This window comes from Taudactylus pleione, unplaced genomic scaffold (assembly GCF_031769625.1).
Source record: "Taudactylus pleione unplaced genomic scaffold, aTauple2 ptg000946l, whole genome shotgun sequence".
NCBI lineage: Eukaryota > Metazoa > Chordata > Amphibia > Anura > Myobatrachidae > Taudactylus > Taudactylus pleione.
This window is the reverse complement of record NW_028285347.1, coordinates 2,996,181-3,068,269: the sequence shown is the minus strand read 5'-3', so window position 1 is coordinate 3,068,269 and position 72,089 is coordinate 2,996,181. Positions and strand designations below refer to the sequence as shown.

The 72,089-nt window shown below is 47.2% G+C and overlaps 4 protein-coding genes across 7 annotated transcripts in view; 3 read left to right on the top strand and 1 right to left on the bottom strand.

The window, feature by feature from the left end:
• LOC148473273 (uncharacterized) overlaps nt 1–1,543 on the top strand; it is a 25,266-nt gene extending 23,723 nt beyond the window's left edge. For all 4 annotated transcript variants that reach the window (XM_088459894.1, XM_088459897.1, XM_088459895.1 and 1 more), the window contains exon 6: nt 1–1,543. This exon is cut by the window's left edge and continues 2,195 nt beyond it. The gene's annotated coding sequence lies outside the window, so the exon portion shown is untranslated.
• A 37,039-nt stretch (nt 1,544–38,582) lies between these two features.
• Nucleotides 38,583–50,259, bottom strand: LOC148473272 (uncharacterized). The gene is made up of 5 exons (XM_088459881.1): nt 50,173–50,259; nt 46,988–47,163; nt 45,351–45,497; nt 42,638–42,761; nt 38,583–40,393 (listed from the first exon to the last, which is right to left on the bottom strand). Exons 2-5 carry the CDS (start codon nt 47,108–47,110, stop codon nt 38,946–38,948), a joined length of 1,842 nt encoding a protein of 613 aa, XP_088316007.1. The 5' UTR covers nt 47,111–47,163; nt 50,173–50,259; the 3' UTR covers nt 38,583–38,945.
• Nucleotides 50,260–50,357: 98 nt separating this feature from the next.
• On the top strand, nt 50,358–63,250 carry FAAP24 (FA core complex associated protein 24). Its single transcript, XM_088459904.1, has 5 exons — nt 50,358–50,538; nt 57,535–57,685; nt 60,350–60,489; nt 61,849–62,001; nt 62,816–63,250. Exons 2-5 carry the CDS (start codon nt 57,574–57,576, stop codon nt 63,089–63,091), a joined length of 681 nt encoding a protein of 226 aa, XP_088316030.1. The 5' UTR covers nt 50,358–50,538; nt 57,535–57,573; the 3' UTR covers nt 63,092–63,250.
• A 692-nt stretch (nt 63,251–63,942) lies between these two features.
• Nucleotides 63,943–67,861, top strand: LOC148473270 (cyclin-dependent kinase 5 activator 1-like). Its single transcript, XM_088459902.1, has one exon. It carries the CDS (start codon nt 66,170–66,172, stop codon nt 66,974–66,976), a length of 807 nt encoding a protein of 268 aa, XP_088316028.1. The 5' UTR covers nt 63,943–66,169; the 3' UTR covers nt 66,977–67,861.
• The last annotated feature ends 4,228 nt before the right edge of the window (nt 67,862–72,089 follow it).

Here is a 72,089-nt window from a genome sequence, read left to right as displayed (position 1 = left end):
TTAGAATAGACAGGCCATTCCCATGTAGAAGTACACTGGAAGACATTAGTGATATTGGTGTCATTCAGGACCATATGCTAGAATTATTTGGTTCTTATAGAAGTATACCCTTTGCACGGTAAATAGTTGTGTTCTAGGTCCCATATTTATATAAATAGAAAACCTTTTGTTGATGAATCCCTCTAACGACTTTGTATTATCATTTAATGTAGTTATTTGATTTTGTATCTATACATCTTCATCTGGTGGCTCTTTGAAGGGAGATAATGTAACAACCAATCAGCTTCTGACATTTTTCAAATGACCATTAGAAGCCGATTGGTTGGTACTTTTATCTCTCTCCAAGGTTTGATAAATATCTCCAAGAGTTTGGGGTGTGGTATGAAAACTCGACACCAAAATGTCGACGGGTTCTGCCTAATGTTGACATGGATGTGGGGTTGACAGGGACCTTCATAAATGTCAGGATAAAGATGTTGACAGATTCATAATGTTGACATTTAAGAAATGTTTTGCTTATTTTGGCCTAAACCTAACACTAAAAATAACACAAAAATGTACTGTTGACATTTTGGTGTCTACATATAAAATGTCGACATTGTACTTGTTGACATATGTCAGTGTCAACATTGCGACTGAAAACCTTTTAGTTTGGATAGTGTATCCATGAACATAACTACCATAGGTGTAAAGGGTGGAGCTGTTATGGGGCCCAGAGCTGAGGGGGCCCATCTTCCTTGTCAAAGTTACATGTGTTATATACATTTTTCACCATTGGATGGTACATAGGGGCCCTAAAAAACTTTTGCTATGGGGCCTTCAAATACCCAGTTATGCCACTGGGTGTATCTATTACTGTGACATTTTCTGAATTGAAAGTACTTAGGCAAAACACTACCTATATATATATGTAATAAGTCCATAGGTCAGAGGTTCCCAAACGCGGTGGTCAAGGCTCCCCAACAGTTCAGGTTTTAGAGATATCCATGCTTAACCACAGGTGACTTAATTAGTACCTCAGTTAATTGATTTAACCAAGGTTATCTCTAAAACCTGAACTGTTGGGGAGCCTTGAGGACCACGTTTGGGAACCTCTGCCATAGGTGAAGATACACCAGAAACTGGTAGAAAAGATTCTGCTAAATGCATAATCTAATTTGCATATTCTAATGAAAAGGAGGGGCCTAAATGAAAAATGATAACCCTGGAACGGGTTAAACCTAAAATCTTGACATTACCTATTTAATTGTATACAGACATAGATATTATACAGCTAAGTAATACAAGATGTTTAACATTAATACTTTTAATTGTATTTTTATGCATATGATTTGTATTGTTTTCTGTATTATTATAACCTGTATAAACACTAACTACTCTGAGTGATGTGTGAAGATTGTTTGATAAATAGTTATGGTTAAATGCTCATGAAAGATCACACAGCTGCCTATACACTTTACAGTGCTATGGACACAGAACCATTGTGTATATGTCATCTCGCTAGAGTAAAGCTGCATACACATCTAAAGATTATCTGTCCAACCAGCCAACTAGTTGATTGATTGGAATGAAAATCTGGTAACGTATGGGACTAACTGATTATCAGCAATTTGCTCCTAAATGCCAGAAAACAGATGAAAATGGACATCAGACAAGTTTGTTAAATGTTTGAGCTAAACAATTTGTTCAAACAACAGTTTTTGTCCATTTTCTGGCGTTTGGGAGCAAATTGCTGATTGTCAGTTACTCCCATACATTACCAGATTTTCATTCCAACCAATCAACTAGTTGGCTGATTGGACAGATGATCTTTAGAAGTGTGGCCAACTTAACTGTCATATTTAGATTACGTCACAGCCCCCATTGTAGACCTGCCTGTTCTAGCCATTAGAGGAGGAAAGACCCTGAATGGAACCTTTTGAAAGATTGTAAATCTATGGCTGGAGTGATAAAATAAATTGCATTTTAAAATTGTTTCAGCAGCGGAAAACAAAGCCATGTATTTTTTTATATATATATCTATATTTTTTTAACAGGTCCCCAAACTCTGCCATTACAGTCCATGTTTTAAGGATATCCATGTTTGACTCCAGATGATCAAATTGACTGAGGTATTAATAATGTTCCCGCTAGCAAGCGGTCAGGGCAGCGTGCTGGGATTGCCGGCCTGGAGTTCCTGGAAAGGGGGGAGTGGCTGGTCAGGGGCGTGTCTGTGTGACATGCCCCTCCACACGCATGTCACAAGGACATGCATCTCACCACAACTTTTCCCACCCGCAGGACACTGCAGGTGGAGAATGCTCAGGGCAGGCTGTTATAGCAGGGCGCCACTAAATGGTCAGAACGCATTTTGTCCTTTTATATTCGGGCAGGACATGGCGTCCCGCTAACGGGAACACTAAGTCACCTGTGCTCAAGCAATGATATCCTTAAAACGTGGAATGTAATGATGGAGTTTGGGAACCTCTGGAATAGGCAATAAAAAAAGTTGTATATCCAAAATTATTAGGGTGTTTGTGCTGAACTGTAGTCTTACAATTTATACAGAGCATCAGCAGCCCACCCCCAGAATTACTACTCAGTAGAACTTTAAATGGACAAAACCCCATGTAATTGTTCCCAAGTACTGTTCTAATGAACAAACTCTGCATTGGTTTCCATAGTGTTAGCATCTCCTCATGAGATATAACGGTTCTCAAAGTATGAATATGTGATGTTGAAACGTGATCGAAGAATCATCAATCTGAAGCTCTGGATCATCCAGCCGAATCGTTTTCCTTGCCCACGGGACGCTGACGCAGCGGGTTTCACATACTTGGGTGACTGCTTGCGATGACTATTACCAGCTGCTGGGGGCTAAATTGGTGGTGTTAAGCAATGAGCTGCTAGCAAGAGCCTTGGTCGCTCAACCCTATTGTTTTGCTAACTGACTATCTTCATCTTCCTCTGTGCACTTTTGCTGGGTACACACTGGCAGATACTGTATATTGGCCGATCAATTGATCAGCCGATATATCGTGTGCGTGTCGGCCAGTGTGTACCAGCGATATGTCTGTGAATGACGTTCACAGACATATTGTGTGGGCTCTGCTGCATAGCCGATGGCAGATATAGCTGCAGATCGTGCTGTGTGTACGGGCAGTCAGCCGATCGCCCGTACACATGATGCAGAGGCCGCCGGGAAGAGGGCGCGACGCAACCCCCCCGGCCAGCGGGGGTTTTTCAGTGTGTATGAACAACCATCATCTGCATATACGTCAGGTGTGTACCCAGCTTATCACTCAAATAACTACTGTAAGTTAATTTAGCTGACTTTGTCATATGAGTTAGTTAGCTTAAGGCTCAAGAGGAGAGATATCTCTGATGCAGGTTTCTACGTGATCCCTTCTTTTTCTGGGATGTAGATGTTAAAAATTACCCGACAGTTGCAAGAGAGCAAAAGTGTGGCTGCATCTGGTTGCTGGGAGCCATGGCCAACCTACCTTACTGATACCGAGACCGGTCATTAGCAGCCCTATACAATGCCTGACAGTGTGTACAGCATACTTACCTACCCTGCCGCTCCCGACCTCCCGGAAAGGCAGGCAATCATCCCGGCTGCCGCCCACCCCCTCTCAACCCCTCCCCGCACTTACCTTAGAAACTCCCGCAGCCGGGGGGGGGGGGGCGTGACGTGATTCACGCCGAATAGCGTCATTTTGGCTCCGCCCCCTGCTTCACAATGCCTGTAATATCGGCATTGTGTATCGGGGGCGGGGCCAAAATGATGCGATCGCGTAGCCCCGCTCCACCCACAAACGCGCATCACGATGGCCACACCCACCCCCTGTAATGCCGATCTGGCTGCTCCCTCCCGGAAGGGGCAGCCAGAAACTCGGCAAGCCTGGTGTACAGCACTGTATATACAGTATCATAAAGCAGTATAATCAGCAGTGTCGTATAGTTTACAATATAGTGATAGAGATGGCAGCCACCACTCAACATTTACCAAAACAAAAGTTTAGCTTGCGCAACACTGATTACGTACTGGCTGTAGTTACGTTTAAGGGGATATAGGGGTCTATTTAACAATAATTGCAATATTCACTTGAATATTTTTGTCATGATTATTAACCATTTTAACTTCTCAGGTACAGCGATTGCGTTAACATGCTGTCTCTGCAGACCGTCTTTTCGTGTATCCGAAAATGATGTCCTGCTCTGTCTAGTATTTCACATGCTCCTACTTCTGGTAGGGCATGCACATACTGATTTCTTTATCTATTTACAGCATACATATCTGGAATGCAGTCAGAATACTGACCATCTGGATGCCGTTTACAATGCTGGCGCCGGAATCCAGACTGTCGGCATCCCAGCGTAAGTATTGGGTTAGGAGGTGGGATTAGGGCGAGGTTAGGCTAGGCACTAGGGGGATGGTTAAGGTTAAGCTGTAAGGGGGTAGGAGATTAGGTTTAGGCTGCGGGGCGACAGGGGGAGAGTTAGGATACTGACCGACAGATGCCTGTTTTATTTATATATATATATATATATATATATATATATATAAAAATAAATGTGGTGTGTGTATATGTGCCTTTATGGTGCTTGTCTGCTCATATGCTCCCTCCCCCACATGCTTCTCTGTCTCCAACTTCGCTGTACTGGCTATAATATTTATTTTATATCCTTGCAATAAGCAATTACACTGCCAGGAATGCTCAGTGTAATTGCCGAATGAGGGGAGGAGAGTGGGAGGAGTTACAGCTACCTGCAGGGACTGATTGGACGAGAGCCATCTGTCCCTGCAGTTTTGGGCTAAGATAAGGATTTTCCTCATATACCGCCTATCTCAAATGTGTTATATAAGGGAAGTCTAAGGGTTTTTTTTAAAGTTTTTCTAATACCTGAATAACAGAAAAGATTACCTGCTGTAGATAGCAATGGCTTGCTCTACAGTGCGATGATGTAGGAGTCTGGCATTAGCGGAGAATATAATTGTGTTCTCTACTCCGTTAACCCTTTCCTACATAGCTGGGATACTTAAATCATGCAGAAAGCAAACTTTCCGTATGATTTAAGTGACATTTTTACTTGCTGAATAGATCCCATAGCCCTTCAGTCAGCACCAGTTACCGTGCTGTAATTTCTGATGTTGTGCTGGAAATGTAACCAGAACACACAGTATGAGGTCTACAGTCCCAATTACTAGTTTCTCTTGCTGTATGACTTAAATGTTGTTACATGCAGACCCACGCTCCTAATGAGTAAAAAGTCACCCTTAATGAGGGTAAAAGGGTATAGGTAGGTATTAAAAAGTTGAATACCAAATATCTACATATATACTGGGTAGTATTTAGGGGATGATGTATCCTGCAGGGTACAGAGTGAAGAAGTTGCCCATAGCAACCAATCAGCTACCTATCATTTTCTAGAATGTATTTGATAAATATTGTCTCGATGCCGATTGGTTGCTATGGACACCTTCACTGGTCCACTTCTCAACGCTTTACACTGATACATCTGCCCCTTATTTTTTTGGGCCATCAATTTCTGCTCTCCTATAGTAGGCCTCCTCTTAATAGGCTGTCCCCCACCGGAGTGCTGCTCCTACTGCTTCAGGCTGAGCATATGGGGCCATTCCATAAATCCAGGCCTGCAGATAGACCTTACCTACCTTGATCCCCACATGGAACTGCGAACAGAGGAGACACGTGCTGTTTCACTGCAACAAATAGAAAATTGCTGGCTTACTAATCCTGGGACACAGCAAACTCTGTTACTTTTATCATCAGCACGTTTCTGTATCTGAAGAAGCAGACAGCAACCCATGAAACGCGTAATACTTTGGAAACTGAGATTGACATAAGCCTATGAGATGTTACCTGGTCATAATACATCAAATTTTAAACAAATAAATATTTTTGGAAGATCTATACCTTTTTTCAAACCATTCACTCTCACTTTTTTTGTTTTACAATGTTACCTCCATGGGGATTCTGGGATTTCCCTTACAATTCACAGCGGCAGCAGAATGGACTAGATCACCTTTATTTACAGGAATGGTGCAGACCTTACCTTCTACCAATATAGCGCATATGCCTCACAGAGCCCAGTTCTCTATTAATAAAGTGCACTCATTGAGGGGGAATCCAATTTACCCCGTGCTGCATGGGGAAATGTTATTCAATTAAATAGCATTTTCCCTGCGCATTAAAACAGGTTAACATGAGGAAACCCACTGATTCCGTGTAAAATACGGCATCAATGGGTTTTCCCTGCACCCCCCGTGGGTACATTATCTCGCAGACTTTTTCTCTCAGCTCCTGAATGGAGAGAGGAAAATACCACCTTTGGGAATTAATACGGGCAATAATCCCCGCTAATAAACCGGTGCGGGTAATTAGATTCCCCCATTTAATCCTGTTTTTGGATTGAACCATGTAAAAATAACCAGGCATAAAAATGGCTCAGTACAATTTATGCCGTCATTGTTTTTCTACCTACACACACACACTTCTCTCTCACACACTAACACCATGGATAATGGAGTGTGTTAGAGAACAGAGGTACATGTATTCATGGTGCTAAATAGTGACTTGGATCAGCAGCTGATCTATGCAATGTCAGCCTGGCTGGAAGCACAAGTCCATCTTGGGCCCATAAATAAACCTGTTACCTTTATAAATGCTGATGGAGGTTTATGCTTCTATGGTTTTTTTCATAGAGCTTCCACCAAGACGTGATGCTGTATGGTCAGAATAGAAAAGTGTGTGTCCCCTGTAAGGAGTCTCTTATACACAAGCTTTGTTCCTGTACTGGAGATCCAACCACAGGGTCATTAGAGGCAGTGACATTAAAGCACATTTATTGACTCAAATTTCAGCTTTGTGATGTAGGAAATAATCCTGGTGGCACACTGTCCAAAATACATTGTAGGAGTGGAGAAGTTATACATTGTTAAACTTCTATTTTTTTTAAAACACCCATGGGCAGGATAGCAATTTACCTCCGACTGGATTGCCGGCAGTCGAAATCCAGGTGCTGGAATCCCGAACCACGGGCAGAACACCGGCGCCGGAATCCCAACATAAGTGAAGTATAACTATATCGGGCCTGGTTACTTGTTAACCGCGGGGGGGAGCCTAAAGCTGGCCACACTAGACCAACTTTCATTAACCATCCAACTAGTTGATTGGTTGGAATGAAAATCTGGTAAGGAATGGAAGTAAATGATGATCAGCAAATTGCTCCTAAATACCGGAAAACAGATGAAAATGGTCGTTCAGACAAGTTTGTTAAATGTTTGATCTAAACAATTTGTTCAAACAACAGTTTCTGTCCATGTTTCGGCATTTGGGAGCAAATTGCAGATTGATTGGTTGGAATGAAAATCTGGTAAGGTATGAAACAAATGACAACTAGTTGGCTGGTTGGATGTAAGTTGGTCCAGTGTGTTGCCAGCTTTAGACACCACGGGGGTTAGGGTTAAGCTGGTCAAACATCAGACCAACTTTCCTCCAACCAACCAACTGACCAACCATCCAATTTGTCCAACTAAAATGCTTCTCCACACATCTAACCAAATTTTCATCCAACCAGGGAACCTGCCACTTTTTCCATCAGACCGGCCAACTTCTGTCCAACTTGTGATGTCACAGAAGTAGGTGGAGAGTGCCTGCCTAATTCTGCATGTTTTGAATAAATAAATATATTGAATATATATACTGCATACCTGTGTGTGTGTGTGTGTGTGTGTGTGTGTGTGTGTGTGTGTGTGTGTGTGTGTGTATATATATATACATATATATATATATATATATATATTACAAATATGATAATAAACAGTGCTCAGTCCTCTGGATTTCTGTATATGCAATGTATCTTTAAGTGTCAGTCAGTTCAACTATAATCCCAGAGTCTCGGTGACAGCTCAAAGCTTTCCAATTGGACCGTTGTTGCATGATCCCAAAAATTTATGAAAAAAAGGAGGGTAAGAACAAGCACCATATAGTGTAATATGATCAGCAAGTTTGACACGCTTTACAATAAATAAATGCGTACCGTATTGCCCCAAAATAATAGGCATGTAGTTGTATATCTTTATAGTGACATCCTGTGTTCACACCAGTACAACATCCACTGCAGTAGGTATAAAGCCTTTTAGCTCCAGTAACCTGGTGTAGACAGCAGGAGAATTCCAGCACAACGAAGCCAGAAGGGAATGTGAAGTAGACAGTGGTATGTACACTAAACAGTCTCCGGATACTGCTCTGTGTGACTCACTATACCTTTGGCTTCTGCAGGTTCTGGATCCTGATGTAAGGCTTGCAGTAATTTTTCTAACGCATTTCGAGCTGGGCTCTTCCTCAGAGGCATACCTTTAGGTACATATGGGAGCCCGGTCAAAAAATGCATTCGCAAAAACCACCTTGAAGTATATGCCAAGATATACAGCAGGAAACCAGCACACCACCATTTAATATGAATAAAGTCAGAAAATATCAAATTTGTCCTAAAGCCATCCTTATAAGTCATATATGCCATTCAATGTAATAGAGACTATACTTATCAGCACATAATGAAGTGCAAGTCCCCACATAGCTCACGGCCTGCCCGACGGCCGTTTCAGTATATGTTCCACCATTGTCAAGGGTTAGCCGTACAAATGAGCACAGAAAACTGGCTTAATATAGCAAGCACAAACATAATTAATAACACCCACCTGTGCATCCTTGACCCCATCTGAGCTGCATCCAAATCCCGGAGATCCACCACACACACAGTGTAACCTCCGGAATCCGCCACGAGGCACAGGGAGTGAACACCTGCCATGCCATACCAGAAGTTTACGAATATTACCTCCAGCCAGTGGCGTAATTAGGGTATTTGGAGCCCAGGGCAAGTCAAACAATGGAGCCCCCCCAAGTAGGTGTGCGCGACGAGAAAGTAGTGCCCCTTATGCAATGTCCTCAGTAGCAGTGCCCCCTGTAGTAGTGCCACTTTACAGAGCTACTAGTAGTGGTCCCCCCTATGCAGTGCCCCTTATACATGCCCCCAGTAGTAGTCCTCCCCTATGCAGTGCCCCCAGTAGTGGTCTCCCCGATGCAGTGCCCCTTATATAGTGCCCCCAGTAGTAGTGTCCCCGCAGCAGTGGCAGACAAAGACACGCGTAAAAAAAATAAAGAAAAACACCTGAATCCCCGATCCTGCACCTTTGCCCGCCGCCATCCGTTCCTCCGTCCTCCCGGGCCGGCCTGCTCTACATTATGGGAGAGATGTCATGATGTCTCTTCCATCACCCACTGTGGGAGCCGGAAGATGGAGCTCATGAGTGAGCGCAGCAGTCAGTGAGAGTCTGACTCTCATTGGCTGCCAAAACAAACACACTGCTGCCTGGTAGTACGAGTGTACTAGTCGGCAGCGGTGTTTGTGCAGTCCACACTACACTGACCAGCATCCTGGTCGTGGCCGATGCCCCCCGTGTGCCGGTCAGATGGAGCCAAGGGCACGAGCCCACCCCCTAGTTATGCCACTGCCTCCAGCATGCCAGACCAGCAAACACCAACGGAACACAAGCTGTGGAACTGAGCTGTCCATCCTGTGACTAGGGGAGCAAATTTGACAAATGTAATAAATATTTTCTGACTTCTTTCATTTTAAATGGTGGTGTGCTGGTTTCCTGCTGTATATCTTGGCTTATTCTTCAAGGTAGTATATATATATATAAAAGATATATAGGGGCCCATTTATCATTAAATATTTGCAAGGTATGCCCCGAAAACATAGGTTTCTATGGGGGATGCGAAGCTGTCAGATTTACCAAGTTCCGGAATGCATAGCATTATGGAATTTGGTCCCGGTAAGCTGCTGTAGCCTATGGGCTATATATCGCAAAACTTACCAGCAATGGTCGGCGCACATGCGTGGCCTGTAGATCTTACATGCGCAGGATCCCCGGCAGATGGGTTAAGAGACTGCTGATGCAGACACTTCACTCCGGTCACATTGCAGGTACTGGCTCCTTTCGGAGCTCCTGTTCCTGCGGGTGTTTAGTGACACGTCCGGGTGGTATGATCGCATCCTGCAATGCGATGATTGTGTCCAGATAGCATTGCAAATGTGATCACTCATAAATGGGCCCCTTAAGAATAGAAGAAAAATCTTCTCCAAACCATTCTCCAAAAATTTTTAGATGTTTGTCCAAAAAGACTCCTCTCTATCTAGTATTATGCATGCTCCAACTTCAGGATGCGCCGGAGCTGCTTGGACACCATGAGGCAGCAAAGTGCACCCAGAACCTGGCCAGGTGAAAGGCAACATACTGGTGCCCGGAGGGGACATCACCAACGTGGGATCCAACCAGTCCGCCCTATCTATCAGCTCCAAGGCCAAGAGAAAAGCCACAGAACCCCGAAAACAGTAAAGCATCCTGAGACCATTCATGTGTGGGGTTGCTTCTCAGCCAAGGGAGTGGGTTCACTCACAATTTTGCCCAAGAATACACCCATAAATAAAGAATGGCACCAAAACATCCTTCAAGAGCAACTTCTCCCAACCATCCAAGAACAGTTTGGTGATGAACAATGCCTTTTCCAGCATGATGGAGCACCTTGCCATAAGGCAAAAGTGATAACTAAGTTGCTCGGGGAACAAAACATTAAAATTTTGGGTCCATGGCCAGGAAACTCCCCAGACCTTACTCCCATTGAGAACTTGTGGTCAATCCTCAAGAGGTGGGTGGACAAACAAAAACCCACAAATTCTGACAAACTCCAAGCATTGATTAGGCAAGAATGGGCAGCCATCAGTCAGTATGTGGCCCAGAAGTTGATTTACAGAATGCCAGGGCGAATTGCAGAGGTCTTGAAAAAGAAGGGTCAACACTGCAAATATTGACTCTTTGCATAAACTTAATTAATGTAATTGTCAATAAAAACCTTTGACACTTCTGAAATGCTGTAATTTTACTTCAGTATACCATAGTAACATCTGACAAAAAGGTCTCAAAACACTGAAGCAGCAAACTTTGTGAAAACCAACACTTATGTCATTCTCAAAACTTAAGGCCATGGCTGTAGGTGAGTATAGTGACAGAATTAGGCGGATAATGCTGGCCAGTGTCCGTCTACTTATCATTCAGTTGGGGGGAAAGTTCCCCCCTACACTACAACGATAGTTGATGAAAATCAAACATGTTTGATCTTTACCAACTAGTTGGAACGACCGTTTCTGGCCGTTTTTCAGCGTATGGGAGCAAACGGCTGACTATCGTATAATACTGTCAGACAGCAAGGCAGGAAGTTGGTGCACAGATTCCTAGATGGATTTTAACAAGATTCAAATTCTGATAATCCAAACCTAACTGAGCTCACAAGAATGTAATTTATGTAAAGTGTGGAATAATATGCAGGCATACAGTAAATGTTCCTGAGATCATGCACCATGATATTATAATATCAAGTACATTGTTAAAACAGTCTACTATGGTGACCTATTGGGGCAGACTTGAAATAGGAACCGTGCAATGAAAGAACAGTATGTGCAATCTATAGGGAACTAACTTAGCAGTCTCCTGGCAATGGACCATGGTTCCTGTGCTGTCTGCTGGAGAAGACCGGTCCTGGGCCTCTTGATGGTAGAACTTGCAGCCAAACTCCATGGGCCAAATGTGATAACCTGTGGGTAGCGGCAAGTGCAGAGGTTTTGACAATTTAGCCATGAGATTTAAAGCACATTTTTTAAGGCAAAACGGTTTCAGTTGTGATTACCAAAAATTAAGAGATCATTCAAGAACCTTGTTTTCAGTAAGCAATGTAACCCACTTACAATTAATATCATTAACACCTAAAATAGAGGTTCCCAAACTCCGTCATTACAGTCCAGGTTTTAAGGATATCCATGCTTGAACCCAGATGGTTAAATCAAATTGAATCACCTGTGCTTAAGCATGGACATCCTTAAAATCTGAACTGTAATGGCAACCTCTGACCTAAGACATAAGAGTCACACCTGGCAATAGTCCTGAGTTTGTAAAGGACAAAAGGGATGTCAGAGAATGTGAATTGCCTCAGGACCCCAAACAGTGCATGTTTTCCAGGTCTACTCACAGAATCACAAGTGAAATCATTAGCTCCACCTGTGGATCTTTTTAAATGTGTCAGTGAGCAATGAATACACTTGTGCACCTGCTGGGTGAACTGGAAAACATGAACTGTGTTGGGTCCTGAGGACCGAGTTTGAGAACCACTGCTCTAGTATATTTATAATTACTTATAAAATTGTTGCAGCATATTAACGCCTGTGAAGGAATGTCCCCGACACCCGCCGTCCCCTAGATTTTTTTGGTGGCGCCATCTTCTGTATTATATTTGGGAACAGTCTTTGCTGTTACCTGCGCCAGTGCCATCTTTCTGAAGATATCACCCAGAAGATGCCGCAGCTGGCACATTAAGTAGAGGAGGACCTGCTGCAGGCACACTTTGGGGTCTACACTGGGTGCAGGGTGTGATCCAGGGGCCCGTGTGCAGCACAAACCCTGCAGCTATTATAGGTACACCAGTGGGGACCTCAGTACACCATATACAAGCTAGAGATGCACAGAATGCATATTAAACCGAATAGTCCTATTAAAAGATCTTGAGGAATATTAAACTAAAACTTATTTCGAATATTTAAGAGGACCTATCACCTACACGCAGTGGAAGTATACATTTAGTGGGCTGAACCAGTATGTATCCTAATAATTGCCATGAACCAGTGATATTATCCCTGACTAATATTCATGAGGTGCTTTTGGTTGTGAATTAACAGACTACATTTCCACTAATATTAGCTCAGTGCACAGAATGGATGCCTGCACTTTTTGCTGCTGACTGGTCCACTTTAAGCCAGGGTGAGTCCAATGGTAAAGCTTGCAAAAGGTCCTAAAGATTCAGTCAATGCCCAAGCTGATGACCCATATAGAGGGGTTGGGTACGGGATGCCAGCGGTCAGAATCCCAACACTGGTATCCTGACTAGGTTACATGGCCGACACCTGCAGGTAAGTATACTAAAACTAACCCTCACCTAAATCTAACCCCCCTTCTCCCCCCCAGCCTAAACCTAACGCTCCCCCACAGCCTAACCCTAACACTAATACTTGCCTTCGGGATACAGCATTCTGAGCACTGGTATCCCGACAGCCGGGATATGAACTATATCCCGTATAGAGGATTACTGCATGCCGAAATGAAATTACATGATACGTTTTAATATAGCCACAAAATGTACATTTATAGAAGAAAATCAATTTGAGGACAATTGATTTAAATTTATATCATGTTATGAGTCAGTCTACACATACAGAAAAAAGTCACTTAAATAAGTCTATGTATATTACATATACAAAAAGTAACCTAAATTATAATATTGTATCAGGTTCCTTTTTTGGATTTACAGTACATGCATAGACTCAGTGTACACAAAGTATTGATGAGTTCAGATTAAGGTAGGCTGTTTATTTCCTTTAATGCTGACAGTAAAACGCTGTTAGGCTGCAGGGACATCTCCCCCCAAATATTTCCGTCAGTATCTTCACCCATAACATTTATCTACATCAGACTCATGTTCCTCTACCCCATAGGTTGTCAGACTCGGTCCTCAGGACCCCAAACAGTGCATGTTTTCCAGGTCTCCTCACAGAATCGCAAGTGAAATAATTAGCTTCACCTGTGAATCTTTTAAAATGTGTCAGTGAGTAATGACTACACCTGTGCACCTGCTGGGTGACCTGGGAAATGTGTCAGTGAGTAATGACTACACCTGTGCACCTGCTGGGTGACCTGGGAAATGTGTCAGTGAGTAATGAATATACCTGTGCACCTGCTGGGTGAACTGGGAAATGTGTCAGAGAGTAATGACTACACCTGTGTACCTGCTGGGTGACCTGGAGAACGTGAACTGTGTGAGGGTCCTGAGGAATGAGTTTGAGAACCACTGCTCTACCCACGATTAGGGAATCTGTTAAAGAGGTAACCTCACCTTACCCTTTCTGTTAAGGAGGTTATTAACATCCTTAACAGAAAGGGTGAGTTTGAGGTTACTTCCTTAACTGTACAGGCAGTGTTTAAAAAATTACTGAAAGGAGCTGATTGGTTGGTACTAGGGAGGCCTAAAATTGTTGGGATTTGAATCCCAGGACCGAAGGAGCCTCCAATCCCCGGATTTTGGGACTAGTAATCACATGAGCTGTTTAGGGTTTTTTTTTTATGGCGGGCAGCGCTGAGCACCAGCAGCACTTGATCAGACGCTGCCCAGCTGCCATGGCCCCCGGTTGTGCACAGCGTCAGAAGTCACGCTGCTCAGCCCCATGCCGGCCAGCCCCTTCAGCCGCGCCCACCTGCCCCATTGACCAACTCAATCTCAGGTATCGTGGGAACCCCGAATCTTGAGATTGAAAAAAATTACCTAGGATTGGCTTCCCTAGTTGATACTCTCTCTCTTCAAGGCTTCGTACATCTACCCCTGGGTGAACAATTGCAGCAGGTCTTTACACTTAAGCAACAGGTTGACACTTTACAGAAGCCTCAACTTCAGTCCCCCCTAATAATCTCTGGCCAGTAGGCCTTCCAGAGCATATTAAAGGGCCTAGGTCTTACTAACTACATTACAACTGAACTTTCAGGTGCTCTTAGGTTTTCAGAAGATCTTCGGCATTTTATAATTGAAAGAATATACTGACTGACCCTTCACCGGGCTAACGCTGATACTTACCCGGATCCTTCATTCGGGTTTCTATCGGTCCTTTGGGATAGTGGAGTCGGCACTTTGCCGGGCGGCGGGATTCTGGCGATGGTATATCAGTGGCCGGCGTCCCTTCCGCCAGCATATTAACTACATCCAACCTGCATGGTTATATTTACATTTTAAAATGATGCTGATAAAGTTGTGCTCTGGTCAGTGGCTAGGAGCATTGGGAACGTTTCCTGGTCAGACCACCAAATTCTTCTATTCCAAGACAACTCTATGGAGATTGCACAAGCTAGAAAAGAGATGTCTGCAGTATCTGCTCCCATCTAGGCCAGGCTAGCAGGAAATGTACTCTGTTGTATACTGCCCGTCTGGCAAGGATTTCATATATTTCAATATAGCTTCTGCAATGGCATCAGAGCAACCAGCACTGTCTAACTTATCCGAGGACACCGGAATTTGTTAAAAATACCGTAAATGTTTTTTGTTTTTTTCCTTCCACATTTAGATTAAGTCCACTGGACAAGGCATCATGTTTGGTGAGTTTTTTAGGTAAATAATGTCAAGGATATAAGGTTACCGCTCATATTATAATTTTTTCAGTTTTTGTTTCTCTAAATGTGTAATATTCTGTATCAGTAGGTACGGTTGTGTACTTACACTTTAGGGCAGGTCCGTTACTAAGGGTGTACGAGCTTTGCTGTGAGCAGAACCATCGCTGCCCTACGACGCTTGCTTTTGGCTAACTGGGTATAATAGAAATATGGAGAGAAAGGTTGTGCTATTGTTAGATCAATAATGCACTGGGGAAGGGAGCTGCAGGAATCATGTAGGCTACCCCATCTACATAAACAATGCAGAATGAACAGAAGAAAACCAGCGCTCACCCACCAAGGTGTTATTAGCATCATCAAAATAAATATGTATAAAACTGAAAATGATCAAACAGGCAAATATGATATTAATGTAAGATATTTATTAAATAAGATAGGGATAAATAAAAGACTCAACTCATATGTGCTGAAAACAGATCTAGAATCAATAATAAATTATTCAAGACCGGCATAAAATACAAGTAAAAAAACAGATATGTTGATATAAAATAAAAATAAAAGTGATCTAATGAGAGCCAGGTAAAGGGTGTTCCTAAAATGTATACTAATACCGGTATACAACATAAGATTCAGACTTACAAAGGGGGGGGGGGGGGGAGATTAGTAAGGTTTTCACCAAAAAGTCCTTAGGATTAAAGCAGGGAGAACAGGTATTCAGGATCTCCCTGTTAACATGTTAAATATCGTGCTCCAAGCAGTGTTTGTATGGTGTACTGTGATCATACTGGGAATGGTAAAAGTCAGAGTAGCCAGTTCTGAATAAACAAAATCTAGGCAGTCTTTTTAGAAAACAGAGCGGGCTATACTCCTGATCAGTGTTTTACTCACCCATCTTCACAGGAATCAGGACGCTATTCTTTCCAGTACTTCAGCTCTAGTCACAATCCGAGATGGGCAGGCTGTTCACTCTCTGGGGTATACGAGTGCAGCCTTATGTAGGGTGCAGTGTTAAACAAACATCTGCCGGCAGACTCATAACACACTGCCATATAGCAAGTGGATCAGTGTTCAAAAGTCCCGCAATGCAACGCATTTCACCAGCCGTTGCAGGCTTCGTCAGGCTTTTATTGGGATACTGCTACCCACACAGGATATCCATATATTACCAGTTAATTGGTAATAAAGTGTCAAGTGCTAATCAGTAAGAACAGGTGAATACCAATGGATAAAACACGAGAGGACATACATACAGAGTCACAGTTAAAAACTCTAATGATTAGTGTGTATATAAGGATGTGGATGATTGTTCTAATATGAACCATACGTTTCAAATATAAACCTGGCAGAAATACAGTGCATAATAATATAATAATAACAAGGAAATGTTGGTAGTAAGATATAGATAAGAGGAAAAATTATACCTCAGATAAAAGTGGAAGGGATATCATACAGTATATAGTATAAGGCACCATAACATCTATTTGGAGAAAGCTGCAACCAAAAATAGTAGCAAAATATAAAGATGAAATTCAATTAGTATTATACTTAAAAATACAATCATATTTGTAAGGTGGATTTGTTACAACTGAATAAGGCGATTGGTCACAATGGAGGCAAAACGATATGTTACTAGCGGATCTAGAAGGTCTGTTATAGGTCTAAAATGAGTATAAAACGGGTGTATGAATATGTAAAAATAATAAAAGTACAAATAAAAATAGGAATCTAAATCCCAAAAAACAGGTCTGGAGAGATAAAGAGGGTTATTTCAGGAATGGTGTAATTTCAAAATCAATGTTTAAACCTTCAGGGGTTAGGGTTACCAACTCAGAGCTATTTGGGGAGCCAGAAAGATGTTTTTGTTTCTGTTTTTGCCTCTTTATAGTAACTTCGCACGAGGAGTGAGACGATGGTGGGTGCTCTCCTATATACTATTTTTGGTTTGTCTGGTAGGAGTTTAACTCTCGATCCACCATGAGAATGTGCCAATGGGATCTTACGCTTTTCTCTAAAAGCGTACTCTGTCCTGAGAAGTCTGATATAAACAAGATGTCGTCCTGTTTCTCTTCTTTCTTCTCTTTTCTTGGTCCGCTTTGAGTTTCTCTTAATCATACTGTAGTTTTTTCTTTAAATTGCTTCAAAAGGATGTCCGACTGTTTCCTATAGTCTTCTTTTTTTGAGCTGTTATGTCGAATCCTTCTGAATTGCCCCTGGGGTACAGTCGCAATCCATTGTTTGTGGTGATTGCTTGTGACATTCAGGTAATTGTTACAGTCTACGGCTTTTATACAAGTTCTTGTTTCAGTTTTGTTTTTCTCTAGAAAAATGGTCAGGTCTAGGAAATTAATTTTTTCATTGCTTATGTCACTGGTGAACTCTAAATTGACATTGTTTCTGTTGATTGTGTGAAGGCTTCCAAATCATTTATTTTTCAGTTCCAAATAACTATGTTGTCGATATAGCGTGCCCATAATACCAGGTTCATGTAGTGCTCATTATTCGTCCAGATGCTTTCTTTTCCCATTGGACCACAAAAAAGGTTTGCATAAGAGGGTGCAAATTTAGTCCCTATTGCAGTCCCCCTATGTTGAAATTAAGTTATGCTTTAAGATGTAATCAATCCCCCTCATGATGAAGTCAATCTGGACCCCATCTAGGCCAGAGCTCTCTTCCATGATTCTTCTCACATTGCAACACCCTTTCACTATGACTTCATCAAGGGGATCCCCTTGATGAAGTCATAGTGACGAAATGCGTTGGGCCTGTTGGCTGCCTCATGCACTGTGGAGAACTACCTCTCTCCTTCAATCAGATAAGCTGCTTAAAAATATCAACTTTCCTCTACTTTGTTTTTATCTATTTACTGCCAGTCGTTGTTTTTATGGTCATATTTATTTATATATTTTTATGTGCACTGTTTTTCAATAAATTGTCATAATTTTTATTATACTTGGCACTAGCACTTTGTTTTAGATTCATTATATTTTTGCACTAGCACTTTGTTGTCTATATGAGTTCAACAAAAAATTTTTTTTCTAGATGTAATCAGATATATCATATTTTGCACTAAGCACCTTGCTATTTATTAGTTTGTTATATTTATTAATTAGCGTGAAACACGCCCCTCTATATGGTCTGAGGTATAACTACATTTGGAAACCATTAACTTATCTACTGTACATTTTACTGTGTGTGAATTTACACATCTAGCAAACTAGTCGCCTGATTGTCAGTTCTCTTGTTTTTCACTTTTTAAAAATAGTCACACTAGTATTACACTATTGTCTCAGAGCGGACGCCGAAAAAATAATAGGCTAAGTTGCTATACATTTGAATATTTATTTGTTTCACTCAGTAAGTCACACAGGTATTGGCGCTGTACCCATCTATTGCTTGATATATATACAGTCAGGTGCATAAATATTGGGACATTGACAGAATTTTCATATTTTGGCCTCTATTCACCACCACAATGATTTTGAAATGTAACAAACAAGATGTACTTTAACTGCAGACTTTCAGATTTAATTTGAGGGTAATTACATCCAAATCAGGTCAACGGTGTAGGAATTACAACAGTTTCTATATGTGCCTCGCACTTTTAAGGGTCCAAAAGTAATGGGACAAACTAAACAATCCTAAATCTAACTTTCACTTTTTAATACTTTGTTGCAAATCCTTTGCAGGCTATTACAGCATGAAGTCTGGAACGCATAGACATCACCAGACGCTGGGTTTCAACCCTGGTGATGCTCTGCCAGGCCTCTACTGCAAATGTCTTCAGTTCCTGCTTGTTCTTGGGGCATTTTCCCTTCCGTTTTGTCTTCATCAAGTGAAATGCATGCTCAATCGGATTCAGGTCAGGGGATTGACTTGGCCATTGCATAACATTCCACTTTTTAGCCTTAAAAAACTCTTTGGTTGCTTTTGCAGTATGCTTCGGGTCATTGTCCATCTGCACTATGAAGCGCCGTCCAATGAGTTCTGAAGCATTTGACTGAATATGAGCATATAATATTGCACAAAAAAACAGAATTCATTCTGCTGCTTTTGTCAGCAGTCACATCATCAATAAATACAAGGGAACCAGTTCCATTGGCAGCCATACATGCCCACTCCATGACACTACCACCACCATGCTTCACTGATGAGGTGGTATGTTTTGGATCATGAGCAGTTCCTTTCCTTCTCCATACTCTTCTCTTCCCATCACTCTGGTACAAGTTGATCTTTGTCTCATCTGTCCATAGGATGTTGTTCCAGAACTGTCATGGCTTTTTTAGATGTTGTTTGGCAAATTCTAATCTGGTCTTCCTGTTTTTGTGGCTCACCAATGGTTTACATCTTGTGGTGAACCCTGTATATTCACTCTTGTGAAGGCTTCTCTTGATTGTTGACTTTGACACATATACACCTACCTCCTGGAGAGTGTTCTTGATTTGGCCAACTGTTGTGAAGGGGTTTTTCTTCACCAGGGAAATAATTCTTCTGTCATCCACCACAGTTGTTTTCCGTGGTCTTCCGGGTCTTTTGGTGTTGCTGAGCGGTGCGTTCTTTCTTTTTAAGAATGTTCCAAACAGTTGATTTGGCCACACCTAATGTTTTTGCTATCTCTGATGGGTTTGTTTTGATTTTTCAGCCTAATGATGGCTTGATTCACTGATAGTGACAGCTCTTTGGATCTCATATTGAGAGTCGACTGCAACTGATTCCAAATGCAAATGTCACACCTAGAATCAACTCCAGACCTTTTACCTGCTTAATTGATAATGAAATAACGAGGGAATAGCCCACACCTGTCCATGAAATAGCTTTTGAGTTGATAGTCCCATTACTTTTGGCCCCTTAAAAAGTTGGAGGCACATATGGAAACCATTGTAATTCCTACACCGTTCACCTGATTTGGGTGTAATTACCCTCAAATTAAATCTGAAAGTCTGCAGTTAAAGCACATCTTGTTTGTTTCATTTCAAAGCCATTGTGGTGGTGAACAGAGTCCAAAATATGAAAATTCTGTCACTGTCCCAATATTTATGCACCTGACTGTATATACAGTATGTTCAGGGTGTGCAGTCTGAGGCCCATTTTCTATTCGGGTAATAATATCCGTATGGGATAGTGGTTTTGCAAATGCAGGAGCATCTCCATGGAAACGGCCTGAATATGTTTCTTATCTTTGTATGCAGAAAAGGCTTTTGGTTTGGCTGTCTGGTAGCACATCTATGAGACCCTCCTAATATTCACTTTCCATCAACAGTTATAGAGCTTATTCAAATACTATATAGAGCTTCTTACTTATATAATGGTCATGCTTCCTTTCCTTTTTATATAAGAGGTACATGCCAGGGGTGAACGTTGCCCCCTTTCCTTTTTGCACTTGTTAGAACCCTTGGCGGTACACTACATAATAAACTAAATTTTCAGGGTACACAGGTTGGATCAATGAATTTATAATGATCTGTTTGCCAATGACATGCTCTTTTTTGTGTCCAATCCAACTGCATCACTGATGGTCATACTTACTAATATTGAGCTTTTCGGCTCCTTTTCTCATTAGAAAGTCAATGTAAATAAATCAGAAATACCCGGGGTAGCACGGTGGTGCAACAATTAGCTTGCTGCCTCCCAGCACTGGAGTCCCGAGTTCCCCACTGTACTCTGGTTTTCCCTCACAATCCAAAAACATACTGGTAGGTAACTAGCTTTTGGGAAACATTAAGCCTAGTGTTTATGTGTGTGTCCTTATAATTGAGAATATAGGGGTCTATGCACTAAGCCACAGATATAAAGTACCAACCAATCAGCTCCTGTCATGTTACAGGCTGTTTGAAAAATGACAGGAGCTGATTGGTTGGTACTGTCTTTATCTCTCTCCAAAGCTTAGTACATAGACCCCTTAGACTTGGAGTGTAAGCTCCACTAGGACAGGGACTGATGAATGACTAAATATTCTCTGTAAAGCGCTACATAATGTGTGTGCTCCATACATAACCTAATAATTACATTTATTAACGTGTCCTGATCTATTGTCTCTAAATGCTACAATTTTATAATTTGAGAAGTGTAGAAATACCTGGGGATACTTATCCCCTCTTCTAACAATCTGCATGAATCTAATTTCTCCTCGGTACTGTACTTCAAAAAAATTGTTAATAAGTTACCACAATGGAAAGAGGACTATGATACAGAGAGAATTGTAGTGGTGAAGAGATTGCTTCCTAGATTTCTTTTGAAATTAGACAATAAACTAAACTAAAGAAAACAAGAACAGCCAGTGGCCGGCCAGTCAGCTTAAAGTTAGGGGAGGTTTTGGCCACCAAGATTTTTGGCTTTTATGGTGAAATGGCCTTTAGTGGTTGGGTACGGGATTCCGGCGGTCAAAATGCCGATACCGGCATCCTGGCAGAGTTAGGATACAGACACCTGTTGGTAGGTATTCTAAACCTCCCCTCTCTCTACCCCTAAACTTCCCTCCCCGGTGCCTAAACCTAACTACTCCCGGTGCCTAAACCTAACCCTCCCCCCTTAGTGCCTAACTCTAACCCCGCTACTTACTTTCGGGATTCCGGCAGTCGGGATGCTGACGCCGGGATTCTAAGCACCAGCATCCTCTGTGCTGGGATATTGACAGTATCCCACCTTTAGATACATCTTGGACTGCTGTTAGGGCATGGGGTAATTTCACTAGGAGTTGAGCCATTTTGTGTATGTAGCATTATATCATTGTTGTAGTGCATGCTGATTTTACTGTATATTTATTTTTCTTGATTCATGTTTATATATTTTTTTTATTTTCATTATTCTTTATTTTATCTGTATACATATCTTTAGATGTTTTTGATTTTTAAGCTACAACATCTTTTATTGTCTATTACATGTGTCATGAATATGTGTTGCTCTATTAAAATACACCTTTTATCTGATTAGCGCCCAACATACCTTCCTACCAGACGCTAATGCAATTTCATTCGGATTTGCAACTGTGAAAATATGCAAATGTTATTATCAGCCTTCCCCTTCGTTAGTTGCGAGCACTGGAGATTGCAAGTCCAAAGACGCCCACTTTCAACATCTGTGGACAGTGGAAATCCGCCGGTGTACTCAAACACTCCACCATTGGCGCATCACTGCGACGACCATGGGCACTTTCGATGCACTGTGGCTGGTGCAGTGTCTCTTTTTGATCTCTCTCTAATCATGGCCTCTATGGCCACCCGTGACACTCCCATAATACGTCCATGAGACGGCTTATTTGCGTACACTTCAGACCACCTATCAGAAACACTCGTGGGTGTACGCCACCGGCTCTATTAAAAGCCACTACAATCACAGCAGAGATCTCTCTGTACCCAGAGCATAAAGTATTGGCTGCTACATTTGCTTAGAACATGTTGCTTTGATAAGGCATCTCATTTTATTAACCAGTCACTTATAACTAAAGCCAGGTACACACTTGAACGACCCGGCGATCTTTGGACGGTTCGATGCACTGTAACGATATATCGTGTCCCCACATCACGATATATTGTTTCAGGATTAATGTAACCGCACCGTGGTCGTATGTCGCATCAGATGGGAAGATGCGACCAGACAATTCATCAAACGATGAATTTGGGGTACGCACTATACGATAGTCATTGCCATCCATCGTGGTTCGCAAAATTGACCAATGTATTGTATAGTGTGTACCCAGCTTCAGTCACCAAATAGCTATGAAGTGTTAGTTTTTGCCCATCATGAAATGTGACACAAGTTCATCCTAATAGCTGCTATAAACCCTTTTCTGGCTATGGGCCTGATTCAGAGTTGAACAAAATTCCGAGTTGAGCGATTATCAGTAAACAGCGCATATTTACTCACAGTGTGATTGACAGTCAGGAAGCATTTGGGGGAGGTAAAAGGGGAGAGGCGGCAACTAACGCAGATGTGTCACGACTATTTCGGGGCATGTCTCACCCTGTGACTGTGAGCCCGTACGCATGGGCTATGGCTCCAGCGCCTTAATTCCCAACAGCCAATCTGTGGGACCATAGACTCTCAGGACTGCGACCATCGAATGATCTGCGACTGCTGCTGTGTGTGTACGCAAATGCTGGGAGATCTTACACAGATACTTGGATTTGCAGAGCAGAAGGTGAACAGCAAAATACATCTCCCGACAGCTGCGACATTTGCATCGCAGCTACATATTTGCAGCTTTGGCGGAAGTAGCGTACATCTCTGAATTAGGCCCTATAATTGTCAGCAAAAAAAAAGCCTATTCTATACAGATGGATTTCCAGTTACACAAAATTTGGGGATGGTCAAAGCTGGTCTGTTAGATATCTTGTCCTTTGATAGCTGAACTGCACTCCTAGATAAAGACAAAGTTTTCATTAGAAGTGGCAACTAAATTCGGAGATCCTTTTGTTATATATTTTTTCCTCTTTTTTTTTTTTACTTTTTCTATATTTCTCTCCTTCATTCCTCTATTTTTTTTTTTTTTTAAATGGCCTGATTTGATTTGGCTTTGTTATGTATCAATGGTCCGACGGGTAGTTTGGAATTTAATTTGTTTAATTTCTAGGTAAGAACTTCCGTTTCAATACAGATGTAAAAAGCTGTACACGTATTTTGCAGCAATTTGATCATGGATTGGTATCTTCCCTTTTTGTGCATAATAAAAATTGTTTCATTAAAAAAAAATATGAGATATGGTAAGAACTTACCCTTGTTATCTCTATTTCTACGAAGTCCATAGGGTTCCACAGGATCCCTTGGGGTATAGGTGATGACGTCAGGCATCGGGCACCATAGAGTTAAGTTTTCGGCCTCCCAGGATACACTAGGGTCCCCCTCCTATACCCAGCCCCCGAGCCAAGGCATCTCAGTTACGTACCAAGCCATAGGCCGGACGAGGAGAAGGAAGAGAGAGAAAAAAGATCTGGACACACACAAGAATCACATTCTCACCACAGGGAGACGGAAAAAAACAGTGACAAGAGCAAAGCCCATCTGCAGCACAGGTGCGACATGGCGGGAGTCCTGTGGAACCCTATGGACTTCGTAGAAATAGAGATAACAAGGGTAAGTTCTTACCATATCTCATATTTTCTACTTCAGGGTCCATAGGGTATCCACAGGATACCTTGGGGATGTCCCAAAGCAGTATCCTTTAAGGGTGGGGACGCTCCTGTGCTGAAAGGAGAATCCGCTGCCCGAAGGAAGCATCCTGAGAGGCAAAGGTGTCAAACGCATAATACCTCACAAAGGTATGGACAGAGGACCACGTGGCTGCCTTGCAGATCTGGACTGCAGAGGCACCACGTCGAGCTGCCCACGAAGGACCCACAGACCTAGTGGAATGAGCCTTCACAGAAGGAGGAACCGGCAGGCCTTCATGAAGATAAGCTTCTGAAATTGCCATACGGATCCAGTCTGCCAAAGTTTGCTTTGAAGCAGGCCAACCCTTTTTACGGAAGCCATAGAGGACAAACAAGGCGTCCGACTTCCTAAACGAAGAAGTGCGGTCAACATAAGTCCTTAAGGCCCGCACAACATCCAAAGTGGCCTCACCCACTGAAAGGCCAGGTGAGTTAAAAGCCGGTACAACTATTTCCTCGTTAACATGAAACTGGGAAACAACTTTGGGAAGAAATTCAGGACGAGTGCGTAGCACTGCCCTGTTCCCATGAAAAATCAAGAAAGGGGGTCTACAAGATAGAGCCCCTAAATCAGAAACCCGTCTGGCCGAAGCTATGGCCAGAAGGAAAACAGTCTTAGCTGTTAGCCATTTAAGATCCACTGAGCCCAGTGGTTCAAACGGCGGTCCTTGGAGAGCCCTCAGGACCACAGCCAAGTCCCAAGGCGCCACAAGTGGAACAAACGGCGTCTGAATTCGCAGAACGCCTTGCATAAAGGTGCACACATCAGGGATTGTAGCAATCCTACGATGAAACCAGACAGACAGGGCAGAAACCTGCACCTTCAAAGAAGCAAGGCGAAGCCCATGGTCTAGTCCCGCTTGTAGGAAGGCTAGTACTCTAGACAGACAAAACTCCCGCGGTGCATAACTTCTCGGTCGACACCACTGGAAGAACGTATGCCACACGCGATGGTATATTCTCGCGGAAGACGGTTTCCGAGCTCTTAGCATGGTTCGCACTACAGAGCTGGAAAATCCCCGGGACCTCAACATGGCCGTCTCAGCAGCCATGCCGTCAAAGACAGCCGAGTCAGGTCCGGGTGAAGACAAGGACCTTGTGACAGAAGGTCCAGTCGTATCGGCAACCGCAGAGGACTGTCCACGGACAGACCCTGAAGGTCTGAGAACCAGTGCCGTCTGGGCAATGCGGGAGGAAACAGATAAGCGAACCGGAACGTCCACCGGACGGACAGAGCATCCACCAGAGATGCCTCTTCGTCTCTTGTGCAAGACCCGTACACCGGCAACTTGTTGTTGTGCCGGGACGCCATGAGGTCGATCTCTGGAAGACCCCACCTGTCCACCAGCAGTTGAAAAACGTCCGGGTGCAGGGACCATTCCCCCGGATGAACGTCCTGGCGACTGAGAAAGTCCGCTTCCCAGTTTAGCACTCCCGGGATGAAGACCGCTGATATGGCCGGAAGATTGCGCTCCGCCCATACCAGGATCCGGGACACCTCTACGAGAGCCGCCCGACTTCGGGTTCCTCCTTGCCGATTTATGTAGGCCACGGTGGTAGCGTTGTCCGACTGGACCTGCACCGGGTGACCTTGGAGAACCCGGTGTGCCTGCTGGAGAGCATTGAAAACCGCTCGGAGTTCCAAGATGTTTATTGGAAGCTCTGTTTCTGCCCGAGTCCACCTGCCCTGGAACAAGTGTGGACCCGAGACTGCTCCCCAGCCCCGAAGACTGGCGTCCGTTGTTAACAGGACCCAATTCGCCACCCAGAACGGACAACCCTGGTTGAGATGGGTCGTCTGCAACCACCAGGCTAGGGACAGGCGAACCTCCGGAGTGAGCACCATCGTCTGGGACTATAGGCTCTGAGGCAGTCCATTCCATTTGGACATGATCAGGTGCTGCAGAGGTCTGGAGTGAAACTGGGCATATTCCACCATGTCGAATACTGACACCATGGAGCCCAGTAACCTCATCGCCGAGTGCAGAGACACCCGACGGCTCTGTAGACAACTGCGCACCCTCAACTGCAAGCAGAGATCTTTTCCCCCGTCACAAAGATCCTTTGCTGTCCGGAGTCCAATAAGGTTCCGAGGTGCAGAATCCGCTGAGACGAGATCAGGGTGGACTTCTGCCAGTTTATTAACCAGCCGTGCCGTTGCAGTACCGCAATGGTCAGGTCCAAGTGGCGTAGAAGGAGCTCCGGAAATCCTGCCACTAAGAGAAGGTCCTCCAAGGTCCAACATGCGGACTCCCTGCAGCCGCAGGGAAGCCGCTATGACCACCATCACCTTGGTGAAAACACGTGGTGCTGTCGCCAGGCCAAAAGGTAACGCCCGGAACTGAAAGTGGTCGCTGCGGATTGCAAACCTGAGGAACTGCTGATGGCGCGAAAGAATAGGGACATGCAGGTAAGCGTCCTGTATGTCCAATGACACCATGTAGTCCCCACGTTCCAGCGCCAGAATGATGGACCGTAGGGTCTCCATCCGTAACTTCGGCACCCGCAAAGACCTGTTGAGAGCTTTGAGGTTGAGTATCGGACGAAACGACCCATTGGGTTTCTGCACCAAAAAGAGATTGGAATAGAAACCCTGGCCCTTCTGGGAGAATAGCCTGGAGCATAGTGTGCAAGACCTTCTGCAGCTCCGCGGCTTTGTTCCGGTCTGATGGTAGACCCGTGGTGAAGAATCGAGACGGGGGTCTGTGTCGGAAGGAGACGGCACACCCGTGAGAGACCACCTCGAGAACCCAAGTGTTTGTCGTGGTGACCGACTAACACCGGGCGAACTGCAGCAGGCGGCCTCCCACCTTGGGATCCCCCAAAGGGAGGCCCGGACCGTCAGGCCGCAGGCTTGTCATCTGGCTTAGGGGCCGGACGTCTGGTACTCCAGGCCTGCTTCCGGGGCTTGGCCGATTTTTTGGGGCCAGCCTGTCGGGGAAAGGACTGTGCTTTAGGCCTACCCTGGGCCCTATAAGGCCGACGTACCTGAACCGGAAGGAACTGCAGCAGACGGGAGACATGCCGATTTGGCTGCCGCCAGCGTGGCTACAATTTTGTCCAGGTCCGGACCAAAGAGAACTTCTCCGTTAAAAGGCAACACTTCCAAACCCTTTTTGGAATCAGCGTCCGCCTTCCAAGATCGCAACCACAAGGTGCGGAGAGCAGCTACAGCTGCTGAAGAAATTCGAGACGCCAGGGTACTAATACAAGTTGGAAGCTGCTCAATCACTTCAGTAATATCACTCAGGTGCATGTAAGGGAGGGGTTAGTCTATACAAGAAACAACAAAAAGTATTCCCCCAGCACTCAGAATGAAATCAGCAATAAGATTTGAAAAACTACATGGTGGTAGATAATTCAGAGATCTCAGTTGCATATATTTGCAAAGATATGGCTAAGCCTCCGGGCAGCGTCACGGCGTCTGATACGGAGATCTCTGAATTATCTACCACCATGTAGTTTTTCAAATCTTATTGCTGATTTCATTCTGAGTGCTGGGGGAATACTTTTTGTTGTTTCTTGTATAGACTAACCCCTCCCTTACATGCACCTGAGTGATATTACTGAAGTGATTGAGCAGCTTACAACTTGTATTTCTGTATTGAGAGGCATAGATGGGACCAGCGTTAGGAGGGCGTGCTGGTTCTTGTAGTGCCATTAGGAGGACTTAGGGGTGACTCCAAGGTAAGCTAGCTCTCAATTCAGGTATATTTGTATGTGCCATTATCATGTGGCCTTATATTGGGCATATATTACCCAAATTGGATATAGTTATCAGTTTTGGGGATGAGTTTGGGGTGCGGTGCCCTTTGGGGTTGGTGTGGCTGGGCTGCTCTGGTGAGGCACACATTAACACTTTATTTAGCACTTCTACACTTCCCAATATATTTTGTGTGTGTGTATATATATATATTTTTTTTTTTCTTAGCTTTTTAATTACACCTTCACTTATTAACACATAGTTTTTCCTTTAATCCTATACTAACACTTTAGTCTCTCACTAGTGTGCTTCGCTGGGGTGGCTGGCTATCGCCGGCTTTTTTGGGGTTCTGCACCCCAGATTCTGACCAAGTGATAGGGACCTCCGGTATCAGAGACGCCGTGACGCGGCCCGGAGGCTTAGCTATATCTTTGCAAATATATGCAACTGAGATCTCTGAATTATCTACCACCATGTAGTTTTTCAACTCTTATTGCTGATTTCATTCTGAGTGCTGGGGGAATACTTTTTGTTGTTTCTTGCCAGGGTACTAATATCCAAGGCCGCTTCATTGATATAAGTGGCCGAATCCCGGAGATTGCCGATCAACTTAGTCTGTTCAGCCGAACAGTCGGATTCGAAGGACGCCTCCAACGTATCGCCCAGCGCTCCATAGCTCTGGCAAACCAGCAAATGGCCATAGCTGTACACGCTGCCCCCCCCCCGCAAGGGAATAAATGGACTTTAGGCAGATCTCCACCTTGCGGTCCGTAGCATCCTTAAGGGAGGACATGGATGGCATGGGTAAAGTGGCACTACGGACGAGGCGTGTCACATGAGAATCCACCTGTGGAGGGGATTCCCACTTAGAAAAATATTCGCAAACGGATAATCCACCGCCAAACGCCTCTGCGGCTGGTATCGTTTGCCAGGCTGTTTCCACGCCTCCTCTAAATGGTCCACCAACTGACCCGAAAGAGGAAAGACTGTGGCGTCACCCTTAACATCCTTAAAAAAGGCATATTTGGATTTAGACGCCGGAGGAACTTCGTCCTCAATCACCAAAGCTGTGTGGACTGCCTGAATAAGTCCAGGAATATATACCTTGGACCTAGCGTCCGCCCTCTTAGTACGGAGAGGTTCCTGGTCGGAAAGATCCAGAATCTCCCCATCATCAGACGTGACTTCGTCATCCTCATAAGGAGCAGACAGAGACGCCACCGGCCGCTTATGTGGCCGCAACACAGACTCCCCTTGCAACACATCCGACAAGTGCTGTACAGAACTAGTCAGGGAATTAACCCACGCCGGCTCCTGAGAGATCGGGAGAGGGGAAATAGGGAGACTGCGGGGTACCACCAATTGCCTCGGGAAACCCTGCATAGGTGACGACACTACTGATTGCTGGGACAATCCCATCTGCAAGAACGCGGGCTGCGGAGCTAACTGGCCCACCAAGGTTGTAAGCGCCTGAGCGAAACAAGCCCAGGGCGGCTCCTGTACCGGTGCTGTGACCGTAATTGGCCGCAGCAATAAAAAACACTGCCGGCATGGGCCCTCCGCGCTACCCTCCCCCTCTGGTATAGGTACTTTACACGTAGTACACTGAAGCGGGAGAGGAAAGTCACTCTCAGACATGATGGTGGAAAGTATGTGACCCTTCTCACCAATACTTTTAGTATAGCGAGAGACCACACTGCAGCACCGCACCGCAAGGGCTTTAGCAGAAAGAGCAGGGACAGTGATAAGGCTGACAGAAAGTAAAAGTACAGGCAGCAGCGCTAGCACAGTCACATACAATGCAAAGAAAATCAATTCCTGCACTAACAGCGCTGATAAATCAACTACACAGACACAGAGTCTGGTAGGACACAGAGCTGCATACACAGACCTGACCACAGCGGAGGAGAGGTATGCGGGGGGACCCAGACCACGATGCCTCCGATCATAGGCTTCCAGCAGCGTTCACCATGCGTTGGGAAAGATGGCCACCGAGGAGCATAGAGGAGGCTGGCCTGGGGGAGGAGCGCTGCCACAGGGCCAGTCTGTGTGCAGCGGGGGAGGTGCCGGCTGTGACAGGGAAGGCGCGCTCCCCTGGCATGCATTTAACCCCTGGGACGCCGCAGCGCTACCGCTCTGCCGCGGTCCTGCTGTCCCAGGGGGGTAGTGGAAGCGCAGGTTAGTACCTGGCTCCACACTGCAGCCAGTCCCCAGGGAGCCCCCTGCCTGGGGACTCTGAACCATGTATCGGCGGGGACCCACCGCGGGACCCCGCTGCTTACCTGCTGACCCCCTTAAATCACGCCATGGTCCTAGACATCTGGGTCACCGCTAGCTGTGACCCCAGATGCCTACCAGCATCCCCGGATCGGTACCGGCGTTCTGGCACCGGCGGGGGTGTAGGGAAGACAGCATGGACGTCAGGACTGACTGGCCATGCTGTACTTCCAGATGTGCAGCCACAGCTGCATAGAAAACTTCAGGGGCTCTTCATGGCCCCCCTCTAACAGGTGCAACCGACTCCGGCCGGGCACCAAACTAAACTGAGATGCCTTGGCTCGGGGGCAAGGTATGAGGGGGACCCTAGTGCATCCTGGGAGGCTGAAAACTTAACTCTATGGTGCCAAATGCCTGACGTCATCACCTATACCCCAAGGTATCCTGTGGATACCCTATGGACCCTGAAGTAGAAATATATATATATAGGGGGGGAACTGATGACTGGAATATCAAGATTATGTATGTCAATGTTTACTCACAATATAACTGTAGTAGAAATAAATAATGTGTTACATAAAAAATAATATGAGATATGGCAAGAACTTACCCTTGTTATCTCTATTTCTACGAAGTCCATAGGGTTCCACAGGATACCTTGGGGTATAGGTGTGACGTCAGTCGCTGGGCACCATAGAGTTAAGCTTTTCAGCCTCCCAGGATGCACTAGGGTCCCCCTCCTATACCCCGCCCCCGAGCCAAGGCACCTCAGTTAGTTATCAAGCCATAGGCCGGAGGAGGAGAAGGAAGAGAGAGAACAAAGATCTGGACACATACAAGAATCACATTCTCACCAGAGGGAGACGGAAAACCGGTGACCAGAGCAAAGCCCATCTGCAGCACAGGTGCGACAGGGCGGGAGTCCTGTGGAACCCTATGGACTTTGTAGAAATAGAGAAAACAAGGGTAAGTTCTTACCATATCTCATATTTTCTACTTCAGGGTCCATAAGGTATCCACAGGATACCTTGGGGATGTCCCAAAGCAGTATCCTTTAAGGGTGGGGACGCTCCTGTGCAGAAAGGAGAATCCGCCGCCCGAAGGAAGCATCTTGAGAGGCGAAGGTGTCAAACCTGTAATACCTCACGAAGGTATGGACAGAGGACCACGTAGCAGCCTTGCAGATCTGAACTGCCGAGGCACCACGTCGAGCTGCCCACAAAGGACCCACAGACCTAGTGGAATGAGCCTTCAGAGAAGGAGGAACCGGTAGGCCTTCATGAAGATAAGCTTCAGAAATAGCCATACGGATCCAGGCTGCCAAAGTTTGCTTTGAAGCAGGCCAACCCTTTTTACGGAAGCCATAGAGGACAAACAAAGCGTCCGACTTCCTAAACGAAGAAGTGCGGTCAACATAAGTCCTTAAGGCCCGCACAACATCCAAAGAGGCCTCACCCACGGAAAGACCCGGTGAGTTAAAGGCCGGAACAACTATTTCCTCGTTAACATGAAACTGGGAAACAACTTTGGGAAGAAACTCGGGCCGAGTGCGGAGCACTGCCCTGTTCCCATGAAAAACCAAGAAAGGGGGTCTACAAGAAAGAGCCCCTAACTCAGAAACACGTCTGGCCGAAGCAATAGCCAGAAGGAAAACAGTCTTAGCTGTTAGCCATTTAAGATCCACTGAGCCCAGTGGTTCAAACGGCGGTCCCTGGAGAGCCCTCAGGACCACAGCCAAATCCCAAGGCGCCACAGGTGGAACAAAGGGCGGCTGAATGCGGAGAACACCTTGCATAAAGGTGCGCACATCCGGGATTGTAGCAATCCTACGGTGAAACCAGGTAGGGCCGAAACCTGTACCTTCAAAGAAGCAAGGCGAAGCCCATGATCTAGTCCCGCTTGCAGGAAGGCGAGAATCCGAGACAGACGAAACTCCCGCGGTGCATAACCTCTCGGTCGACACCACTGGAAGAACGTATGCCACACGCGATGGTATATCCTCGCGGAAGACGGTTTCCGAGCTCGCAACATGGTACGCACCACAGAGCTGGAAAACCCCGGGACCTCAGCATGGCCGTCTCAACAGCCACGCCGTCAAAGACAGCCGAGTCAGGTCCGGGTGAAGACAAGGACCCGGAGACAGAAGGTCCGGTTGTAGCGGCAACCGCAGAGGACTGTCCACGGACAGACCCTGAAGGTCTGAGAACCAGTGCCGTCTGGGCCACGCGGGAGCTATCAACAGGAGCGTCCCTCCTTCCTGTTTGAATTTCCGGATTACCCGTGGAAGAAGGGAGACCGGAGGGAACAGGTATGCGAACTGGAATGTCCACCGGACGGACAGAGCATCCACCAGAGACGCCCCTTCGTCTCTTGTGCGAGACCCGTACACTGGCAACTTGTTGTTGTGCCGGGACGCCATGAGGTCGATCTCTGGAAGACCCCACCTGTCCACCAGCAGTTGAAAAACGTCCGGGTGCAGGGACCATTCCCCCGGATGAACGTCCTGGCGACTGAGAAAGTCCGCCTCCCAATTTAGCACTCCCGGGATGAAGACCGCTGATATGGCCGGAAGATTGCGCTCCGCCCAAACCAGGATCCGAGAGACCTCTACGAGAGCCGCCCGACTGCGAGTTCCTCCTTGCCTGTTTATGTAGGCCACGGTGGTAGCGTTGTCCGACTGGACCTGCACCGGGTGACCCTGGAGAAACAGATGTGCCTGCTGGAGAGCATCGAAGACCGCACGGAGTTCCAAGATATTTATTGGAAGCTCCGCTTCTGTCGGCGTCCACCTGCCCTGGTACAAGTGTGGACCCGAAACTGCTCCCCAGCCCCGAAGACTGGCATCCGTTGTCAACAGGACGCAATTTGGAATCCAGAACGGACGTCCCTTGTTGAGGTGGGTCGTCTGTAACCACCACGCAAGGGACAGGCGAACCTCCGGGGTGATCACAATCGTCTGGGACTTCAGAGACTGAGGCAGCCCGTTCCACTTGGACAGGATCAGGTGCTGCAGAGGTCTGGAGTGAAACTGGGCGTATTCCACCATGTCGAACACCGACACCATGGAGCCCAGTAACCTCATCGCCGAGTGTAGGGACACCCGGCGGCTGTGCAGACAACTGCGCACCCTTGACTGTAAAGCAGAGATCTTGTCCTCCGTCACGAAGATCCTTTGCTGTCCCGAGTCCAATAAGGCTCCAAGATGCAGAATCCTCCGAGACGGGATTAGAGTGGACTTCTGCCAGTTGATTAGCCAGCCGTGCCGTTGCAGCAGTGCAATGGTCAAGTCCAAGTGGCGGAACAGGAGCTCTGGAGATCCTGCCACCAATAACAGGTCGTCCAAGTACGGCAACAAGCGGACTCCCTGCAGCCGCAGAGAAGCCGCCATGACCGCCATCACCTTGGTGAAAACACGTGGTGCTGTCGCCAGGCCAAAAGTCAACACCCGAAACTGGAAGTGGTCGCTGCGGATTGCAAACCTGAGGAATTGTTGATGGCGCACAAGAATAGGGACATGCAGGTAAGCGTCCTGTATGTCCAATGACACCATGTAGTCCTCAGGTTCCAGCGCCAGAATGATGGACCGTAGGGTCTCCATCCGAAACTTCGGAACCCGCAAAGACTTGTTGAGTGCTTTGAGGTTGAGAATCGGACGATATGACCCATTGGGTTTCTGTACCAAAAATAGATTTGAATAGAAACCCTGGCCCCTCTGGGAGAATGGAACAGGCACTATAACTCCAGCCTGCAGCATAGTGTGCAATACCTTCCGCAGCTCCGTAGCCTTGTTCCGGTCTGATGGTAGACCCGTGGTGAAGAATCGAGACGGGGGTCTGTGCCGGAAGGAGAGGGCGTATCCGTGGGAAACCACCTCCAGAACCCAAGTGTCTGTCGTAGTGGCCGACCAACACTGGGCGAACTGCAGCAGGCGGCCTCCCACCCTGGGATCCCCCAAAGGGAGGCCCGGACAGTCAGGCCGCAGGCTTGTCAACTGGCTTGGGGGCCGGACGTCTGGTACTCCATGCCTGCTTCCGGGGCTTGGCCGATTTCTTAGGGCCAGCCTGTTGAGGAAACGACTGTGGTTTGGGCCTGCCCTGGGCTCTAGATGACCGAAAGGACGATGGTCCAGAACCAGAAGGAGCAGCGGCCGACGGGAGACAAGCCGATTTGGCTGCCGCCAGCGTGGCCACAATCTTATCCAGATCCGGACCGAAGAGAACTTCTCCTGTAAACGGCAACGCCTCCAGACCCTTTTTGGAATCTGCGTCCGCCTTCCAGGATCGCAGCCACAAGGTGCGACGAGCAGCCACCGCTGCTGAAGAAATTCTAGGCACCAGAGTACTAATGTCTAGGGCCGCCTCGTTGATATAAGTGGCCGAATCATGGAGATTACCAATCAACTCCGCCTGTTCGGCCGGACAGTCGGAATCAAAAGAAGCCTCTAATGAATCCGCCCAGCGCTCCATCGCTCTGGCAACCCAGCAAATGGCCATAGCCGGCCGTGCTGCCCCCCCCGCAAGGGAATAAGCGGACTTCAGGCAGATCTCCACCTTGCGGTCCGTAGCATCCTTAAGGGAGGACATAGATGGCATCGGCAATGTGGCACTACGGACAAGACGGGTCACGTGAGAATCCACCTGTGGAGGGGATTCCCACTTTGCAAAATAATTATACGCGAACGGATAAGCCACCGCCAGGCGTCTCTGCGGCTGGTATCTTTTGCCAGGCTGTTTCCACGCCTCCTCTAAATGGTCCACCAACTGACCCGAAAGAGGAAAGACTGTGGCATCGCCCTTCACATCTTTGAAAAAGGCATACTTAGATTTAGCCGCTGGGGGAACTTCGTCCTAAATCACCAAGGCTGTGCGGAACGCCCGAATAAGTCCAGGAATATATACTTTGGACTTAGCATCAGCGTCCTTAGTATGGAGAGGTTCCTGATCGTAAGGATCCAGAATCTCCCCATCATCAGACGTCCCCTCGTCATCCTCATAAGTAGCCGACAGAGACGCCACCGGCCGTTTATGCGGCCGCATCACAGACTCCCCTTGCAACACATCCGACAAGTGCTGTACAGAACTTGTCAGGGAGTTAACCCACGCTGGCTCCTGAGAAACCGGGAGCGGGGAAATAGGGAGACTGTGGGGTACCACCAATTGTCGTGGGAAACCCTGCATGGGTGACGACACCACTGACTGCTGGGATAAACCCATCGGTGTAAACGTGGGCTGCGGAGCTAACTGGCCCACTAAGGCTGTAAGCGCCTGAGCGAAACAAGCCCAGGGCGGCTCCTGTACCGGTGCTGTAACCGTAAGAGGCCGCGCCATGGACAAACACTGCCGGCAAAGGCCCTCCGCGCTACCCTCCCCCTCCGCTAACGGTACTTTACACGTAGTACACTGCAGCCGGAGGGGAAAATCACTTTCAGACATGATGGCACCACGTATGTGACCTCTCTCACCAATTATATCTTAAATAGGCGAGAGACCACCCTGCAGCACCGCACCGCAAGGGCTTAGCAGAAAGAACAGGGACAGTAATAAAGCTGACAATTTACAGAAAAGTTACAGGCAGCAGCGCTAGCACAGTCACATACAATGCAAAGAAAATCAATTCCTGCACTAACAGCGCTGATCACTCAAGTACGCAGACACAGGGCCTGGTAGGACACAGCGCTGCATACACAGACCTGACCACAGCGGAGGAGAGGTATGCGGGGGGACCCAGACCACGATGCTTCCTTCCAGGCTTCCAGCAGCGTTCACCATGCGTTCTGGAGAAGATGGCCGCCGAGGAGCAGAGAGGAGGCTGGCCTGGGGGAGGAGCGCTGCCACAGGACCAGTCGGCAGCGTGCAGAGAGGGCTGTGTGCAGCGGGGGAGGCGCCGGCTGTGAGACAGGGAAGGCGCGCTCCCCTGGCATGCATTTAACCCCTGGGACGCCGCAGCGCTACCGCTCTGCTGCGGTCCGCTGTCCCAGGGGGTAGTGGAAAGCGCAGGTTGGTCGCCTGTCTCCACGCTGCAGCCAGTCCCCAGGGAGCCCCCTGCCTGGGGACTTAGGACCATGTGACCAGCGGGGACCCACCGCGGGACCCCGCTGCTTACCTTTGTCCCCCTTGGATCCGGCCATGGTCCGGAACATCTGGGGTCACCGCTAGCTGTGACCCCAGATGCTCACCAGCATCCCCGGATCGGTACCGGCGTTCTGGTACCGGCGGGGGTGTGGGGAAGACAGCATGGACGTCAGGACTGACTGTCCATGCTGTACATCCAGATGTGCAGCCACAGCTGCACTGAAGAAAGCTTCAGGGGCTCTTCTAGCCCCCACTCCGACAGGTGCACCCGACTCCGGCCGGGAACCAAACTAAACTGAGGTGCCTTGGCTCGGGTGCGGGGTATAGGAGGGGGACCCTAGTGCATCCTGGGAGGCTGAAAAGCTTAACTCTATGGTGCCCAGCGACTGATGTCACACCTATACCCCAAGGTATCCTGTGGATACCCTATGGACCCTGAAGTAGAAATATAGATTGTGAGGCTATGGAGTTACCAATGGTATATATTAATTTGCTCGCACCTGGAACACTTAAGTGATTTTATGTAATTTATCTGACAGAGGGCCTGATTCAGACCTGCTCACGAGTGCATAGCGCTCGCAAGCGGATCGATGGTCGGGCAGTGCGCACGCAAGCCCTGTATCGAGTGAATTTTCACTCCCTGCGGGACTCACTACAAGACGGGCGGCTGTTGATTGTGATTGACAGCTCACCCTGTTTTGTAGGCATGCAGGGGGGGGTGGCTGGACAAACGGAGGCGTTCCTGAAAGAATGTCTGCCATTTATTGGCGGCCCTACTGACATCACCAGCGATGTCAGTAGTGAACTTCCTGCTCTATTAGAGCAGGAAGTTCACTGGGGCTTGCGGTGGTCTCGTCGCAAGCCCAATGGTCGCGATAATCGTGACTATCGCCAGGCCGCCCGCTAACACTGTGGGTGGTCACCCACAGCTTAGCGAGCGGCCTGGAGGCCAGTGAAAAAAAAACCGGCACTCCCTGATTCAGAGCGAGCACCTCTGAATCAGGGCCTGAGTACCTTGCACTACAATTTCGCTGACACATTGTTATGTGAATGTGACAATACATTTTGGATTGATTGAGTATCCCCTGGTAGTTCAGTTGACTAACTTTTAAAGTCCAGACAATCTACAGAACTCCTTGTCACCGTCCCCTCCCTGTACTATGGGGGAATTCCATGCAATGCGAAGATGAATAACCACGGGAAGGAGGTTCCGAAGCTATTCAATTCAACGCACTGTTTGGGTGGGCTAAAGTATTTCTTCTCGCACCCTCCTGGGATGCGAGGAGAAATCTGACAATAGTGCCGGCCGCGTGGCTGTTTTCTGGCTTAGCACGGCGCTAACAGCCACGCGGCCAGCACTTTAGGCGGAAAATGACGGTTCTCACGACAAGACACCCAGGCTAAGTTGCGAGAACGGGCATTCTCTTACTTAACAGCATGCTGAACTGAATAGGTCTGGGAGCTCCATCCCAGGGGGCTATTCAACACCGCACTGAATTAAATCGCGCTCTGTGGGCTTGATTCAGAGATGGACGATAATACATACGCAACTGTATACTCTCACGAATCGCAGTAGCTAATGCAGCAGGTAACAGATTTTGTGCTGAGACGCCCACCGGAGCCATTGTAGCTGTCCGCAACTGGGTACACAAAACGCAGCACTGTACGCAGATCCTCAAAACATCCACAGCTCGAGTAAGTCTATGGTGACTCAGAATAGCTATGGTAAATGAGACATTGGAGGTTCGCTCTATGCGTGCGTGATCACAGACAGTAACTGGTACACACCCAGACAGGTCTGTGCCGGAACCCCCTGTAACCACCCACAAAACGGTCTGTTCCTGTCAATTGTGAGTGATTCCTTAAAGCGAGCTGGATTGCAATTCATTTGCTGCACAAGCGCAGACCACCGATATTCACTTAACTGCGTGATCATTGAAATAGCGTTCAGCTCTAAATCAGGCGATATACCAGTGACTTACACTTCTCTTGTAATTATCATATGTCTCTACGTAATATGCAGTGATTTTTGGACTGTTGTTCAATTCACACTATACTTGTTTTGCTACATTTGTCCAGTACAATTTTTTAATGTTCCCCTGTCTCTCCTTCATTTTTCTGTATCCATTCCCGATTGTTTATAACCTAAATAAACTCTATTTATAAGAAAAAAAAAAAAGGTATATACTAAATGATCAGATGAAGACTTTATTGAGTCCTAGACAGTTCCTACGTACTAACTATTTCATATGAATTAATCACAATATGCAGACAGTCTTGCATCTAAAGTAATAGCCGGTTCATATTTGTCTGTAACCGGATTATCACAGCAGCCACTATGCACTCTCCAGCCACAAGGCCAAGATATGGGTTCATCTATGAGGCTCCAGACCCAGGGAACATGCTAGGTACTGTAGCTTTGCTGAGAAGCTGGACCTGGCAGAGTTCGGCCATTTTGATGTAATAAATCCATAAGCAAACTGCAAATAAGTCATTTAGCTGATATTACTATTCCATTATCTCTGAATTCCACCTTCTGCATTCTCCTACTTGTGAATTTTCAGGTGTCTTTTCAGATGACTCTTGAACCGAAAGGACTGCTGACATACAGAGCAAGAATACATGTTATCCCTTTCATGAGTTTTTAGATGTACCACAAGGTGTGAACTACGGGAGAAGCATTTCTCACATTCAGTACACGAGTAAGGTCGCTCCCCGGTGTGAATCCTCATGTGTTTGACCAGATGAGACCTCTCTATAAAGCTCCTCCCACAATCAGAGCAGGAAAATGGCTTCTCTCCGGTGTGAATCCTCTGGTGCACGACAAGATGGGAGTTAAACGTGAAGCTTTTCCCACACTCGTTACATGCAAACGGCTTTTCCCCGGTGTGAACCCTCTGATGCGTGACAAGATTTTCCTTATTGGTAAAAAGTCTTCCACACACGAGGCAGGAAAATGGCTTCTCCCCGGTGTGAATCCTCTGATGCCTAACAAGATGCGCGCTGCGAGCAAAGCATTTCCCGCAATCAGTACAAGAAAATGGCCTCTCCCCAGTGTGCGTCATTTGGTGTTTGAGGAGCTGCGGGTTATACGAGAAACACTTCCCGCACTCGGAACACGAAAAGGGTTTCTCTCCGGTGTGAATCCTCTTGTGCACAATAAGGTTTGAGCCCTGCGTAAAACTTTTACCGCACACGGAGCACGAATAAGGCTTCTCTCCGGTGTGAAACCTCCGGTGTGTCGCTATGCTCGTCTTATTGGAAAAACACTTGCCACATTCGGCACAGGAGAACGGCTTCTCACCCGTGTGGGTCCTTTGGTGGCTTACCAAGCGGCAATTTTTGTAAAACCTTTTTCCGCATTCCGAGCAAGAGAAGGGTTTTATCCCTATGTGGATTTTCAGGTGCCTGGAAAGACCTGGCTGATCTTTGAAACATTTGCCACACACACAACAACTGTAGGTGTTCCCTGAGCCGTGTGTCCGATAGTGCGACTTAAAAGCTGCCTTATTGCTAAATGTTTTCCCACAGGCGGAACAGTCCATGACAGAGAAGAAGTTTCTCTTTCTGCGAGTATAACCGTTACATTTCCTAGGCTTCCGAGTATCGCCAGATGTATCTTCTGACTCCATAAGCTCTGTGCCAGTATAAAAATAATTGTCTAGGAGTTTTTCCTCCTTAACATTACCAGACATGTGTTCCGCGGGTATGCAGATGGCAGAGTCTAAGAAATGATCTGTACAAGAGACAGGTTCTTCCATGATAAGTATAGATGTAAAGTTTGCCTGCTCCTGCTGGCACATTACACCTCTAGAGTCTTCTTCCCATTGACTGAGAGATTTGTCGTTGACATTCCTCAAAGATGAGTTCCGTCTTCTCAATCTATATCTCGTCTGCTGATTACTTTCAAAACCAGGATTGTCTACACTTAAAACGTCCGTATAGGACGCAAGTGAAGAAAACTCTATGGGTGATTCTGTATCGATGTCCTCATCTGTCATTAAAAAAAAAAGAGTTAAATAAAAAAAAACATATAGGCATCCTTCACCAATTAGGTTAACTTCAAGTGCGAGATGGCATGTCCAATACAGATTACACAGAACATTTTTAATAAAACTAATAATGTTAGCAATGCGAGTTTGCAATTATCCTCTTTCTTTTTGCTTAAATATGGATGTGATCCTGCTGGAAGAATGATGAGAGTAAGGGGGAGATGTATCAAACCTTGAAAAGCACTAAAGTGGAGTTTTGTGCTAGATAAATGACAATTAGATGCTTTGGGCAATTTCTCCACTTTATCTTTCTCCAAGGCTTGATACATTCCCCCCTAAGCGAGAAGTGCTGGCTCTAAGACAATCTGCATTATATGGTAATACGAAACGATCTTGGAGATGAGAAGACTTAAGGTGCATACACACGGACAGATATATCGTTACGATATGAACGATAACGATATCGTTTAACGATATATCGGTCATTTTTATTCAGTAAACGACCAACAATGCGCGTTGTCACATGAACGATAACGATATCTATGATCGTCCGTACATGCAGGCCAATCTGGACGATATTGTCAACTTTGCATGTTCAGAGATGTGGCAGGATGACTCACTGAAAGATATCTATCATGTCGTTGGTGGTACAGATCGTCCCGTGTGTATGCAGCTTTAAGAGGAAGATAAACAGTATGAAAACACTTTTTTTCAACTAAATCTGCAATTTTTTGGGGGGAGATTTACATGCCTATGTGGGGCTGGGTACAGAATCCCGACACTGGCATCCCAACAGGGTTAGGACACCGACACCTGCAGGTAAGTATCCTAACCCTAATCTCATAATAAACAACATGACATGTACTATAAAAAACTTAATTCATCAAATACATACAATATAGTATGCCTAAAATAAAGCATACAAAGGTAGCTATTAGATAGAAATTGCAACAAAGTTATTTCTAATAGTCTGCAATGACTGGTCTAAATAAATATATATATACTAAATAAGTATATGTCATGTGGAAAAAGTCATTGGGGGCGATTCAATTCTTTTGCCGGCGAAATTTTTCTCTAGATGCCCGACCGAGCAATTCAATTGTTGCTCCGTCAAGGCACGATAGCCGCCGGCATTTCTGCTCGCACCCTGCCGAGAGGGCAGAAATGTGTGAAAAACCCCCTGGTTAGGGCGCGCTAGCTGCAGTTAGCGCTCCCTAACCATTTTCAAGTACCCCAAATCTGACAGGAGTACTTCGTTTCTACCAAAAATACTGCTTAATGCCATTCTTCACCACCTTTACAAGGACGCTAATAGCAAGCAATTGTCAAAACTTCAGTACCCAAAATAGCTTTATTAGGGCTATTATTACTCATCTATATATTGATCCCCAATGTTAGTGCATCTTTTTGGGGGTTCAGGATGATTTCCCCACTTCTCATGGCACTTTCCACCTGTTTCACATTTGCCGGGTCCCGTTTTCGCGTGGTTTGTAATTGAATACGGCGAAAATCGGGGAGGGGGGCGCACGATAAGTTTCCGTGTCCAAAACACGCGATGTCGGCGGAAAGTCGGGCATGCAAAATTTTTATCGCGGGTGCAAAACTGGTTGAATACGAGCTTTAGACAGCTAAACCAGGGGCGAAGAGGGCGATAATTAATGAGCGCCCAAAACAACTGAATTGCAACACTAGGCGCTCATTAATAATCACGACTAAAAAACAATTGAATCGCCCCCATTGGTTCTAAATAAAACCTCAGTTCCAATGTCAAGATATAAGTTTTAGATTTGACCAATATTACTGTCATCACCAGTTACCTTTGTATGCATTCATTATTTTAGGCATTCTATATTGTATGTATTTGATGAATGAAGTTTTTTATAGTACATGTCATGTTGTTTTTATAAGATTATGGTAATAAATACCGGTTTGAATACAAAGTGATTATTTTCTGGGTATTAATTAGAGGATTGCGCATAATTACCCATTCATAGATTACATTGTAAGCACCAGTGTCAGCTAAAAATCTTAAGTATCTAAACCCTACACCTCTCCCTGTCCCTCCCTCCCCATAGCCTAAACCTAACCCCCCCCCTCCTCCAGTCTATCTCTAACCCTTCCCGTAGTGCCTAACCCTAACCCCAATACTTACAGTCAGGATGCCGGCATCGGGATTCTGAGCTTGCACTGACACAGGAGTAATAGTATAGACTCATTTTACACACACTGTGCCATTAATCTCTTACCAAGCGTTCGGTGGCGTTTGTCATTCTCCATCATGATGTCCTTGTACAGATCCTTTTGTCCTTCTAAGTACTCCCACTCCTCCATGGAGAGATAGACAGTGACATCCTGACACCTTATAGGAACCTGACACACACACAATGATACAGTCATCACCCAGACACATCCCCTGGCGTTACTGTATAATGTCCCATTCCCAGCAGTCACCATCCAGACACATCCCCTGGTGTTACTGTATAATGTCCCATTCCCAGCAGTCACCTCTCCAGTCATCACCCAGACACATCCCCTGGCGTTACTGTATAATGTCCCATTCCCAGCAGTCACCTCTCTAGTCATCAGCCAGACACATCCCCTGGTGTTACTGTATAATGTCCCATTCCCAGTAGTCACCTCTCCAGTCATCACCCAGACACATCCCCAGGCGTTACTGTATAATGTCCCATTCCCAGCAGTCACCATCCAGACACATCCCCTGGTGTTACTGTATAATGTCCCATTCCCAGCAGTCATCTCTCCAGTCATCACCCAGACGCAGCCCCTGGTGTTACTGTATAATGTCCCATTCCCAGCAGTCACCATCCAGACACATCCCCTGGTGCTACTGTATAATGTCCCATTCCCAGCAGTCACCTCTCCAGTCATCACCCAGACACATCCCCTGGTGCTACTGTATAATGTCCCATTCCCAGCAGTCACCTCTCCAGTCAGCAGCCAGACACATCCCCTGGTGTTACTGTATAATGTCCCATTCCCAGCAGTCACCTCTCCAGTCATCACCCAGACACATCCCCTGGTGTTACTGTATAATGTCCCATTCCCAGCAGTCACCTCTCCAGTCATCACCCAGACGCATCCCCTGGTGTCACTGTATAATGTCCCATTCCCAGCAGTCACCTCTCCAGTCATCACACAGACATCCCCTGGTGCTACTGTATAATGTCCCATTCCCAGCAGTCACCTCTCCAGTCATCACCCAGACACAGCCCCTGGTGTTACTGTATAATGTCCCATTCCCAGCAGTCACCATCCAGACACATCCCCTGGTGCTACTGTATAATGTCCCATTCCCAGCAGTCACCTCTCCAGTCATCACCCAGACACATCCCCTGGCGTTCCTGTATAATGTCCCATTCCCAGCAGTTACCTCTCTAGTCATCACCCAGACACATCCTCTGGTGTTACTGTATAATGTCCTATTCCCAGCAGTCACCTCTCCAGTCATCACCCAGACACATCCCCTGGTGTTACTGTATAATGTCCCATTCCCAGCAGTCACCTCTCCAGTCATCACCCAGACACATCCCCTGGCGTTACTGTATAATGTCCCATTCCCAGCAGTCAACTCTCCAGTCATCAGCCAGACATCACCTGGTGTTACTGTATAATGTCCCATTCCCAGCAGTCACCTCTCCAGTCATCAGCCAGACACATCCCCTGGCGTTACTGTATAATGTCCCATTCCCAGCAGTCACCTCTCCAGTCATCACCCAGACACATCCCCTGGTGTTACTGTATAATGTCCCATTCCCAGCAGTCACCTCTCCAGTCATCACCCAGACACATCCCCTGGTGTTACTGTATAATGTCCCATTCCCAGCAGTCACCTCTCCAGTCAGAAGCCAGACACATCCCCTGCTGTTACTGTATAATGTCCCATTCCCAGCAGTCACCTCTCCAGTCATCACCCAGACACATCCCCTGGCGTTACTGTATAATGTCCCATTCCCAGCAGTCACCTCTCCAGTCAGCAGCCAGACACATCCCCTGGTGTTACTGTATAATGTCCCATTCCCAGCAGTCACCTCTCCAGTCATCACCCAGACACATCCCCTGGTGTTACTGTATAATGTCTCATTCCCAGCAGTCACCTCTCCAGTCATCACCCAGACACAGCCCCTTGTGTTACTGTATAATGTCCCATTCCCAGAAGTCACCTCTCCAGTCATCACCCAGACACATCCCCTGGTGTTACTGTATAATGTCCCATTCCCAGCAGTCACCTCTCCAGTCATCACCCAGACACATCCCCTGGTGTTACTGTATAATGTCTCATTCCCAGCAGTCACCTCTCCAGTCATCACCCAGACACATCCCCTGGTGTTACTGTATAATGTCCCATTCCCAGAAGTCACCTCTCCAGTCATCACCCAGACACATCCCCTGGTGTTATGGTGCATACACACGATCAGATTTTTTCTTCAGATATGGACGATAACGATTTAAAAATCGTTCAGTCGTTCATATCTGATGGAAAATCGTTCATATCTGACATGCCTGAACGATGGACGATCAACGATGCGCGTTCCCGATGGTCAGATAACGATTTCTGATATCTGATGTGTTTGCAGTCAGACTTGGACGATTCCATTCATTTTAATGCAGTCAAAAATCGTTCAAAACTTTGGTAAAATCGTTCAAATCGTTCAAATCGTTCGATCGTTCATCTGACAAATCTGACAAGTCTGACCGTGTGTACGCTCCATTACTGTATAATGTCCCATTCCCAGAAGTCACCTCTCCAGTCAGCAGCCAGACACATCCCCTGGTGTTACTGTATAATGTCCCATTCCCAGCAGTCACCTCTCCAGTCATCACCCAGACACATCCCCTGGTGTTACTGTATAACGTCCCATTCCCAGCAGTCACCTCTCCAGTCATCACCCAGACACATCCCCTGGTGTTACTGTATAATGTCCCATTCCCAGCAGTCACCTCTCCAGTTAGCAGCTGAATGATCTTGTTGGTGAGTTCCAGGATCTTCTGCGCATTGTCTCTCTCATGTATCGTGATGGGACTCTGGGTCCTGCCCGATCCTCCTGAATCACAGGCACTACTAGGCTTCTTCATAACTACATAATCCTGTGAATTAGAACACAAGGTCATATATAAATGCACACATCTATACACTTTCTATTTTTTATTTAAAATTCTTGCTGACAGTAGTTCTACATGTTGATAATGGGCCTGATTTTTGCAGATGAGCGATTATCGACCGTCTGAGTGTGTGCGTCTAAGTTGCACTGCACTTGCATCAAGCTACATTAGTGTAGTCGCTCACAGAGAGTACTTATTTGCTGTGTGACTGACAGTCAGGTAGTGTTTGGGGGAGGTAACGGGGAATGGAGGCTAAACACGCAGGTGTCGTGACAGTTTTGTGGGCGTGTCACATCCTGCATCTGCGATCCGTAACAGATATGGCTCCGGCGTCAGATCCCACGGACATTCTGCGCCTCCCTGGAGTTACTCAGGATGACTAACATTGAAGCATCTGTGACCAATGCTGCTTCTTTGTTCTTTGTACGCAGATGCTTAGATTCACAAAGATGCCGGTGGGCGTCTACAACATTTGCATATTGTCACACAGCAGCTGTGTACAGAATCGCAGCTACAATGGCATTGGTGTACAACTCTGATACAGGCCCAGTGACTGTGCAGGAAACCAAAGTCCTGCCATGGACTCTAGTAAAGTGGGGGAAAATGTTACCCGGCCATTATATGACTATCTGAAGACAGGTGGACCAGCACTAGAAAGGACTGCCACTCTCAGCTTTACCAGGAAGGGTAATTAGCCAGTAGTCGGGGATGCATTTAGCCCTTGCGATGTCAGGATTAATACAAGTTTCTGTTGTGTTAAGGGAAACAAGGCAACAATACTGCCCCAAAATAATTGCTGTTGGCGCTCTGGTTGCCCATTTTCACAGGGGCGTTTTATCGCATGCACAGTGACGGCTCTAAAGCACTTGGGCATATGCCAATTCCATTTTATGGGCATTTCTCTACTGTACAGGATCGTAACTCGTTGGAGCAGTTATCTCTGTGGTTTCTGCAGCAGCAGCCATAAGGTAAGTATAGTCAGTGGGTGCAGCACCTATTATAGATACACCATTGTGTGTTCATAAATCTGTTACATAAGGTCAACAATAAAAAGGTCGACACTAATTAGGTAGACACCAAAAGATCGACATGGAAAAAGTTAGACAGTACAGGTCAACAGGCTCAAAAGATCTACAGATGGGAATGGTCGACAGGGGGATGGTCGACACATTTATTTATTTTCTAACTCAAATCTTCACCCTAACTCTCCCCTTGGTCCCTAACCATCCCTACAGTAAGTGCCCAATCCTAAAACTAAAAATGAGAAAAAAACAAAAGTTGTCCATTTCTGTGTCGACCATTTGAGCCTGTCGACCATTTGTACTGTTGACCTTCTTGCGTTAACCAAATCATTGCTGACCTTTTGTATACCTTGTGGTCGTAGGACATTTTTACATTTTCCAGTGACCACTCAATCAAGTGCCCTGTATAGAAGTGATCTGACCGCAGGGCGGTACATTACCGCTGCCTCTCACCTCATTAGTCAGCAGGTAGATCATCTCCAGCGTCAGGTTTAGTATTTCCGCAGACACTGGATTCAGGTCATTCTGGGCTCTCACACTCTGAGGCAGGCACCCTGAAAGTGGGGTCTGATCCATGTTGAAGTCCCCTAACCATGCAGAGTACAATATGCTGGCAACTTTATATCAGCCTAGGAAGTATGGAAAAAAAAAAAAGTATGTTACTACTGTGACAGGTTGGATTGGCACATTAGAAACATATATATTTAGCACCAGACTCTAAACAGATCCCCCTACCTCCTTCACCTGCTCCTGTGCATTACTTATCCGAGCTGCGTTGTCCAACGCAGCATCGGATAATCTGCGTAGCATCGGCTGGCTAAGGTGACCTATGGGGTTCTGCAGCCGGCTGCCGCAGTTGAGAGGAAGAGGCCAGGAAATCTCTGTCAGCCAACGGAGATCCTGGCCTCTTCCCTCCCCCCCCCCCCCCCCCAACATGCCTCAGTTTCACAAAACGGAGGGCATCACCGCCCCCCCCCCTCCCTGCCCACAAATGGCAGCAGACTGTCAATCACTGACAGTCTACTGCAAGTCTGCGAGCGGGATTGCAGAACGGGTATGCTATCCCGCTAGTAGATTCTCGACGAACATCGGGAATCTGCCTTCAGCCCACAGACCAGAGCAGAGAGTGACACCCCAGGCAGGAAAGAGGTACTGCACAGGTTGTGACAGGTGCAGGGTGCTAGAATGTACACTAAATATATATCCTTTGTGTTGCAATTTATGGGCGAAATTGTATATATATTTCATCTCTCTGTGCCTCCTGCTATAAATTGTTATCTTCGTATATGTACTTTTGTATGGTCACAATGACTTCATTTAATCCATTTAATGAGTTGTCGGGCACACATTATCCAGATAACTATCTATATCCAGCATTCACAGCTTCTCTATCCTGCATCTCTCTGTGACAGGGCTACAGTCTTCCAAATATCAGACATTATCTGCACAGAATTAAACATTCACCCACTGGGGTGTGCAGGGCCGGCCCGAGCCTAATTTTTTTGGTAAGCGGATATAGATTTTGGGGCCCCTTGTTGAAATAAAGCCTCATATTTCGGTGTGTGAAATAGCCGGAGTGCATGTAATAATGTAACAATGACAAAATGTAATCTGTAGATCACAAGACCAGCTTTATATACACATGGTTATAATTTAATACTATACTCAGTGGCGTCACTAGGGTTGGGGTAATCGAGTGCAGTAACTAATGGTGTCACCCCACATGGACCTTCTCCTGCATCTGACAATACAGAATCCTTAGTAATAATATACAATGGACCCAAAAGGGGGAAAAAAAACACACACATTAACCTCCACTGTGTGGGGCCCCACGTGATAAATAAAAAACACATACATAGGCCACAACATAAAAAACAAACAAACACATAGGCTTTGCATGAAGAAAACACATACATAGGCCACAACATAAAAAACAAACAAACACACAGGCTTTGCATGAAGAAAACACATACATAGGACCCACATGAAAATAATAAAGCACATAGGCTCCGCATTAAAAAAAAATCAAAACACATTCTGCCCCCACGTAAAAATAAAACACATAGCGCTTTGCAGGAAAAAAAACCCACATAGATCCACACATGAGAAAAAACTACACACATTGGCATCCACATAAAAGTAATAAAACGTGAAAAAAAAACAAACACACACATAGGCCCCTACATGACAATAATTAAACACACTCATAGACCGCCACATACAAATGCATGAAGTGTTATAGGGCCCCTATACAGCAGGACCACCCTGGGTGTTAAGCTACAATTACACCCTAAGATATATATTCAGGGAGAGGGAGACAGCCAGTGGGTGGCAGGGAGAGGGTGACTACACTAGGTGACAGGGAGAGGGTGACAGGAAGAAGGTGACGGAGAGGGTGACAGGAGAGGGTGACAGGAAGAAGGTGACGGAGAGGGTGATAGCAGTGGGTGACAGGGAGAGGGTGACTACACTAGGTGACAGGGAGAGGGAGACAGCCAGTGGGTGACAGGGAGAGGGTGACTACACTAGGTGACAGGGAGAGGGTGACAGGAAGAAGGTGACAGGAGAGGGTGACAGGAAGAAGGTGACGGAGAGGGTGATAGCAGTGGGTGACAGGGAGAGGGTGATGACATGGTGAGGGCAACAGCACTAGGTGACAGAAAGAGGGTGACAGGGAAAGAGTGATAACAGGGAGAGGGTGAAAGCACTAGGTGACAGGGAGAGGCGCGATAACCGGCATTCTCTGACCACACAGCTCACTGAACTGAACAGCTCAGGCAGATCGCTCCCGGCACTATTCAATTCGCGTTGAATTGAATCGCCCCCATTGTAACTCCGACAGCTGTGGTGGACAGCGGCGGGACAGATGACGCCCTTACAACTTGGCGCCGTACACGGCTGCGTACCTGGCGTAATGAGCCGGCTGGCCCTGGGGGTGTGTAAAGGACCTCTGACGTCACAACCACGTGACCAGTGGCAAAAGGGGGAGGGGCAAGGTTCAGAACGAGGGCCAAAAGTGTCCCCTTGCGGGCTCACCACGCTTCTGGGAACGGTGGCTCGCTTCGATCTCCACACTTCGGGCACGGTGGCTCACATCGATCGTCACGCTTCGGGCACGGTGGTTCACTTCGATCACCACGTTTCGGGCACGGTGGCTCGCTTTGCAGGTTAATATTCCCTCTTTATGCCCACGTGGATAGTAACACTAGTAGCGGTCCGACCCTGCTGCAGCGGTCACATGGTTGTGAAGTCAGGGGTCCTTTCTCCAACTTGGGTCTAGCAACAACCATCTCCCTGACCATACACAAGTAACATGCTATAAGCTGCTATTATGACCAGAATCAGCAGCAGAATTGTACTTGCTGCCTTTGGGCTGCGAGCCGTTTCAGTTTAGGTGTTCTGTTATAGGAGAAGGAAATACTCCATTATACTTTACTTTCATAGATACAAATGTGTGAGTTTGATTGCTGCTCTTTAAAATGAAGAGATCAGTTATGATATGCGAGGAAACATGTTAATTTGAGAACATATTCCACAGTATAATAAACACAGAAGATGCAGACATCACAGATACATTTATAACATGGGAATAATTAGAACTGGGAAGGGGGGTAAGAGGATATTTGGGAATCACTGACCTGCATAAGTCTATTCATTTCTTTGTAACAAAGCAGCAGGTCCGTAAGCCGGAAGGTGCTAATAGGAAATGTATCATTTTAAGGGATCTGTAACACAAGAAAAGTTATGTGTCCCCAGTTGAGGTGATGCTAAAGCCATTTTGTTGAAGCCAGGATGCATGTAAGCCGGCTTTCCTTTACACTTACTAGTGGATAACCCGTGTACGGTAGTTGGGACATAACTGTAGGAGATCAGAAGCGACCTCTAGTGTACAGCAGCCTGGCTGTGTGATCTCCTCCTCCTCTGGCTCTGATGTGAGGAAACTAGGTTCCATGATATGATTATTCTATGGGAGTGGTTGAAACGCTGCAATGGAAGACAATAAGGTAAGAAGCTGGGGGCATGTGGGCAATAAGCACTGTGGAGGGGGCATGTCAGGGAGAAGCTGGGGGCAAGTGGGCAATAAGCTGCTGTGGAGGGGGCATGTCAGGGAGAAGCTGCTGTGGAGGGGGCATGTCAGGGAGAAGCTGGGGGCAAGTGGGCAATAAGCTGCTGTGAAGGGGGCATATCAGGGAGAAGCTGGGGGCAAGTAGGCAATTAGCTGCTGTGGAGGGGGCATGTCGGAGAAGCTGGGGGCATGTGGCAAATAAGTTGGTGTAGAGGTGGCATGTCTGGGAGAAGCTGGGGGCATGTGGGCAATACGCTGCTGTGGTGGGGGTATGTCAGGGAGAAGCTGGGGGCAAGTGGGGATTAAGCTGCTATAGAGGGGGCATGTCAGGGACAAGCTGGGGGCATGTGGCAAATAAGTTGGTGTAGAGGGGGCATATCAGGGAGAAGCTGTGGGCAAGTGGGCAATAAGCTGCTGTGGAGGGGGCATGTCAGGGAGAAGCTGCTGTGGAGGGGGCATGTCAGGGAGAAGCTGGGGGCAATTAGCTGCTGTGGAGGGGGCATGTCAGGGAAAAGCTGGGGGCAAGTGGGCAATAAGCTGCTGTGGAGAAGGCATGTCAGGGAGAAGCAGCTGTGGAGGGGGCATGTCAGGGAGAAGCTGGGGGCAAGTGGGCAATTAGCTGCTGTGGAGGGGGCATGTCGGAGAAGCTGGGGGCATGTGGCAAATAAGTTGGTGTAGAGGTGGCATGTGGGCAATAAGCTGCTGTGGTGGCGGCATGTCGGAGAAGCTGGGAGCAAGTGGGGATTAAGCTGCTATAGAGGGGACATGTCAGGGACAAGCTGGGGGCATGTGGCAATTAGCTGCTGTGGAGGGGGCATGTCGGAGAAGCTGGGGGCATGTGGCAAATAAGTTGGTGTAGAGGTGGCATGTCTGGGAGAAGCTGGGGGCATGTGGGCAATAAGCTGCTGTGGTGGGGGTATGTCAGGGAGAAGCTGGGGGCAAGTGGGGATTAAGCTGCTATAGAGGGGGAATGTCAGGGACAAGCTGGGGGCATGTGGCAAATCAGTTGGTGTAGAGGGGGCATATCAGGGAGAAGCTGTGGGCAAGTGGGCAATAAGCTGCTGTGGAGGGGGCATGTCAGGGAGAAGCTGCTGTGGAGGGGGCATGTCAGGGAGAAGCTGGGGGCAAGTGGGCAATTAGCTGCTGTGGAGGGGGCATGTCAGGGAAAAGCTGGGGACAAGTGGGCAATAAGCTGCTGTGGAGAAGGCATGTCAGGGAGAAGCTGCTGTGGAGGGGGCATGTCAGGGAGAAGCTGGGGGCAAGTGGGCAATAAGCTGCTGTGGAGGGGGCATGTCAGGGAGAAGCTGGGGGCAAGTGGGCAATTAGCTGCTGTGGAGGGGGCATGTCGGAGAAGCTGGGGGCATGTGGCAAATAAGTTGGTGTAGAGGTGGCATGTGGGCAATAAGCTGCTGTGGTGGCGGCATGTCGGAGAAGCTGGGGGCAAGTGGGGATTAAGCTGCTATAGAGGGGACATGTCAGGGACAAGCTGGGGGCATGTGGCAAATAAGTTGGTGTAGAGGGGGCATATCAGGGAGAAGCTGTAGGCAAGTGGGCAATAAGCTGCTGTGGAGGGGGCATGTCAGGGAGAAGCTGCTGTGGAGGGGGCATGTCAGGGAGAAGCTGGGGGCAAGTGGGCAATTAGCTGCTGTGGAGGGGGCATGTCAGGGAAAAGCTGGGGGCAAGTGGGCAATAAGCTGCTGTGGAGAAGGCATGTCAGGGAGAAGCTGCTGTGGAGGGGGCATGTCAGGGAAAAGCTGGGGGCAAGTGGGCAATAAGCTGCTGTGGAGAAGGCATGTCAGGGAGAAGCTGCTGTGGAGGGGGCATGTCAGGGAGAAGCTGGGGGCAAGTGGGCAATAAGCTGCTGTGGAGGGGGCATGTCAGGGAGAAGCTGGGGGCAAGTGGGCAATTAGCTGCTGTGGAGGGGGCATGTCGGAGAAGCTGGGGGCATGTGGCAAATAAGTTGGTGTAGAGGTGGCATGTGGGCAATAAGCTGCTGTGGTGGCGGCATGTCGGAGAAGCTGGGGGCAAGTGGGGATTAAGCTGTTATAGAGGGGGCATGTCAGGGACAAGCTGGGGGCATGTGGCAAATAAGTTGGTGTAGAGGGGGCATATCAGGGAGAAGCTGTGGGCAATAAGCTGCTGTGGAGGGGGCATGTCAGGGAGAAGCTGCTGTGGAGGGGGCATGTCAGGGAGAAGCTGGGGGCAAGTGGGCAATAAGCTGCTGTGGAGGTGGCATGTCAGGGAGAAGCTGGGGGCAAGTGGGCAATTAGCTGCTGTGGAGGGGGCATGTCGGAGAAGCTGGGGGCATGTGGCAAATTAGTTGGTGTAGAGGTGGCATGTGGGCAATAAGCTGCTGTGGTGGCGGCATGTCGGAGAAGCTGGGGGCAAGTGGGGTTTAAGCTGCTATAGAGGGGGCATGTCAGGGACAAGCTGCGGGCATGTGGCAAATAAGTTGGTGTAGAGGGGCATGTCAGGGAGAAGCTGGGGGCAAGTGGGCAATAAGCTTGGAGAAGGCATGTCAGGGAGAAGCTGCTGTGGAGGGGGCATGTCAGGGAGAAGCTTGGGACAAGTGGGCAATTAGCTGCTGTGGAGGGGGCATGTCAGGGAGAAGCTGCTGTGGAGGGGCATGTCAGGGAGAAGCTGGGGGCAAGTGGGCAATTAGCTGCTGTGGAGGGGGCATGTCAGGGAAAAGCTGGGGGCAAGTGGGCAATAAGCTGCTGTGGAGAAGGCATGTCAGGGAGAAGCTGCTGTGGTGGGGCATGTCAGGGAGAAGCTGGGGGCAAGTGGGCAATTAGCTGCTGTGGAGGGGGCATGTCAGGGAGAAGCTGGGGGCATGTGGCAAATAAGTTGGTGTAGAGGTGGCATGTCTGGGAGAAGCTGGGGGCATGTGGGCAATAAGCTGCTGTGGTGGCGGCATGTCGGAGAAGCTGGGGGCAAGTGGGGATTAAGCTGCTATAGAGGGGGCATGTCAGGGACAAGCTGCGGGCATGTGGCAAATAAGTTGGTGTAGAGGGGGCATGTCAGGGAGAAGCTGGGGGCAAGTGGGCAATAAGCTTGGAGAAGGCATGCCAGGGAGAAGCTGCTGTGGAGGGGGCATGTCAGGGAGAAGCTGGGGTCAAGTGGGCAATTAGCTGCTGTGGAGGGGGCATGTCAGGGAAAAGCTGGGGGCAAGTGGGCAATAAGCTGCTGTGGAGGGGGCATGTCAGGGAGAAGCTGCTGTGGTGGGGCATGTCAGGGAGAAGCTGGGGACAAGTGGGCAATTAGCTGCTGTGGAGAAGGCATGTCAGGGAAAAGCTGGGGGCATGTGGGCAATAAGCTGCTGTTGTGGCGGCATGTCAGGGAGAAGCTAGGGGCAAGTGGGGATTAAGCTGCTATAGAGGGGGCATGTCGGACATGCTGGGGGCATGTGGCAAATAAGTTGGTGGAGAGGGGGCATGTCAGGGAGAAGCTGGGGGCAAGTGGGCAATAAGCTGCTGTGGAGAAGGCATGTCAGGGAGAAGCTGTTGTGGAGGGGGCATGTCAGGGAGAAGCTGGGGGCAAGTGGGCAATTAGCTGCTGTGGAGGGGACATGTCAGGGAGAAGCTGGGGCAAGTGGGTAATTAGCTGCTGTGGAGGGGGCATGTCAGGGAGAAGCTGGGGGCTTGAGGCAAATAAGTTGGTGTAGAGGTGGCATGTCTGGGAGAAGCTGGGGGCATGTGGGCAATAAGCTGTGGGGGGGCATGTCAGGGAGAAGCTGGGGGCAAGTGGGGATTAAGCTGCTGTAGAAGGGGCATGTCATGTAGAACCTGGGGGCATGTGGATCATAAGCTGCTGTGGAGAGGGCATGTGGGCAATAAGTTGCTGTGAAGGGGACATGTCAGGGAGAAGCTGAGAAATAAGCTGCTGTAGAACATACATGACAGGCATGTGGTGCACACAGGTGGGCATGTGGGTAATGAACTGTGGTGGAGTGGGGGGGATGTAGTTAATAGAACAGCGGACGCAATGCTGCCGTTCTAAATCCCGACACGACCTACCCGACAAGGGACTGGCCCCCGCCATCCCGATCGTCCTCTTTGCCGGGTAAGTGGAACATTTAGCTCGGGGATGGGGGGGGGGGTTCGGTTTAGGGACCTCCGGGGGGACTTGGGGTTAGGCCCCCCTGGGAAGGTTAGGCTAGGGGAAGGGGGGGCTAGGCACTAGGGGGGGCGGTTAGAGTTAGGCACCCCCCTCGGGAGGGTTAGGTATATGGTGCGGGGAGGGAGGGGGTTTTCCAATTGTAGATAATGGTGTATATGTTTTTCAAGACATTTAGGCCCTCATTCAGAGCCGTTCGCTATTTGCGTTCGTTCGTTCAAAAACAAGGGGTGGCTATGCAAATGATCCGTTCGCACATTGCAGTCTGTTCACACCTCTAAGTCTGATCGAGCGAGCAAAACATACGCTCTTTTATTTCTTAAAAATGCCCCCTGGCCGCTCGCACCATACGTCATGTCCGCTATTTATTAGATTAATCGAGTACATCGAACAGGATATGAACTGCTCGCTATTCTTGTGGTTGGTATTTTCAACCGCTATTTTGCGAGCAGTTCTGAGTTAAAAAAAACCAAGTGACGTGGTCATTGACGCTGCTGTATTAATTATGCACACCCATAAAACGCCCGTTTTGACCTTTAAGCACGCCTGCGATCGGATCTCCACTCCCCGTTTTCAAGCACCTTCCCCTGTTACCACCCACATACACCTCATTCTGTCACTCAAAATAGCAGGCATTCGCTATATTGCGTACAAATGATTTTCGGCCGCACTGACTGGTTCGCGCATGCGTACTAAAAACCGTACGCATGCGCAGATGTGCAAACATCGCTCGGAACGAGCGTACTGCCGATAGCGAGTGGCTCTGAATGAGGGCCTTAGTTAGAATATTCCTCTATCTACTTCTGAGTGACCCAAAAGCAGAATACTTGTACTTTCTTTCTTTGAATTTGGAATTTATGAATATTTACGTTTGCTAACATTTATGTATGAAGGTTAATAAGTTAAGATACTGAATTGGTTTAAATAATTATGATTTCTAATTTTATTGATCCTTATTTTTATTTTGGTGACTTTTAGCCCTGGATACAGTACTAATTTGGTTGCAATTGACCAATGGTTTATGGGACTGCGTCTGTGCTGTGGTGCACATGTTCTGCAACCCCGGACACAGGGCCTGATTCAGACCCGCTTGTGAGCACTATGCGCTCGCAAGCGGGTCGATGGTGGCCCAGTGCGCATGCGCACGACGGAGCAGGCTCCGTCGTGTGCATGCGCGAGACCCGGATAGCGACGGGCAAGCGGTCGCTCCGGGTCTCGTACCAAAGGGGGTGTACTGTCGATGTTGAGTGACAGCATGCCCACCTTTGGTGGGCGGGGCGGGGGCGGGGCTGCCCAGACGGAGGCGTTCCCTTGGGAACACATACCGTCTGGGGCCAGCCCCACTGACATCACAAGTGATCACAAGTGATGTCAGTGGGAGTGCTTTCGGCTCTGTTAGAGCCGAAAGCACTCTTGGGCTTGCGGCAACGAGACCCTACCACAAGGGTCTCGTCGCAAACCCGATGGTCAAGACCATCGCAACCATCTTCCTGGCCGCTCGCTATAGCTGTAGGTGGTCAAGAAGGCCGGCCCTGATTCAGAGCGAGCGCTCTGTCAGAGCGTCCGGCTCTGAATCAGGCACACAGTGCGCTGTACAAGCTGCAGGTGTTTGTGGGCGGAGAAGAGGGAGGGTGGGGACTCTTCAAAACGGAGGCATGTCGCAGATTCACTGGCCTTGGCACCTTACTCGCAGTGGTCCACTGATGTTCCTGATGCTGCGTCTTTTTAAGGGTATGGATTAACAGATAGACAGTAAAATGGTAGACAATGTCTAGATAGACACCAGATGTTTGACAGTCAATAGGTCGACTGGGACAAAAGGTCGACATGTACAAATGGTCGACGCAAAATGGTTGACACATTTTGTGGGTTTTTTTTAGCCATAATCTTCACCCTAACCCTCCCCTTGGTGCCTAACCCTAACCATTGGGGTAGGTGCCTGACCCTAACCGTCCCTTCTAGTGCCTAATCCTCCCTCCTGGTGTCTAACCCTAACCATTGGGGTAAATACCTAACCTAACAAAATAAAAAACTGTCGACCATTTTCATGTCAACTATTGTACATGTCGACCTTCTTATACGTCGACCTTTTGTCCTAGTCGACCTATTGACTGTCTAACATCTGGTGTCTATCTAGACATTATCTACCTTTTTTACTGTCTATCTATAGTACAGCACCCATCTTTGGACGCACGCAGTGGATCTGAGACACCACAGAGACTCTGAGACTCCCAATTCCAAAGCTGACACCTGCATCAGTTACATACCTTGTCAGATCCTCTGTTACTGAGTACACTGATCACTCCTGTGTCAATTTCTGAATCAGGCCCTTAATACTATACTATTTGCACCACAATGGATGACCGGTACTGTTATTGAGCCAAAAATGCAAAAATAAATAAATCAACGCCTTCATGTCAAATGCACATGTCCTGTTATAAGAACTAATGTCCAAACATATACACATTGCATCATTCATAAATGTTCCCCTAAATCCCCTTCCAATTCATTGTCATTCCATCAGTATTGTTAGAGATGAGGATCTAGCTGTCCCACATACAGTATGCTATTTCAGATGTGCCTGTCACATTAACTGAAGGGGATCTAGGGGCTTCTATCATAGCCTGCAAGATACAGACACCATTCAAGTCAAGTCTGCCCACATTTTTAAAGCAGCAATCATTTAATAGGCAAAACTAGCCTTATAATTCCTGCCAATAACAGAGGACAGGGTGCAATCTTAAGGCTCAGGAGACTCCAGCAGCTTTCCCATTACAATAGATGCCTTGATGTAACCAATTTTATCTTTCACCCTTAGGATGTCTATATTTGACCGAGCAATAACGCGGATCTCTCAATGGCGACAAATGAGACCACCCCGGTTAGGGCTGGCGCCTCCGCTGTTCCTTATGGACATGTCATCGGGAGCGAGAAATGGAGAGAAACTGAACTTGCTCAGTTATTACAAGGTACAGTTTTATAAGGTCAGAAGATATGACGTTGCTCGCTACACACTACTGTATTTTTCTGACCATTATTTTCGTATGCCAATAAACTGCCTGTTATCAACTAAATGCAGTTCAGCCACCACACGGCTGGATCTGAGCAGATGATGTGCTTTGCTATTTGAGCTTTTTGACCCATATTGGCAGCTAGCTGGAAGATGTCTGTTGTCTTATGTAATGAGATACTTTTATACAAAGAAGTAGTAGAAATCTGGAGAAAACCTACTAATGTATTTTACCTTCATGATTCATGTGTAAAAACAATTTGGGGCTTTACTTTTTGTTTGCCGCTTAACCGTTTAAACGGGATATGTATCAGTCCTTGGAGAGAGAGAAAGTGTAGAAGGTGCCCAAAGCAACCAATCAGCTTCTGTCATTTATCTAGCAGTCTTTGAAATGAAAGTTAGAAGCGGATTGGTTGCTTTGCGCAAGTGCTCCACTTTCTCTTTCCAAGTCTTGGTACATCTCCCCTTAAGGGTTCGATTCAATCAGGGGCGAGTCGGCTTGTCCTGGAAGTAAGGGCGCGCGATTGTGCCACTTACGGTAGCCGCAGACTCGCTGGTTTTTGTTTGCCTACCATAGAGCTGCATACAAAAGTCTGTGAGTACAGGGTAAGATGAGGTGCTTGCACCTAATTGAATTGACCGCTTAGTTTGTCTATAACAGGCTCTGATGGGAATTACTGATATTTCAGTGGTTCCCAATCAGTGCGCTGGGGTACCATGGCCGGTGGCCTAACGAGATTGCCCAGAACTGCCTGATCTATTCTTTTTTATTTTTGCACGGCAGAAGAGGGTCTGGTTGGTAAGGGGGGGGATGCAAGCGTGTAGGAGTGTGCCGCAGCAGTCAGTGGTAAGCCTGTTGCTTAATGGGATCCTGGCTGATCTGAGGAGGTTGAACAGTGCTGGTGATCGCTGCTAAAAGTAAGGAAGGAAGGGGGCTGTAATGAGAGACATGGAGGAGGGGGCTGCAAAGGGAGACATGGGGGGGGGCTGCAAATGGTGACTAGAAACACGTGGAGGGGGCTGCAAAGGGAGAGACATGGAGGGGGAGCTGCAAAGGGAGAGACATGGAGGGGGAGCTGCAAAGGGAGAGACATGGAGGGGGAGCTGCAAAGGGAGAGACATGGAGGGGGGGCTGCAAAGGGAGAGACATGGAGGGGGGTCGGCAAAGGGAGAGACATGGAGGGGGCTGCATAGGGAGAGACATGGAGGGGGGGGCGGCAAAGGGAGAGACATGGAGGGGGGACGGCAAAGGGAGAGACATGGAGGGGGGACGGCAAAGGGAGAGACATGGAGGGGGGCTGCAAAGGGAGAGACATGGAGGGAGGCTGCAAAGGGAGAGACGGAGGGGGGGCTACAAATGGAGAGACATGGAGGGGGGCTGCAAAGCGAGAGACATGGAGGGGGGCTGCAAAGGGAGAGACATGGAGGGGGCTGCAAAGGGAGAGACCTGGAGGGGGCTGCAAAGGGAGGCTGAAGACACATGGAGGAGGGGGCAATGGAAGAGAGACAATGGGTAAGAATAGCACCACTTTTGTCTTTTTTTTTTTTTAAATACTTATTACGTTATATTGACCTAACTACATAAAAAACAGGACTGCTTGGTAATTATTTTGGCTTAGGGGTGCCTTGAAAAAATGATAGTGACCCTGAGGGTGCCTCGAACTGAGAAAGTTTGGGAACCACTGCTCTATTTCCTCGATGATAAAGGCTGTAGCGTATACACTATGTAGACAAAAGTGATTGGACACCCCTGCGCAAGCATAATGCATACCACTGCACACGAGTTCCAAATGGCCACTAATGTGGCGGTTTCGACAAGAACACTTCATAGGGAGGCACTCGCAGTTCTAAGCATACAACACGTTTTTATCAGACGACAATGCCACCTGTCATGTTTACAGGGCGACACTGGACTGGTATACAGAAAATTCGGTAACCCAAATGGACTGGCCAGCTCAGAGTCCAGATCTTAACCTCATTGAGAACCTCTGGGACGAATTGGAGTGACTGGTGCGTTTTAAGCAGACTCGACCATCTTCAGTGTCACAGTTGGTCACTGTACTTTAGGCGGAATGGTAAAACATACCACCCGCTGCTGTCCAGGAAATTGTGGACAGTTTGCCCAGAAGGGTGTCTGCAGTAATCACTGCACGTGGTCGACCTACTGATGTCAATAAAATCTTGTTGATCTATTTTGCTGTCAGTGTCCAATCACTTTGTCTACATCAGGGGTGGGGAACCTTTTTACTGCCGAGGGCCATTTTGAGATATATATATATATATATATATATAACATTATTCGTGGGCCCGGTGCGCCGGTGATTACAGCTCCCCGGAGCATCCTGAGGATGCTCCGGGGAGCTGTAAGGGCAGCAGTGTGACCGTCTGAAACACCCTAAGGATGCTCCTGGAGGCACTGCTGCATAGATTCTGGCTGCAGGGTGCCATTATACGCTAGCATAAAAAAGCTCAGAGGGCCAGACCAAATGATTGAGGGCCTTATACGGCACCCGAGCAGGAGGTTCCCCATCTCGGTCTACATAGTGCATATCTATGATTTGTAAACACCCTCTCTGTAGTTTATGTCTTTAGCTGATTATTGGTCTTGATTTTCATTCCACAGGAAAAATAAAACTTATGTTTGAAGACGGCTTGGGACTAGTAGACTTCCATTTGTCCAACCGAGCCTGCATACTCTATATATCAGAGAGCGATATGGTGTCAGGAAACGCTTTCAAAAGACGACTGGTCCGCTTTCGCAAAGTAAGTAAATCGACGATAATGGCACCCTCCAGGAATAAATACACTTCAAAATTCTAGTGAACTAATTTAACTGCCTGTTTCTACTATTCACTATTATATGTACAGCTCCATCTTGTGGTCACAAACAGGTCCTGCAGAATGTAAACTAGAACGGAGATTCGGTCAACTTTTTTAAGCACTCTGATTTGAACTCACTAGGACATATTTCTCAAAGCAGGGATGGACCCAAAAGTAGAATTATTTTCAGTTTTTCCCAATGTCTGAAATAAAAAAAACTAGTCTATTACATGCAGCTTATGTATCTTACAATCCTATCATCAACTGCAGTATATTTGTCATTCTGTTTTTCCATCTAAAGTCTTTCTAGGCTTTAACCTCTTACCTTGCACAGTCGCTTGGGATGTGAATGCAACCAGCTGAGGTTTCAGTGACACAGTCGTATACGTCCCTCGGCTCTAACTGCGCTGCCCCTTCCCCCGGCAGTAATGTAGCAGTTTGTGACCACTGCCCCCAGAATGCTGTGCGAATGCATGTGTCAGGAGCACTCTTATGCTGAAATCTGCAAGTGTGGACATTCGTTGCTCAGGGGAGACTGATGTATCAGTTTTGTACAGTCTATTCATTTTATTAGACTAGAGTAGTATAAATATTTATTTGCTAGTGCTACTGACCGCTGTACTATGCCCACATGGGCGTCAGCATCTGACATCATATGGAGGAGGTGGAGCTGCAGTTCACACAGAAAGGTCCTGGCCGGATTGATGTGATCCCTCCCCGTGGCGGCAATTGACTACATGCTTTGTTATTTAAAAAAAAAATAAGAGCTGCCCTTAGTCTATTTGTGAGGGACGGCCTAGAGCTCTGACTAGTCCATTAATAATCCACCCCAGAGTCTAAAGCTGGGTACACACTGAGCGATGTGTACCCAGACAATATGTCGGCCTGACAGACCGACATATCGGATCCTGGGTACACATCAGAACGAGGTAATGAAAGACAGAGCGATCCCTCGTTCCATCCTTCATTACCTGCAACGGGGCCGCATGCGATATCGTCCGGTTGGACATGCAGCACGGCCGACCAGACAATGTGGCATGCAGCCGCAGGAGCGCGCATATTGGTCGTACACACTGAGCGATGCGGCCGATATGTCGTTCCAATTCGGCCGGAAACGACATATCGTGCTAACATCGTCTCAGCGTGTGCCTAGCTTAACACTGCATAGGTGCCGTTTGTAACAGCTTTTCAGCAAGGAGAGTGGTTACGCCGACTGCACCCCCCACTTGGCTTTCTGTACCTCATTCACTTCCACCTGGTCTATACTCTCCATGGTAACATTTTTCTGTTTGATTTGCAAAGGCTAGTAACCTGAAAGGCCTCGTCATAGCCGAGAGGACGCGGCTGAGCGATCAGTACTTTCCCCCAGTACAGAACTTTGTCGTCCTAGAACTTGGCATGGCGTTACTCCCGGTGACCAATCAGAGTGAAGCAGCGCAACTTATCGTTCATTTAGTAAGTAAATACTGTAGATCTCAGCTTAAAACAATATTTAATGTTAAGTAAAGCGATATATGGGCTAAAAAAAATTCCTGTGTGGAAAGCTTATACTTTATTACTTTACACTTGTGCTTGCTGGCTCTGGCTCTATGTCCTTGGTACCAGCGGCACGCTATGCGTGAGAAGGAGAGGTTTCAGAAGGCAGCCTGTTACTCTGATATGAAAAAATGGCTCCTGTCCACTTCAGAAGTTCTTGCAGGCGACTCAACTGGTTTTCACAAAGTTTGCTGCTTCAGTGTTTTGAGACCGTTTTGTCCGATGTTACTATGGTAAGGCAAAAGTGATAACTAAGTGGCCAGGAAACTCCCCAGACCTTAATCCCATTGAGAACTTGTGGTCAGTCCTCAAGAGGCAGGTGGACAAACATAAACCCACAAATTCTGACAGACTCCAAGGTCTAAAAAACAGAAGCAGCAGACTTTGTGAAAACCAATACTTGTGTCATTCTCAAAACTTTTGGCCATGGCTGTGTGTGTATAGATATTATATTATATTTAAAAAAAAAAAAATCAGAAACAGGTGTGCATGCGTGACGGATGCCATGTAGGGCAGAGGTATTCAACATGCAGCCCTTCAACTACTGTGAAACTACACATCCCAGCATACCCTGCCACAGTTTTGCTATTTGGCCATGCTAAAACTGTTTCAAGGCATGCTGGGATGTGCAGTTCCACAACAGCTTATTGCCCACCCCTGATCTAATGTGTTGTCAACTGTACCAAATGTTCAATATTTAGTCTGTCTAAAATGTCTCCCCCCCCACCTCCAGGTGCAGGAGAGAAGCAGGGAGGGGGGCAGTAACCCTTTCCTTGGCAAGAAGCACAGCCAGCTGTGTGATGCCAGCGTTCTCCACACCGTCCAGACCATTCCAGGTGTGGGGAGGGTGAAGGCTCAGCAACTCCTGCAGTGTTTCCCCAGCATCAAGCAGCTATCTAATGCCTCTCTCGGAGAACTGGAAGCCGCAGTGGGGCGAGGAATTGCCAACAACGTCCATTCTTTCTTTACACAGACATCGGGACACATCACTGACCATCGCCATCTCTGACCCCATTATCTGCATTAGGGCCACTTCCAGCTTCATTAGCTCCGGATTTTCATATTCACCTACCAGACCGACATGTCTGATCTTCTAAAGCGGAGACATTAATCAGGTTTTTTTCCCAATCGGAGATATGTTTTAAAGAATTAAATCCACTATACAGCATTAATGTCATCACAGTTATTAATGCTGACTGGGCAGCATTAGTAGAGACGTTGGTCCAGATTATCACTGCGATGTGACCTGGAATACGGGGGGAGGGGACCGCGCACAGTGAGCTCAATCACCAAATGATCTGTATGACCACAAGGTGCGCAGAGTATAATTACTGGGGGAAACTCTCCCTGTGCTTTTTGTTATTTGCTTACTTTGAACATAAAATTAGAACCTATTTTATTACCACCATTGTTTTCATAAAATAATTGTATTCATTTATTATTTGCATATTTTAGATACAGTTAGAATCAAACAAACACTCAGAGTGATGATCACGTTCTTTCCTGCTGTTATGGCAGCTCCTACATTTATAAAGTAGGGGAGGGGGTCTGGGCGGTAGTTGTGGTCAGCCTGGGACCTGGCATGTGTTGCGCATGCATGAAAAAATCTAGTGGGTTAAAAAAAAAGCACAGAAGCCCGGCTACTGGGGACTGCATGGGCTGTAGCCCTTGAAGCCGGATAAGGCGGACGGAAAGGCAGGGGAGTGGCTTCCCGTGGGAAACACTCTATGCTAATCACAGTCCCATCTCACCTGGAGGCACTATCAGTACAGAGAGGAGGGGGGCAGGGGGTGGAGAAGACAGGATGGGTACTGAGGGAAGCAGGGTAGAGAATGGAGGATAGGAGGCAGGTGGGGAGGCGCAGGCTGTAAAGGAGCTCAGCTCATTGGTGGCTGGTCCCAGGGGGAGGGACAGCCTCTGTAGTGTACATGATTGTGTTGGGAAAAAGGGGCTGGCCCCATAGTCCCGTACAGCAGCAGCAGCTTTGCACAGATCAGGTTCCTGCTGTTACCCGGCCACAGATCGCTCAGCCACCTGCAATGCAACATTTTATGCCGCGAGGTCTCACTCATATGTAACACTGTAAAGCCCAAGATCTCCCACCAGTTGCAGCCTGTTTGTGAGGGGCCGTGGGTCACTTCCCAGTGGGGGACAGGGCCAATTCGAGGATGGAGCCACGGTTACAATCTGGTTGGGGGCGTGGCCAATTCTAGCAGCAGTAGCTCTCCCCTGGGGCAGACAAGAGTCAATCCTGTGTCAAGGACAGAGATGAGTGTTAGGGAAAGCGGTCAGGCTTGTCAGTGTGCTGATCCTGGTCTGTGTGTTGGGGATGTGAAGGTCGCAGACTATCACACTCACTACTGCAGCAATCAGCCTCTCCCGCCCCATGATCGAATTGGGGCAGCCGGGGAGATGTGCAGTATGTCATACTATTATAATACACACAGTATGTCACCTACTAGGGGGTATGTGAGAGCAGACACAGGCAGCTTACACACAGTAGTGATGTGTAGTGCTGCCTCTATGGCTGCTTAGTTACAGCAGCATCCACACTGCAGAGACCGTCCGCACAGCGCCGATAGCCGCATACAGCTGCACAGAGGGGGAGATGTAGTAACAGGCGTGAGGGGGATTAGTGGTGTCAGCGCACGTTATGTACTAATATCGCTTCTCCCCCCCATGTATTAATGTAGGGTTGGGTGGTAAATGATAGGGGCAATATGCGCCCGAGTCATTATCAGCACTGCTATTTAGACGATAGCACGCCGATGTGCCACCCAGTGTATGAACAGTCAATGGCACTGACCATTCTGACAGCTGCAGCTGCCGTTCCCCTATCACCACAGCAGGGACAGCACGTGAGATCTCGCACATGCCCAGTAGAGCCGGCCTGAGGTGAGACACAGCACTAGGCCGATGCTCTGTGGGGTCTGGCAGGGATCGCCGAAGCGTGTTTTCTCTCCCCCCACTGTGGCAGATGAGATGTTATTGCAGGAAGAGTTATAACAGTACGATGCATGCCGCTATAATACATCTCTCCCAGAGAGCACTTTTGAATTTGCCTCCTAAGCTGTGAAAAAAAAATACATTAAGTGCCCTTATAATATACAGTATATGGTACATATCTAGTACATCAGGATACGTTTTTCACTATGATGAGAAAGCCACGGCATGTTCTGGACCAAAAGCTCACTGTAAGTTGCAGTTTTAGCCGTTGAGCAGAGAAAAGCAGAGATTTTATATATGTCAGTGAAATGTAAATTGATTCCCTCTTCATGTGAACTTGGTATAATAGAGGTTTGTTATGAGGGGTTTCACTTTATTAGGATTAAATACAAATCTCACACAGAACCTCAGAGATAATGATTTAGGTCATTGCTATATTACAGTGGTTCTCAAACTCGGTAAACAGGACCCCACACAGTTCACATTTTGCAGGTTACCCAGCAGGTGCACAGGTGTAATCATTACTCAATGACACATTTTAATAGGTCCACAGGTGGAGCTAATTATTTCACTTGATTCATTGTGAAGACATGGAAAACATGCTCTGTTTGGGGTCCTGAGGACCGAGTTTGAGAACCTGTGCTATAATGAATTTCAAAAACTAATTTCATGTTTTACTCAGATGGATTTTGCTACCTGGGTGCCACAGACTTATGTAAAATTATTTGGCACTTAATATTTACAGACTGGACATAAATAATCAGTGCTAGATCGTTTTTACTATAGTTTTCTGCTGCTGCCTGACCAGCACATTCAGTGTGCTCACATAAGGTTACATCACTCTTTGAATTGTCTAGATGTTATCAGTAGCTCATTAGCATAAATAACGCATCACAATCATCATTCCGTGTCACAATGCCCAATGTAAGCAGAGCACCTCTGACAACAACCTTCTGGACTCAGTCGCTGCCTAGTCTACAAACGGGCAGCTTCTTTCACAAAGTGCTGGAAACGGATTGTGCTGATCTGATTGCCTGCTGCAGTCAGATCCACCACAGATCACAGACCGAATCCAAATTTGCTTCCTGCAGACATTTCTGCTTGCAGGTACCATAGATAGAGAATAGGAACTTGATTGGGAATGTGGAATTGTCTCCCATTCCAATGTTGCCGCAAGGCGGGTCAGCAAGAGGAAGACTCACCAAATGGGACCCATCGTGCTGCTGTCGAGAACAGCAAGACTGGAGGATCTGTCAGAAGACAGTCGCTTATCTGGCGCTTTAGGCGATTTATCGCTAAAAGGAGACCACGCAGAAACGGCGACACCAATGTCACCCACCTCATCAGAGAGAGCATGAAGGGATCTCTATCCTGTGTTGATTTATCAACCTTCACACAGGCCTCAGACAGCACTTTTGCTAAGAAGTTTGCGTCTAATGTCATTGAAGACCAGCAAGTGTGCTTGGAACCAAAATGCACCATGATGCAGGCATCAACCAGCGAGCTCCTGAGCTGTTTTGCAGAGTTCATCTGTAGAAGGTGTCACCAGCTGACCAATCTGTCACCTACAGATATCATTTTATGGATGGCGAGTATAGACGCGACTCTCACTGGATACTGGCAGGAAGAAGGCTTCATCAACCCGACCAACGTACTGTTCCTCTACATGCTCTGCCAAGACTTCATTCTATCAGAGCTGGACAGTGAGCAAGACCTACTGGCATTTCTATCCACATGCCTGTATATATCCTATGCATACGTGGGTAGTGAGACCTCCTATCCAATGAAGCCATTCTTAGTGGAAAGTTCAAAGGAAGACTTTTGGAGCCGTTGCCTCTATATTATTGATTCCATGAGCGCAAAGATGCTGCGCTTCCACACTGACCACCAGTATTTCATCCAGGTGTTTGTCGATCTCAGGGCTGAGGGTGGACAGGAGGGTATATAAACAACGTAGAATAGTACTGGACAAGTAACATCGCTCCAGGCTATAGACTATACACAGCAAGTTCCACCATCAGCTCCACGCTGTGCACCCACACAGCAACTCCACCATCTGCTCCAGGCTGTGCACCCACACAGCAACTCCACCAACAGCTCCAGGCTGTGCCCCCACACAGCAACTCCACCAACAGCTCCAGGCTGTGCGCAGACACAGCAACTCCACCATCAGCTCCAGTCTGTGCGCAGACACAGCAACTCCACCATCAGCTCCAGGCTGTGCATCACCACAGCAAGCTCCACCATCAGCTCCAGGCTGTGCACAAACACAGCAACCCCACCATCAGCTCCAGGCTGTGCGCAAACACAGCAACCCCACCATCAGCTCCAGGCTGTGCGCAAACACAGCAAGCTCCATCATCAGCTCCAGGCTCTTCGCCAACACAGCAAGCTCCACCATCAGCTTCAGTCTCTTCACCAACACAGCAAGCTCCACCATTTGCTCCAGGCTGTGTGCCAACATAAACATCAGCTCCAGACTATGCAAAGACACAGTAAGAACCACCATCAGCTCCAGGCTGTTCGCTGATACTGCAAATTCTTCGCCAACACAGCAAGCTCCACCATTAGCTCCAGGCTGTGCGCAAACACAGCAACCCCACCATCAGCTCCAGGCTGTGCGCAAACACAGCAACCCCACCATCAGCTCCAGGCTGTGCGCAAACACAGCAAGCTCCACCATCAGCTCCAGGCTCTTCACACACATAGCAAGCTCCACCATTTGCTCCAGGCTGTGTGCCAACATAAACATCAGCTCCAGACTATGAAAAGACACATTAAGAACCACCATCAGCTCCAGGCTGTTCGCTGATACTGCAAATTCCACCATCAGCTCCAGTATTTATATTGTTCTTTGCATTTACAATAAAATGTTTTATGTTGTTTTCTATAACATTGGTTGGTGTATTACTTTGCTGGACAGGTCTCATATATGGACAGGGTTCAACTACACAATGTTTTGTGATCTTCTAACTGCAACAATGCTCTGCAGAGGGTCTAGAGATCGCCTTATTGGCCACCAATATCTGTTTGTAAAACAGGAAGTGGGACTTGCACATACATTATGCCACTCCATACACCCAGTGCCAGCCTTAGGGATGATCTTGCTACGGACTATACATACATTATGCCACTCCATACACCCAGTGCCAGCCTTAGAGATTATCTTGCTATGGACTATACATACATTATGCCACTCCATACACCCAGTGCCAGCCTTAGAGATGATCTTGCTACGGACTATACATACATTATGCCACTCCATACACCCAGTGCCAGCCTTAGAGATGTTCTTGCTACGGACTATACATACATTATGCCACTCCATACACCCAGTGCCAGCCTTAGAGATGTTCTTGCTACGGACTATACATACATTATGCCACTCCATACACCCAGTGCCAGCCTTAGAGATGTTCTTGCTACGGACTATACATACATTATGCCACTCCATACACCCAGTGCCAGCCTTAGAGATGTTCTTGCTACGGACTATACATTTATTAGATTTTTGTTTAGGTTTAGTGGCTATTTAACGTAAATGTAGTAGATTTATGTGACTTCCTAATCAATGATAGTTGGATAGAAACTTTCACCTACTTTTATGGTTCATTTCAAAATGTGAAGCTGGCAGAGAGCAGAGCAGCTGCGGGAACTAAGCTCCAGCACCCATTTCTACTTCATCTCCCCTCCAGCTCCGGGTTTTGGAGTTGGCTCTTAGCTTCAGGGCTGACATAACCATTAGGTATCATACAGTAGGCCAGTGGGCCCTGTGGGGTATGCCCGCGAGAGGACAGCAGCAGGTTGCCCGTGTCACCCAGCGGGTGATCTGCATCTCCAGCCTATGAACCAGCCATCCCCAGTGCAATACAAAAAACTTGTCATTTGGGATTTTTGTCATAATCAGTTACTGTTACTGGTATGGGGATGGGGATCCAGCGGCTCCAGTGGTGTCTTTCAGGTTCAGCAGTGATGTCAGGTTGACTTCTGGCGGGTTCTGTGCTGCTTCCAGCGGTAAGTATGACTAACCCTCACCCTAATCCTCCTCCTAGTGTCAAACCCTAACCTTCACTCCTGTAGCCTAACCCTAACCCTCCCCCTAGTGTCTAACCTTCCCTTCCGTAGCCTAACCCCAACCAGATATGGATTTAGACCCCATGGGATGCCAGGCAAGATACCATTCTGGGCGCCTCCTCCATTGCATCCAGATTACGATTTACTTACCCTATATGTGCCCCCTAAATGTCAGTACACCATACATGCGCAGTAGTACCTATAGAGGAGCGAAGAGACCTCTGATGCGGTGACTCGGAACAAATCAGAGGGTCAGACTCCTTCTGGAGCCCCTGTCCCTGAGCATGGTATTTTATATATTGGGGCGGTGTATAATTTCTTATTGCCACAAATAGACGCGATAAGAAATTACAATGATCAGGTTTGAAACCCAATAATTGATAAATATGTCCCTCCCCAGTTATGTGAATGGATCTGTCACATGCCGCTTCTGTCCTTATTGGGACTGGAGGGTGAAATAGTTAGAACAATATTTGGTGAATATCATGCAATGGTCACAATGAGATTGTAGAGGAGGAGTTTTGACTGTAAAAGATATTGGTGTTCAGGGGTAGATGTGAGGCTGGATGGGGGCACAGTTCAGGGCAACTATGGCTCAGAGATAGGTACAGTATATGGGCAGGCCGGATCAACAATGGGGCAGGTGGAGCTGCAGCTCCAGGCCTCCCATTAAAATAGGCCCAACGCTCACAGGATCTACTGGCGACTGGTAGTGTGAACAGGGAAAAAAAATCAGCACAGCCAGCATCTGTGGCCGTCCAAGGTCCTGCCCATTTTAACCCCGCCACCCCATGGCCTGACCAGGATGGGGCAAATGTGGGGCACACGACCTGGACACCATGATAAAGGGGGCGAAGGGCATTGTCCAGATGGACCTCTTCTACAATAACCAAATTATTAAGGTCACTGTGAATGCTGCAGACACACATTGTGGGCTCCACATTTGAAAGCACCCCTGCCATCCCTTATCTCCAAGCGGAGGTAAACAGAACTGCTGGGAGCTGGAGAACATACATGCTTCTGTCATAGGAAGAAGGGTATGTGAGCCACAAGACACAACGAGTCAGAGGGTGCAAGGAGTATTATAATATTCCTCTGGCTGTGACTGTTCTCACCACCACCATCGCAGAGCTTCCGCCTGGCTATCACCGTCTGCTGCTTATGGATAAGTTACCAGAGGAGCAATACAGCCATGAAGAGAGAGAGAGAGGTATGAAGAAGTAGAAAGATAATTGGTAAAAGAGGGAAGCTTTGTCAGGGGAGAAAGACAGAGAGTGTTTAAAGGGAAAGGGTGCAAAGATGAGGAAGAGATCAAACACAGAGGTATGGGCAAAAGGAGAGGAGATAGAGACAAACATGGGCAGAGCCATAGAGAAGAGCATTGAGAGTAAAGGGAACCAGTTGGAAAGAGCAAAGGAAGAGAGAGTGATAGACAGAAAAGAAAGGACATGAGAAGGATGTACCAGTTATCCAGCCTCAGAGCTTCCGGGCTGGCAGTATGTCTCCTCCCCTATCTTAGGGCAGTCCCAATTGGCTCTTGCTTCAGCCTTAGACATTAGGTCTATTGATCACATGTCTCAAAGATTTAAAACGAGTTAAGACATAAGCATTAGTTAATAAGCACTGGTCCTGGGTTTTTATATATATATATATATATATATATATATACATATATATATATACAGTGTATATGCAACGGTATGGGCAGCACAGACGGTCTAATGGTTAGCATTAATGCCTCACAGTAGTATTGAGGTTGTGGGTTCGAATCCCACTATGGCCCTAACTGTGTGGAGTTTGTATATTCTCCCTGTGCTTGCGTGGGTTTCCTCCGGGTGCTCTGGTTTCCTCCCACTCTCCAAAAATATACTGGTAGGTTAATTGGCTCCCATCAAAATTAACCCTAGTGTGTATGTGTGTGCCTATGGTAGGGACCATAGAGTGTAAGCTCCAATGGGGCAGGGAATGATGTAATGGTCAAACATTCTCTGCAGATTACGTGTGCACTATACAAATAACTGGTAATAAATAAAATAAATGGTCATTCATGTATTTCAGCTCCAGGGCCATGCAGACCTTAATTTGGCATTGCCTAAACCTCAACTCCCAAGTTTTCCCAACAAATCATGTTTTCAGGATTTCTGTCTGTGGAAGCAGGTCTGATAATTACTGACCCAGCAAAATAGATTACCTCACCTGTGCATGATTAAAGAAATCCACAAGACATGACATGTTGGTGGTACTTGAGGACTGGAGCTGAGAACGCCTGGTTTATGGAGTGGTTGGGGGATGATAGCGAGAGTTATTTCAGTGTTTGATGAATGGTATCTGAGAGTAGGGAGTATATTTACTAAAGGTCCATTTTCATTGATTTTAAACCAATCAACATTGATTAAATTCGACCTTTAGTAACTATACCCCTAGTAGTGGGAAGGGAGTACTGTATACAGAATTTGTGGATGATCAAGAGGTATATCAATAGGTGGGTGGTTTATTTGGTGAGGGGTATATGCAGTGGAAATTCTGACGGCTGGAATCCCGTACCAATCCCATATTTTATATATATATATATATATATATATATATATACATACACAGACCTCAGCCCTGGCACTCCAGTACCATAAACAGTGAAACACCTTGCTCCCAGGGGCATATCTATAACGGGTGCAGGGAACACGGGCCCTGGGTCTAGGGGGGCCCCGCACTGCACACCCTGCACCCATAATATTGCTTACCTCTCCGGAGTCCCACGTCAGCGCGGGGGTCTGGCGCTGTTAAACTATGGGAAAATGGCCACGGCGGCCATTTTCCCATCGCTTGCGCAGTACAGGGAAAGTGGACGCCGCGGCCATCTTCCCAGGGACCTGTGCATTCATTATAGACTCTTGGCACACTCTAGTGCCCAGAGTCTATAACTCCGGCGCTGGCCGCGCACAGCTCAGTGCGCTGCCTGCCGCCGGGTGGAGAGGAGGGGGCCCGTGTCG

Excerpts from the sequence above, each read along its gene's own strand:
- LOC148473272 (XM_088459881.1), bottom strand. The coding sequence starts at position 47,110 with ATGGATCAGACCCCACTTTCAGGGTGCCTGCCTCAGAGTGTGAGAGCC. Across the intron at positions 45,498-46,987 it reads TCTACCTGCTGACTAATGAG|GATTATGTAGTTATGAAGAA; the intron begins GTGAGAGGCAGC and ends TCTAATTCACAG. Across the intron at positions 42,762-45,350 it reads TTCAGCTGCTAACTGGAGAG|GTTCCTATAAGGTGTCAGGA; the intron begins GTGACTGCTGGG and ends TGTGTGTGTCAG.
- FAAP24 (XM_088459904.1), top strand. The coding sequence starts at position 57,574 with ATGGCGACAAATGAGACCACCCCGGTTAGGGCTGGCGCCTCCGCTGTT. Across the intron at positions 57,686-60,349 it reads ACTTGCTCAGTTATTACAAG|GAAAAATAAAACTTATGTTT; the intron begins GTACAGTTTTAT and ends TTCATTCCACAG. Across the intron at positions 60,490-61,848 it reads GACTGGTCCGCTTTCGCAAA|GCTAGTAACCTGAAAGGCCT; the intron begins GTAAGTAAATCG and ends TGATTTGCAAAG.
- LOC148473270 (XM_088459902.1), top strand. The coding sequence starts at position 66,170 with ATGTGGAATTGTCTCCCATTCCAATGTTGCCGCAAGGCGGGTCAGCAA.